This window comes from Oncorhynchus masou, chromosome 15 (assembly GCF_036934945.1).
Source record: "Oncorhynchus masou masou isolate Uvic2021 chromosome 15, UVic_Omas_1.1, whole genome shotgun sequence".
NCBI lineage: Eukaryota > Metazoa > Chordata > Actinopteri > Salmoniformes > Salmonidae > Oncorhynchus > Oncorhynchus masou.
Window position 1 is genome coordinate 32,101,065 of NC_088226.1, and position 72,089 is coordinate 32,173,153.

Here is a 72,089-nt window from a genome sequence, read left to right on the forward strand (position 1 = left end):
GTTTTATTCACTGCTTTAGCACACTCTGCCAACCCTGATGTCCTAGCCGTGTCTGAATCCTGGCTTAGGAAGACCACCAAAACCCCTGAAATTTCCATCCCTAACTATAACATTTTCTTACAAGATATATCTGCCAAAGGGGCGGAGTTGCAATCTACTACAGAGATAGTACTCTGCAGGCTTTCTTACTATCCAGGTCTGTACTCAAACAATTTGAGCTTCTACTCTTAAAAATCCACCTTTCCAGAAACAAGTGTCTCACTGTTGCCGCTTGCTATAGACCACCCTCTGCCCCCAGCTGTGCTCTGGACACCATATGTGAACTGATTGCCCCCCATCTGTCTTCAGAGCTCGTGCTGCTAGGTGACCTAAACTGGGACATGCTTAACACCCTGGCCATCCTACAATCTAAGCTTGATGCCCTTAATCTCACACAAATTATCAATGAACCTACTACGTACAACCCCAAAGCTGTAAACACGGACACCTTCATAGATATCATCCTAACCAACTTGCCCTCCAAATACACCTCTGCTGTTTTCAACCAAGATCTCAGCAATCACTGCCTCCATGCCTGCATCAATAATGGGTCTGCAGTCAAACAACCACCCCTCTTCACTGTCAAACGTTCCCTATAACACTTCAGGGAGCAGGCCTTTCTTATCGAACTGGCCCGGGTATCCTGGAAGGAATTTGACCTCATCTCGTCAGTAGAGGATGCCTGGTTATTCTTCGAAAGTGCCTTCCCCACCATCTTAAATAAACATGCCCCATTCAAAAAAATGTAGAACCAGGAACAGATATAGCCCTTGGTTCACTTCAGACCTTGACCAGCACAAAAACATCCTGTGGCGTTCTGTATTAGCATCAAATAGCCCCCGTGATATGCAACTTTTCAGGGAAGTTAGGAACCAATATACACAGGCAGTTAGGAAATCTAAGGCTAGATTTATCAAGCAGAAATTTGCATAATGTAGCACAAACTCAAAAAGGTTATTGGACACTAAAGTCCATGGAGAATAAGAGCACCTCCTCTCAGCTGCCCACTGCACTGAGGCTAGGAAACACTGTCACCACCGATAAATCCAATATAATTGAGAATTTCAATAAGCATTTTTCTACTGCTGGCCATGCTTTCCACCTGGCTACCCGCCCAAGCCTCCCCCATTTCTCCCTCACCCAAATCCAGATGGGTATGCAAATTCTGGACCCATACAAATCAGCCGGGCTAGACAATCTGGACCCTCTCTTTCTAAAATTATCTGCAGAAATTGTTGCAACAACCTATTACTAGCCTGATCAACCTCTCTTTCATAATGTCTGAGATTCCCAAAGATTGGAAAGCTGCCACAGTCATTCGCCTCTTCAAAGGGGGAGACACTCTAGATCCAAACTGCTACAGACCTATATCTATCATACCCTGCCTTTCTAAGTCTTTGAAAGCCAAGTTAACAAACAGATCACAGACCATTTCGAATCACACTGTACCTTCTCCGCTCTGCAATCTGGTTTCAGAGCTGGTCATGGGTGCACCTCAGCCACGCTCAAGGTCCTAAACGAAATCATAACCCCCATCGATAAGAGAGAATACTGTGCAGCCGTCTTCATCGACCTGGCCAAGACTTTCGACTCTGTCAATCACCACATTCTTATCGGGAGACTCAACAGCCTTGGTCTCTCAAATTATTGCCTTGCCTGGTTCACCAACTACTTCTCTGATTAAGTTCAGTGTATCAAATCAGAGGGCCTTTTGTCCGGACCTCTGGCAGTCTCTATGGGGGTGCCACAGGGTTCAATTCTCAGGCCGACTCTCTTCTCTGTATACATCAATGATGTCCCTCTTGCTGCTGGTGATTCTCTGATACACCTCTACTCAGACGACACAATTCGGTATACTTCTGGCCCTTCCTTGGACACTGTTAACAAATCTACAGACAAGCTTCAATGCCATACAACTCTCCTTCCGTGGCCTCCAACTGCTCTTAAATGCAAGTAAAACTAAATGCATGCTCTTCAACCGATCGCTGCCCGCACCTGCCCGCCCGTCCACCATCGCTACTCTGGACGGGTCTAACTTAGAATATGTAGAAAACTACAAATACCTAGGTGTCTGGTTAGACTGTAAACTCTCCTTCTAGACTCACATTTAGCATCTCCAGTCCAAAATTAAATCTAGAATCGGCTTCCTATTTCGCAACAAAGCATCCTTCATTCTTATCACAGTGCCATCCATTTTGTCACCAAAGCCCCATAACCTACCCACCACTGCAACCTGTATGCTCTCGTTGGCTGGCCCTCGCTTCATACTCGTCGCCAAACCCACTGGCTCCAGGTCATCTACAAGTCTTTGCTAGGTAAAGCCCCACCTTATCTCAGCTCACTGGTCACCCCCATAGCCAATTCCTCTTTGGCCACCTTTCCTTCCAGTTCTCTGCTGCCATTGACTGGAACGAACTGCAAATATCACTGAAGCTGGAGACACATATCTCCCTCACTAGCTTTAAGCACCAGCTGTTAGAGCAGCTCACAGATCACTGCACCTGTACATAGCCCATCCAACTACCTCATCCCCATACTGTATTTATTTATCTTTCTCCTTTGCACCCCAGTATCTCTACTTGCACATTCATCTTATGCACATCTACTATTCTAGTGTTTATTGCTATATTGGAATTACTTCGCCACCATGTCCTATTTATTTCCTTACCTCCCGTAACTTACCTCAATTTCACACACTGTATATAGACTTTTTACTACTGTATTATTGACTGTATGTTTGTTTATTCCATGTCTAACTCTGTGTGGTTGTATGTGTCTACCTGCTTTGCTTTATCTTCGCCAGGTCGCAGTTGTAAATGAGAATTTGTTCTCAACTAGCCTACCTGGCTAAAAAAAGGTGAAATAAAAAATAACATAAATAAAAAACGATTGAGATGCTGTGGCATGACCTCAAGAAAGCAGTTCATAACAGACACCCCAAAAACATTGCTGAACTGAAACAGTTTTGTAAAGAGGAATGGTCCAAAATTCTTCCTGACCGTTGTTCAGGTCTGATCCGCAACTACAGAAAATGTTTGGTTGAGGTTATTGCTGCCAAAGGAGGGTCAACCAGTTATCAAATAACACTTTTTGTTGTGTTACAGCCTGAATTCAAAAGGGATTACATTTTTCTTCTCACCCATCTAAACACAATACCCCATAATGACAAAGTGAAAAAATGTTTTTAGAAACCTTTGCAAATGTATTGAACATGAAATTCAGAAATATCTCATTTATATACAGTAAGTATTCACACCCCTGAGTCAATACTTTGTAGAAGCACCTTTGGCTGCAATTACAGGGATTTTACCATGAGGCCAATGGTGACTTTAAAACAGTTTTTTTTAAATTATTTTTTTAAATTAAAATTTCTCGTTGTTTTCATAAATTCCTTCTTGCGGAATAAGCACAATAAAAATGCCATTGATTAAAATGTAATATCTTTTGAATTAGTTATCGACATTGACATTTTTAAATGCAGGCTTTTATTTGAAAGTTTTCTCCGTTACCATACAGAGTGACTTTGTCGTTTGCGCTGCTGGTGGAACCAAGATGGAAGCAGGGCCGCTCTTTTGGAAATTATTGCGTACCCTACGCATGTAGCGGCGTAGCCTACGGATGTAGCGGCGTACCAAGGTTACCAAAGGAATTTAAATATCTGCAGGTTACTTCTCTATCGGCGTTTCTCTGCAATTTATGTCGCCTTCTTCCATGGGACGCATTTGTGGTCAGATAAGTAACGTTAGGCTGTCCTATGACAATTTATATCATACAACCCATGCGCCACATTTCAGGTTTCGATTTGTCCCCCCAAAAGTTCTGACTTCCTTAATTATTACAGCTGGAAGTTGAGTTGCGCTACAGGGGTGAGTACGTTTATCCTGAGTCAGTGTTTAGCATCTCCTGCTCCTCGTATACAGTGGAACAGTACTTCTGCATAGGATGACATATATTTTCCTGGATTTATGAGCTGATACTGTTCTCAAGGTAAGTGGAAAAATAACTGGCATTCCTCTATGTTTCATGTTTTTTACAATACAAACACATTAGGCCTATTATGTGGGAGATAGCCTATTTTTGAATTACCTTTATGCGATTCATAAAATGATCAACCCCTGAAGATATTTGGCAAATAGTGATGTCTGATCTATCTGGGATTGATTATGCACAGCAACCTTAACCGGATGATTCCAATCTAGCAGATTCGGCTAACATGATGAGTAGGCTACTAGTGATGAGAAGTTAGGCTCTTTTTACTGTCTCGGATCTTTTCGACTCGTTCAGTAAAAATAACAAATCTTTCGACTCATTTCGTTCATTTGTGTCTAATGCCCAGAGCATGCAGTACCTCTACCCGCGAACGATGAACTGAAAACTCTAAAGAGTCATGATTCTACAAGCATCTCGTTCACATGTCGTTCATCTTAAGGGGCTTATTGTAGCTGTCATTTGTGAATGAGACTTGTAACAGTGTGCTGTAAAAACAGTACATTGGTTGATTGCTAGGCATACAAATACTACTATTTCTTGATACATTTGAAACGAGGTCTAGTTGTGACCGCAACCTGACTAGATTGTAAACAAGTCTTGGCGGAATGCATTGCTTGAACGCTCTGAACGCCTGGTTAAGAAATCATAGGGGAGGGGGGGGGGGCAAATTATAATTTCATGTAAACAAATCCGTGCACCACGATGCAATTCGATGTGTGGTACATTTACTATTGAAGAAAATCCCTTTAATAATAAGGCATAATAACTTTTGTAATGTGGCATAGACTCCACTTGAGCAGAAGCATTTTTACGATTTCCACATATGGGGAACATTTGTTAATTGCCTTTCAAAAACGCATTTCATCAAATGTTATATTATATACATGATAGAAGACATCAGCTGAATGTTTTTCAAAAGCACACAAATGACTGAAATAGTGACTACTTTGACAAACTGAGATCAATCTGGTCTTGAATTCAAAGAAAAAATAGCCCAGGCCAATGAAGCGACACACAGATTGTACCATATTAGGAGGCTATGTCAATCTGTGTGTCGCTTCATTGGCCTGGGCTATTGTATATACACACTTCATACGGAAAGTATTCAGACCCCTTGACTTTTTTCACATTTTATTTTGTTACAACCTTATTCTAAAATTGGTTAAATATCCATTAATGACAAAGCAAAAACTGTTTTTTTAGAAATGTTAGCAAATGTATAAAAAACGACAGAAATTTCACATTTATGTAAGTATTCAGACCCTTTACTATATATATTTGGCAGCGATTACAGCCTCAAGTCTTCTTGGGTATGACTACAAGCTTGGCACACCTGTATTTGGGGTTTGTCCCATTCTTCTCTGCAGATCCTCTCAAGCTCTGTCAGGTTGGATGGGGAGCGTCGCTGCACAGCAATTTTCAGATCTCTACAGAGATGTTCGATTGGGTTCAAGTCCAGGCTCTGGCTGGGTCACTTAAGGACATTCAGAGACTTGTCCCGAAGCCACTCATGCGTTGCCTTGGCTGTGTGCTTACGGTCGTTGTCCTTTTGGAATGTGAACCTTCGACCCAATCTGAGGTCCTGAGCGCTTTGGAGCAGGTTTTCATCAAGGATCTGTTAATCTTTCCCTCGATCCTGACTAGTCTCCCAGTCCCTGCCGCATGATGCTGCCACCACCATTGCTGCATCACACTTCCTTGACAAAAACATGGAGAACTTTGACAAAAGTTCACAAATAAAAAGCATATTTGTGATACCTCGTAGGGATTTCAAAGACACAAATGTTTTTGAACTCCTGGAAAGAGATCGGGGAGGTAAACGGAATAGATGCGATTGGTGCACATGGATTGGCGCACATTCAACAAATCTGTCCAAATAAGTGGACATTTGTCAAATCCATTATGATTGATTCATTGTAACAGGCCCACAAAGTGGAAAATCTGATTTCGACATATTTGGCTTTTTTCACTGGGTAATATTTAGAAGACACTTTTCAGGAAAACTGCTAACTACCATTTGTATATGCTTGTAACATAGATAGCATGCAGAAATTGGTGGTGGTAGTCCAAGTAGTTTTTAACTGTAATGCAATTGATTGATGACATGAACATGTATTGGGGTTGACATCTATACAAGCATTATAATCACATTTTTACCTCAACATAGTGTGGTTAAAAAATATGATTTAGCTGGGGGGGCAATGGTGGGCTGCCCCGGTCAACTGTAAGTGCTGTTATTGTGAAGTGGAAACGTCTAGGAGCAACAACGGCTAAGCTGCGAAGTGGTAGGTCACACAAGCTCACAGAACAAGACCGCAGAAGCGTGTAGCTCGTAAAAATCATCTGTCCTCGGTTGAAACGTCAGCACACAAACTATTTGTCAGGAGCTTCATGAAATGGGTTTCTATGGCCGAGCAGCCACACACAAGCCTAAGATCACCATGCGCAATGCCAAGCCTCGGCTGGAGTGGTGTAAAGCTCACCTCCATTAGACTGGAGCAGTGGAAACGCGTTCCCTGGAGTGATGAATCAGGCTTCACCATCTGGCAGTGCGACAGACAAATCTGGGTCTGGCGGATGCCAGGCAAACGCTATCTGCCCGAATGCATAGTGCCAACTGTAAAGTTTGATAGAGGAGGAATTATGGTCTGAGGCTGTTTTTCATTGTTCGGGCTAGGCCCTTTAGTTCCAATGAAGGGACATCTTAACAATACAGCATACAATGACATTCTAGACAATTCTGTGCTTCCAACTATGAGGCAAGAGTTTGTGGTAGGCGCTTTCCTGTTTCAGCATGACAATGCCCCTGTGCACAAGTCGAGGTCCATACAGAAATAGTTTTGTCAAGATCAATGTGGAAGAACTTGACTGGCCTGCACAGAGCCGTGACCTCAATCACATCGAACACCTTTGCGATGAATTTTGGTAATGTAGTGTATTCTCTGTGTCAACCCCTTGTCAGTTGAATTATGATGTATTTGCGTTTTGTTCCTGTACCTTAAATATCAGTTCATTTTTAAGTTGAGAATTTATAGGACAGTCTGTTTTTTCTTTTCAGTTAAGTTATCCATTTTGTCTATTTTAAAGCACGTTTTGGTTTATTTCCTCTTGTAATTATTTGTATTTTTGAAAATTGAGAATAAAACCCCTACTGGTTTGCACCCTATCTCAGAGTTTCTCATTGCCTCCATGGTCATCCCTAATAGTGTTATTCAATTCAAAATGTATTGGCTAGATATTTCACCTGTTGTACATGGCATGCGTGAATGTCTGACTGAAAATGTTTTTTTGAGCCTGCTTTGAGCCATAACTCATCCTTTATTAGGTTAACTGCGTGATATTGAGAATCCTCACGGCCAAGTGAGGAATCTTGTAGTGTGTGACCCCGTCGCGGCCACACAATTTAGTGTGCGCACCCCTACGTTGGCAAGACAAAAAACCACAGGAGTTGTTTAATGTGAGAGGCTCAACAATGTTAGAATTTTGAAAGTTAGCCTGGCTTTACAAAATTCAAATCTTGATTTCAACCTGGCCTGAATGTACAATTTACTTCAGTTTGTCGTCACATTCTGCAATTGGCTTGTGAGTCTACGTCATCCGATCTAGGCTTTGTCAGTTGCAGCATTGTGTTTGATCTGCACATGTGCCAGCACCAGCATCCCTCTTACAATATGCAGGTGTGAAGTGAATTTGGAAAAGTATCCATTTTTAGAAATAGTTTCACATACAAACTTTAGGAATCAAATAGGATTCCCAAAACGAACATGGTCGCAGTGGTAGAATGTTTATTTTGATTGATGTTTTTATTCCTTTATCAAAAACCCATCAGATAGCCTGATTTCATAAATGACATGTAAACAGGATTATTAGGAAATCATCTGGTTTAAATCAAACCATTATATTAATCTGACTGCATAATCAGTGCCGGCCGTGTTCCTATTGGTCAGTCACTGGGATCGGCTCATAATACCAGCCACACTACATGATAAAGGCTAAATTTTTGACACTGACAGAACTTTGTTGGAGCCTATGACCACACCTAGTGGTACTTAAGTGGCAGACCAAGACCTTGTCACACTGAACAAGCCAAAGACCAGGGCCGGACTGGGACAATAATTCGTCCCTTCCATTTTATCCACACAAGCCTACGTCACTGCACGTGGCGCCTTCTTCACCATACTGTCTGTGTGGTGGACCATTTCAGTTTGTCAGTGATGTGTACGCAGAGGAACTTCTCCACTGCTGTCCCGTCAATGTGGATAGGGGGGTGGTCCCTCTGCTGTTTCCTGAATTCCACAATCAGCTCCTTTGTTTTGTTGACTTTGGGTGAGAGGTTATTTTCCTGGCACCACACTCCCAGGGCCCTCACCTCCTTCTGTAGGCTGTCTTCATCATTGTTGGTAATCAGGCCTACTACTGTTGTGTCATCTGCAGACTTGATGATTGAGTTGGAGGCGTGTGTGGCCACGTAGTCATGGGTGAACAGGGAGTACAAGAGGGGGCTGAGCACGCATCTTTGTGGGGCCCCTGTGTTGAGTATCAGAAAAGTGGAGGTATTTTTTTCCTACCTTCACCACCTGGGGGTAGCCCGTCAGAAAGTCCAGGACCCAGTTGCACAGAGTGGGATTCAGACCCAGGGCCTCAAGCTTAATAATGAGCTTGTAGGGTACTATGGTGTTAAATGCTGAACTATAGTCAATGAATAGCATTCTAACATAGGTATTCCTATTGTCCAGATGGAATAGGGCAGTGTGCAGTGTTATGGCGATTACATCGTCTGTGGATCTATTGGGGCCGTAAGCAAATTGAAGTGGTTCTACGGTGTGAGGTAAGGTAGTGGTGATATGATCCTTGACTAGTCTCTTAAAGCACTTCATGATGACAGAAGTGAGTGCTACGGGGCTACGGTTCAGTTACCTTTGCTTTCTTAGGTACAGGAACAATAGTGGACATCTTGATGCATGGGGGGACAGTAGACTGGGATAGGGAGAGATTGAATATGTCCATAAACACTCCAGCCAGCTGGTACTCATGCTCTGTGGATGCGGCTCGGGATGCCGTCTGGGCCGGCAGCCTTGCGAGGGTTAACACACTTAAATGTCTTACTCACGTTGGCCATGGAGAAGGAGAGCCCACAGTCCTTGGTAGCGGTCCCTCGTCTTTGGCACTGTGTTATCCTCAAAGAGGGTGAAGAAGGTGTTTAGCTTGCCCGGAAGCAAGACGTCGGTTTCCGTGACGTGGTTGGTTTTCCTTTTGTAGTCCGTAATTGTCTGTAGACCCTGCCACTGACTGGCGAGACATGGTCCGTCTCATATGTTTTAACCACCTCATGTTTAAAACAAATACAATTTGAGTTGATTTAATTTATTATTATAGTGTCATGCATCATTAGGATGGCCATCCCACATGGCCTATAAGATACTACATTTGTTGTAGCAAAATAAAATAATCATGCCTATATAGGCACACATACATATACTGAACAAAATATAAACTCAACATGCAACAATTTTCTGAGTTACAGTTCATATAAAGAAATCAGTCAATTTAAATAAATTCATTAGGCCCAACTCTGTGTCACGGATTCCCCCGGGATTGCTGCTCATTCCGTGCACCAGCTCCGGAGGTCTACATCACTGGTCTCTAGGCGTCACTAAACTGTTTCATTACACCCATCAGGTTTCCATTCCCCCTGTTAAGTAATTGTATATATGTGTCTTCTGTTCACCATTGTTTTGTCATTTATTGTTCCCATGTCCGTTGGTCTCGTGAGTACCTGTGCTTTGTTGTTTTGGCTTTCGTGCTATGTGGATTGTGTACTCATTATTACGGGTCTTGTCCCGTGTATTTATTAGAGATTTAACCTCCCTCTTTTTTTTGGGTTACATCCCTGTGTTTTTGTGTACGTGTTTGTTTTGGGCTTAGTCCCAAGCCTTTCATGGCATGTTGTAATTTTGGGTGGAGTATTAAACCCCCCCCTCCCCCTTTACGTATTCCTGTGCCTGTCGCCAATCATTTATACAACGTGACACTATGGGCTTCACATGATTCGGTCTAATGTAGCAAAAGTTGAAATTGTGTTTTTTACATTGGATAAAAGTAGAGACTCAGAGCTAGAAAATGGTACACTGCTCAAAAAAATAAAGGGAACACTTAAACAACACAATGTAACTCCAAGTCAATCACACTTCTGTGAAATCAAACTGTCCACTTCGGAAGCAACACTGATTGACAATACATTTCACATGCTGTTGTGCAAATGGAATAGACAACAGGTGGAAATTATAGGCAATTAGCAAGACACCCCCAATAAAGGAGTGGTTCTTCAGGTGGGGACCACAGACCACTTCTCAGTTCCTATGCTTCCTGGCTGATGTTTTGGTCACTTTTGAATGCTGGCGGGGCTTCCACTCAAGTGGTAGCATGAGACTGAGTCTACAACCCACACAAGTGGCTCAGGTAGTGCAGCTCACCCGGGATGGCACATCAATGCGAGCTGTGGCAAGAAGGTTTGCTGTGTCTGTGTCATACAGGCACGTGAAGGCCACACACAGTACTGAGCCTAATTTTGACTTGTTTTAAGGACATTACATCAAAGTTGGATCAGCCTGTAGTGTGGTTTTCCACTTTAATTTTGAGTGTGACTCCAAATCCAGACCTCCATGGGTTGATACATTTGATTTCCATTGATAATTTTTGTGTGATTTTGTTGTCAACACATTCAACTATGTAAAGAAAAAAGTATATAAGAATATTTCATTCAGATCTAGCATGTGTTATTTTTAGTGTTACCTTTATTTTTTTGAGCAGTGTATATCATACACTACAGTTGAGGAACAATGGGAAAGTAAGTTGATAAACATTTAACCTCAATTTTGAGCAAATGGACCTTGAATATTTTGATACCTACTGGAGAGCTCTTCTTTGTCTACACCCATTCAGCATCGTTTACACCATTTTTAAGTTTTAGCTCCACCAATCTCTTTCAGGATTCACATGAGGCTATGTACTAAACAACCAGAGATTTCAAGACTAAAGGTTGGCTTATACTACAGGTGTATTTGTAAATTTCATCTGGAGTGCCAGAGTGTTGTCTGGATGTTTGTAAACTCAGAGCGTTGTCAGATTGTCCATTTGTAAATTCAGAGTGTTTCGCTCTTGGAGCGTTGTTAGGTCAGAACACTCGGAACAACCTTACTTTCCGGCCAGAGCATCCAGTGTGCGCTCTGGCCGAATAGTAAGGTTAATCCGAGCGTTCTGATCTAACAGCAGTCAAACGCCCAAGCTAACTGGTTAACGTTTGCTAGCTACCATTTTACTCGCCCTAGCAGTAGCAGAGCTGGTTAAGCTGTTTTTATGTTATCCAGAGCGTTGGTGACTGCAACTGTGCTGCTGGAAACAATTTAATTAAAACATTTTTGCCAACGTTTACTGACACCGGCCATATTCAAAAGGTGTTGAGAGTTCGTAAATTCATCAGTTATTCTGCGCTCTGGCTCACTCAGATGAGAGTGCTCTGAAATTGGAATAGATAGCCAGAGTGAATTTACCAGCTATGTCTATCGACAGTTGTCGCAGTGACATCATAAACCTTGTGTTGAAATAGTGACTACCATAGCAGAGTCTTTTGTTTAGACATGTAGCTAGCTAGGTAAACAATTAACCATTATCCCAACTCATAACATTTACTGCCCTGCATGTATCTGCAGGTAGCTAACCAACCATGTTCAATTTTAGCGAGCTAACATTAGGCTCTAACGAGCAATGCAAATGCTTCTGAGATACAAATAATATTGCTACACAGATCATACACGTGGTGTTAGCTAGCTAGCCAGCCAGCTAACGTTAGCTGGCTAGCTAACAACAGCACACTTCAACTTGAAATTAAAATTACTTTCTAACAAAATTAGAAACGTATAATATCTGAAAATTTAGCTTGCTAGTCTCTTACATGGATGGACGCTTCTCCCTTACTGTCACAGATGCTATGGTTGCCCTTAGTTTGAAGATGTAATCCAGAGGCAGGTGTTTTACAATGGCCTTCTGTGTGTTTTCTTTTTGATTCCGTCTGCATATTTGCAATCAAACGCCAGAATTTTCTCCTTAGCTATCATACTCTCATTCCACTGATTTCAAAACTCGGTCCTCCAGAAAGTGGAGAGCAACACTTAAGCACTTTTACTAGGTGATATCTTTCAAAAAGCCGTGTTAAAAAGGATTACCTACACATACTGACCAGCTCATAATACATGGCAGACCAATCCGACCTCATCTCTCAGCATGTCCAGCCCACTCATTATCTCAGCCAATCATGGCTAGAGGGAAGGTTGCTGCCTTTCTGTGGCAAAACCAACTAGGCTGGTAATTTAACAATTGTATTTACAGATGGCATACAAGTTTTGTATAAAGGCGCATAAAAGTTCACATGTTCCAGAAGGCATTTCTGCCCAAAATCGCATTTTGATTTTAAAAAAACTTTGTTCAAATGTCTCTCCTGTGAAGAAGTGACACGCGACATACGTCTAGCTTCCTGAAACGAGTTACATGGGCATCTGTTGGTCACAGATGGTAGGGGAATGGATCATAAAACATGTCAGTATCTGGTGAGACCATCATTTGCCTCATACAGTGTGGCACATCTTCTTCGCATAGTTGATAAGGCTGTGGATTGTGGCCTGTGGAATAATGTCCCACTCCTTTTCAATGGCTGTGCAAAGTTGCTGGATATTGGTGGGAACTGGAACACGCTGTCATACACGTCGATCAAGAACATCCCAAACGCATGACATGTCTGGTGAGTATGCAGGTCATGGAAGAACTGGGACATTTTCAGCTTCCAGGAATTGTGTACAGATCCTTGCGACACGGGCCCGTGCATTACCATGCTGAAACATGAGGTGATGGCGGCGGATGAAGGGCATGACAATGGGCCTCAGGATCTCGTCAATGGACTCTGTGCATTCAAATTGCCATCGATACAATGCAATTGTGTTTGTTGTCCGTAGCTTATGCCTGCCCATACCATAAGCTTACCATCACCATGGAACACTGTTCACAACATTGACATAAGCAAACTGCTCGCCCACACGACGCCATACACGTGGTCTGCGGTTGTGAGGCCGGTTGGAGGTACTGCCAACCATTAAACGTTAAATTCACTGGCAACAGCTTTGGTAGAGCTGTTTCCTGCAGTCAGCCATTTGCACCCTCCCTCAAAACGTGAGCCATCTGTGGCATTTTGTTTTATGAAGAAACTGCACATTTTAGTGGCCTTTTATTGTCCCCAGCCAAGGTGCACCTGTGTAATGATCATGCTGTTTAATCAGCTTCTTGATAAGCCACTCCTGTCAGGTGGATTTATTATCTAAGCAAAGGAGAAATGCTCACTATCAGGGATGTAATGTGCATAAAATTTGAGAGAAATATATTTTTTTGTGCATATGGATCATTTCTGGGATCCTCTATTTTAGCTCATGAAACATGGGACCAACACTTAACATGTTGTGTTTATATTTTTGTACAGTGTATATATAAACATACAGTGCCTTGCGAAAGTATTCGGCCCCCTTGAACTTTGCGACCTTTTGCCACATTTCAGGCTTCAAACATAAAACTGTATTTTTTTGTGAAGAATCAACAACAAGTGGGACACAATCATGAAGTGGAACGACATTTATTGGATATTTCAAACTTTTTTAACAAATCAAAAACTGAAAAATTTCTCTTTGTTTGAAGCCTGAAATGTGGCAAAAGGTCGCAAAGTTCAAGGAGGCCGAATACTTTCGCAAGGCACTGTATGTTCATACTGCAGTGAAAAATAATTGAAAAAGCAATTCAAGATGACAGCTTATTTTTTCACATTTACAATTATGTCAAAACACCACAGGAGGTACAACACACCATTATAACTATAGCTCTAGCCATTTTGTTTGCCTTCACTCTGTGCTTATTCTTGTTCTCTGCCTGTCTGCTTAAAGTGGAACTGACAGTGTTTTAGCAACCTGAAATATCATTGAAATCTGTTCATATACAACCCCAGGAAGAATATGACACCTTTATTTTCTTGTTTTTCTGACAAGCGAGCACTGAGATGGTCATTTTCACATTACCATAAATTCATAGAATGTTTTGGAAAGATTTATGCTAATGCGTTTGTGGAAATTCTATAACAATACTGTAGAGTGGGAAAACGGCCGTGTGTTTGGACAATTAATAGACACTGACGTAAATAAAACCTAATAAAAACATCTCTTGTCCAGGACCGGTGTCTACGAAGACCGGTGGGCCATAGCCATTCAGAGCTACAGTAGGCCCATATGCAAATAAGACATTTACCACAGGGGCCTGCAATCATTCACTTTGAACTGGGCTGTGTTTACAGGCAGTAGCACCACCATGACTTTAGATAATTAGAATGCGTTCGCCAAAAGCCTCAAAATACACCTGAATGGATTTCTGCAAATATGTAAATACCACTGGAGTCCTCTTTCATTTAGGAAATTCAGACCTATTCATCAAACAACCATGAAAAGATAGGCTCTCTCCCTCAGTTTCCTATGCACATCCACAACAACAAGATCAACAACTAATGCGAGCCAGAGCGAGATGAGCTAAAATGTAATGAGGGAACACTAGATAAACACTCTCAAATGTTTTCAGCCAATTGGCCTTCAGAATTGCATTAATAAACAATGGGGGAATTGAAGCCTGCTCGTCCTTCTGCGGCTTGCCTTCCCATGCATGCTTGTCCCAACCCACATTTTGACAATTGAATGGGAACTTGCCTGTCTGCCTGCCAAATACATTTGATCGACAACTAGAAAAAATGCTAACGTTTGATAAATCATTCAAGTTCAGCATAGCTAGCAACCCATACCCAAACGGCCCATACCGTTTTAATTGTATAATAATTGTTTTATTCAAAAAAATATGGCCCTTTTTATAATGTCCATTTATGTACATAAGATGCTGTATATAGCATTTTAACATATTAAAACAAAAGAAGAGATGCATTATTTTGTCCAGCCTTTGCTGCTATGCTTACAGATGTGCATAAGTAGCCACCTAGCTTTGCACACTTGGCATTCTCTCAACCAACTTCATGAGTTGCACCTGAGTGCATTTCCAATTAACAGTTAATTTGGGGATTGTCTTTGCTTCTTAACCTTTTCACACATACCAACAAATGGGTGTGGTCATTCTATATCGGTCCCTGTTGTGTAAGATCAAACCGGTGTGATTAGAACGCTTATTTAGAACATCCATTTTCGATTGACGCAACAATCAGCATTTTGAGCTGGCAACACTTTTTATCACAAACATTTTACACAAACATGGTCCTTACAAAGTTATGCCCAGAATGTGACCAGTTTATTTTTGAATGCAATGTTCAGACATTCACAGAAGTAGCTACAGCATAACACAATCATCCAAACCGGAAAATGTAGGCTACAGTTATCCAAGCACTAACTGAAGAAAGATTGAAGTAACACAAGCGTTATATAACTCTCGGCTGACAAACTACAATATGAATTAGCTTTTTGTTGGCGTGTTAACTGTCCTGTTGTGTAATAATCACATTTTGGAACAGTGAGTGCATTCTGACATCTCGTACGTAAAACAACTCTCGCTGGGGCGACTGTTAGAGATATCTGGAACTCACATGTGAAAAGGTTAATGCGTTTGATGCATTAGTTGTTTAATGTGTCAGTTGTGTTGTGACAAGGTAAGGGTGTTATACAGAAGATAGCCCTATTTAGTAAAATACCAAATCCATATTATGGCAAGAATGGCTCAAATAAGCAAAGAGATCCGACAGTCCGTCGTTAGTTTAACTACACCTAAGCCAGGCAGAGTTCAAGTAACAGACACATCTCAACATCAACTGTTCAGAGGATACTGCGTGAATCAGGCCTTCATGGTTGAATTGCTGCAGAGTAACCACTACTAAAGGACACCAATAATAAGAAGAGACTTGCTTGGGCCAAGAAATACGAGCAATGAACATTAGACCAGTGGAAATCTGTCCTTTTTGATCTGATGAGTCCAAATATGAGATTTTTTTTGTTCCAACCACTGTGTCTTTGTGAGACGCTGAGTAGGTGAACGGATGATCTCCGCATGTGTGGCTCCCACTGAATCATGGAGGAGGAGGTGTTATGGTGTGGGTGCTTTGCTGGTGACACTATGGGTAATTTATTTAGAAGTCAATGTACACTTAACCAGCATGGCTACCTCAGCATTCTGCAGCGATACGTCATTCCATCAGGTTTGCGCTTAGTAGGACTATCATTTGTTTTTTAATAGGACAACGACCCAAAACACGCCTCTAGGCTGTGCAAGGGCTATTTGACCAAGAAGGGGAGTGATGGAGTGCTGCATCAGATGACCTGGCCGCCACAATCACCTGACCACAACCCGGTTGTGATGATTTGGGATGAGTTGGACTGCAGAACAAAAGAAAAGCAGCCAACAAGTGCTCAGCATATGTAGGAACTTCTTCAAGAATATTGGAAAAGCATTACAGGTGAAGCTGGTTGAGAAAATGAAAAGTGTGCATATGATTCCATATATGGTATTTCATATGTTTGACGTATTCACTATTCTATAATGTAGAAAATAGTTTTTTTTTTAAATAAGTAAACTTCAATGAGTAGGCGTGTCCAAACCTTTGACTGGTACTTTATATAAACAAGATGTTTTTGTGGGTTTTTAATTTTTACCAGCCCACCCAACATAAATGGTCCAATCTGCCCCTGGCCAAGACGTCCAAAGATTGTTTCCAACTTTAGAATTCGCCAACAACGTGGACATTTTAAAATCACTTCTAAAATCACACAGTCCATGCGGGCCTTAAGCAGATTAAAAAAGGGGGAGAGGCTGTTTTTATAGTTTGTGAGGAATCTATATGAGCTACCTGAACACTGCGAGTTTGGCATTACAAATGGCTAACAAATAAGGGACAGGATTGTGATTGGCATTATGGACAGTGATGTTTCACAAACGCTACAACTGGAGCCTGACACTGGAGAAGGCGATTGAAATTGCATGCCAGTCAGAGCAAATAAAGAAGCAGCACACAGACGTGCGCCGGAGCCCATAATGAAGTTGACGAGGTGAGACACAAACCACAGCGTTACAAACATTCTAAAAATAATACAGGCGGCCAGGGCAAACAGTTCAAGCAAAAGAGTCAAAATAGGGAAATTGCTCACGTTGTAAAAGCAGCCATGATGACAGTAAAAATTGTCCAGCGCGCAATAAAAGATGCTGGTAGTGTAACAAAATGGGGCACTGTGAGATTGCATGCAAAACAAAAATGGTCGATGAAATAACTGAAGAAAATGAAGAAGAAAAGCAAATGACATTATTTTCTGGTCAATTACAAGGCCATCTGATTCTGATGAGTCATGCTGAGCTCCCAGTGAATGACACACGTAAAGTTGACACAGATATTACAGTGATGTCTTCGAGCAAGTAATAGAGCTTGCCACAGTGCCCTCAGCTGGTCAACACTGAACAAGGCTTCTGCAGCCCAGGTGGCAGATTGATTGCGTGGGAAAATTCCAAACCACAACCGAGCAAAACATAATAAAAGTACAAATTCTGGATCTTTGTGACCATATACAAGCAGAACTGTTGCATGCCAGATGGATTTGATCCTCAGAGGAGACGAGATCAATGCAGATGTGTTACGGAACTGTGAACCAGTTAAGATTGATTTAGGCTGGATGCAGTCCCCTATTCTCTGACTTCGCCACTCAGAATTCCTTTTCCACTCGTTCCAAAAGCGGTGGAAGAATTGGACAGAATAGAAAGAAATTACATCATTGAGGATGTCACCGAGCCTACTGATTGGTGTGCTCACATGGTGCTGGTGATGAAGAAGAATTGTCAAAGTGAGAACATGCATGGACCTAAAACGACTCAACAAAGCAGTGAAGCGGGAGAGGTTCATCTTACCCAACTTGGAGGAACATCATTTGTCAACGTATCGTGACAAGGAATCTACGTGGAAAATACATTGGATTTGAAAAAGTAATCAATGTAGACTGTTGTTTTGACGGTGAACTTTCAACCACAGGAATATGTCATCACTGTAACCAATTTAACATTTCTTTATTCAATTTTTATTTAACCAGGTAGGCCAGTTGAGAACAAGTTATCATTTACAACTGCGACCTGGCCAGGATAAAGCAAACAGTGCGACAAAAAACACAACAGAGTTACACATGGGATAAACAAACATACGGTCAATAACACAATAGAAACATCTATGTACAGTGTGTGCAAATGTAGTAAGATTAGGGAGGTAAGGCAATAAATAGGCCATAGTGGTGAAATAATTACAATTTAGCATTAACACTGGAGTGATAGATGTGCAGATGATGATGTGCAAGTGGAGATACTGGGGTGCAAAAGAGCAAAAATTAAATATCAATATGCGGATGAGGTATTTGGGTGTGCTATTTACAGATGGGCTGTGTACAAGTACAGTGATCGGTAAGCTGCTCTGACTGCTGATGCTTAAAGTTAGTGAGGGAGATATTTGCAATTCGTTCCAGTCATTGGCAGCAGAGAACTGGAAGAAAAGGCAACCAAAGCAGGTGTTGGTTTTGGGGATGACCAGTGAAATATACCTGCTGGAGCGAGTGCTACCTGTGGGTATTGCTATGGTGACCAGTGAGCTGACATAAGGTGGTGCTTTACCTAGCAAAGACTTATAGATGACCTGGAGCCAGTGGGTTTGGTAACAAATATGTAGCGAGGGCCAGCCAACGAGGTCGCAGTGGTGGGTAGTATATGAGACTTTGGTGACAAAACGGATGGCACTGTGATAGCAAATTAGATGTAGTCTGAGTAGAGTGTTGGAGACAATTTTGTAAATGACATTGCCGAAGTCAAGTATCGGTAGGATAGCCAGTTTTACGGAGGTATGTTTGGCAGCATGAGTGAAGGAGGTTTTGTTGCGAAATAGGAAGCCGATTCTAGATATATAATTTTGGATTTTGGGGGGGCAAGTTGCTGCGGGGTGCAGGGCTGTTGGCCGGGGTAGCCAGGTGGAAAGCATGGCCTGCTGTAGAAAATGCTTATTGAAATTCTCAATTATCGTAAATTTATCAGTGGTGACAGTGTTTCCTTGCCTCAGTGCAGTGGGAAGCTGGGATGAGGTGCTCTTATTCTCCATGGACTTTACGGTGTCCCAAAACTTTTTGGAATTAGTGCTACAGGATGCAAATTTCTGCTTGAAAAAGCTAGCCTTAGCTTTCCTAACTGTATATTGGTTCCTGACTTCCCTGAAAAGTTGCAAATCGCGGGGGCTATTTGATGCTAATGCAGTACGCCACAGGATGTTTTTGTGCTGGTCAAGGGCAGTCAAGTCTGGAGTGAACCAAGGACTATATCTGTTCTGCTAATATCTGCAATGCTAAGCATATCCCAGGTTAGGTCACCGAACAGTACGAACTCTGAAGATAGATGGTGAGCCATCAATTCACATATGGTGTCCAGGGCACAGCTAGGGGCTGAGGGGGGTCTATAACAAGCGGTAACCGTGAGAGACTTATTTCTGGAAAGGTGGATTTTTAAGAGTAGAAGCTCAAGCTGTTTGGGCACAGACCTGGATAGCCTTCAGAGTTCTGTCAAACTATCTCTGCAGTAGATTGCAACTCCGCCCCCCCCTTGGTTGGCGGAGTGTGCTAAAGCAGTGAATAAAACACATTTATGGAGGGGGCTTGTGATGTTAATATGCATGAAGCCAAGGCTTTTACGGTTACAGTAGTCAATAAATGAGAACGCCTGGGGAATAGGTGTAATGCTGGGGCTCCAGGACCTGGGTTAACCTCTACATCACCGTAGAAAGAGTAGAATAAGGGTACGGCTAAAGGCTATAAGAACTGGTCGTCTAGTGTGTTGGGAACAGAGAATAAAAGGAGCAGAATTCTGGGCGTGGTAGAATAGTTTCAAGGAATAATGTACAGACAAGGGTATGGTAGGATGTGAGTACACTGGGGGTAAACCTAGGCATTGAGTGACGATGAGAGAGCTTGCATCTCTGGAGACACCAGCTAAGCCAGGTGAGGTCTACCCATATGTGGGGTGTGTGACAAAAGAGCTATCTAAGGCATGTTGACCTGGACTGGGGGCTCTACAGTGAAATAAAACAATAATAACTAACCGAAACAGCAGTAGACAAGGCATATTGATATTAGAGAGAGGCATGTGGAGCCGAGTGAACATGGGGTCCAATGAGCAGCAATAGGTGAGTCAGGGTGTCGTTAAGTCGTCGCTATTATGCTAGGTGAACGGGAGGCACAGCGTTCAGAAAGCTAGCGAGCCGGGGCTAGAAGATGGGTCTTCGGCGACAGCGTAACGGAAAAGCCTGTTGAAACCACATCGGACGATTACGTCAGCAGACCAGTCATGATGGATTGGAAGGGCTCCGTGTCGGCAATAACGGGTTCAGGCCAATTGGCAAAAGAGGTATTGTAGCCCACGAATTAGCGGGTATACCTCTTCGGCTAGCCGGCAGATGGGCCTTGCTCAAGGCTAGCCCACTTTTTCAGTGGGTGAATAATCTCGTTGATCAACGTCTCGTCCAAATATAAACAAAATGTCCACTTTGAAATTACGTGGTGTGACCAGTGGGACATGGCTAACCTAGCAATGAGTGCTAGAAGACAGAAGCTCTGTGGACTGCATGTTAAGTTCAGGGCAGTAACCCGAGTTTTAGTGAGGTCCAGAAAACTCCTCAGAAATTATTTGAAAGTTGAAGCTCGATACGGTTACATATCAGGATTTTTTTTTTTTACAATATCTAAATATTATTTCAGAGCTAGTTGGCTGTACCTCCACCAAAACTCCAGCACTTTTCCTTCATAGCTTGTTGTCCATCTTTTTACATAGGGAAGCAATTTGTTTTCAGCTCTTATTTCCATGACTGATCAAAACTCTCTCTTCCCTCTGTAGCAGACATATGGTGAGCAATAAGTTTGGAACATCGAATCGCAATAAATATAGAATCGTGAGAATCGCAATACATATCGTATCGGCAGCAAAGTATCGTGATAATATCGTAACTTGATGTCCCTGGTAATTCTCTGCCCTACTGGCCATGTAAAATGTTATTATTTTATCTTCATTTTTGTCATTGACTTTCATTTGGATCAATGTCAGGGCATTTAGGTTAGTTAAATGCTATTGTGTCCCGCCACTCTATGAGCAGAGGGATACCTTAACATAATAACACAAGTGTTCCAACATGGCATATTACTGCATGTTAGTTACTGGTATGTCTGTGAAAGGAGTTTGGAATATGATGTTAAAATAGAGAGAAATAGAGTCTACATTCTTTGACCATGGCTTTGTGCTTAGGAACATAAAAATGCAGTCATGATATTCTCATTTAAATGTGATCAACCATTATTGTTATTCCATTCCAATAATGATGCCAGTAGTTATTAAGCACATTGGCACTGCTTTCTTTAATGTCCCTGGCAGCTAAAGAACCAGAAGACCACTCAGTAGTGGCAGAGCGTCAAGCCCTGCTGTGTCTGTGTTCCTGTCCAATCTGCTCAGCTCTTATTGCTTTGTGGATCATTCAGAAATATGGTGCATATGCAGGTCACCACGTCGCAGACCGAACAAGCTCATTCAAAACAAGGACCATCCATTCAAACTACGTGACCAGCACTGCGAACACACACACCCACAATACGTGCATGAACTGCTCACAGAAATGCTACGCTTCATTGAACAAGTGAGAACTGAGGAAAGCCTTTTAGCCACACTGGGCTTGTGAGACACACACGTGAGGTAACACACACACACAACATTATTAAACTGTGGTAGCATCTTTTACTTCGCTGCGTCACATAGGCCTCTCTCACACTCACACACACACACACACACACACACACACACACAGAGAGGCCTATCTCAGTCCTGTGGCTTTAGCACACTTCCTCTCTCCCCGGTCCTACATTCACTACAGTAGTTGCTAACCAGTTACACAGTTATTTCAAGGCATTATTTTAGTATTTGCATCATCACTGTTGTAGTAAACCTGACCAGCTCCCGAGTAGCGCAGCGGTCTAAGGCACTGCATCTCAGTGCTAGAGGTGCATCTTGAGGCCCCAAAACCGGCTGTGATTGGGAGTCCCATAGGGCGGTGCACAATTGGCACAGCTTTGGCCGGTGTAGGCCGTCATTGTAAATAAGAATTTGTTCTTAACTCACTTGCCTAGTTAAATAAAGGTTAAGTAAAAGATCTACCATTTCACACACCAGCACAAATCATTTTTTCACTAACTGCCAGTCTGTAGGATGCTACCACACCATCCCTTACATCAGTGGTATACAAATTCGGGGTTTTTGGTGGAACTGCAGTGGGGTCACCAAAGTAAAAGTAAATACAAGCATTTTTTTTTCTTTACAAAAATGTATGAGTACAGATTTTTGTATGGAATGATATGCAAACATTTTGGAGAAAGAACATTTGAAATGTACAATATTATTGAGTACATTTATTTACTGTTTTCTTTTTATTTTGATAAGAGATTATTTGGTTATTTGTTGATGTAAAAAATATAAATTTACCAACTCCAATGTTGTGTCATTAGATTTGGGGTGGGGTGGGGTCGCAAGAAATTATTGAGAAAAGAATGGGTCCCCGCAGAAAAAGTTTGAATACTGCCTTACATAATGATTCTCTGTGCGTCACCAGTCTCGATGCTACCACAACATCCCTTACATCAGCCAAACTCAACTTGCGGACCGCGGTCAGGGTTCCGGACTCAGAGAAGGGTCAATCCGGGTTGCATTTTGTTATATAAATACATCATTTTTTTAGACATCTTTTAAAAAAAAAACTACCTGGCTCAGCGGCCACTTGTTCTCGCTCTCTCCCGAAGCAACGCCCACTGCTAGTGCCAGTCTAATCCAATCGCGTGGTTATATGCAAATACAAGAGGCCGCGTCTTACCCAATCACATTAATCCAAATAACCTCCGTTGAACCTTGGGACAAGCAGGCAGAAAGAAACAGAAAGATTAGACTGCAGTTCAACTGTAGATTAAAGGAGTTTAGTTACCAGTATCTTTGTTAATATAGCTTGTTTAAAAAAAAAAAAGTGAGTTGACTCTGAAAACCGTATATTCAAAGTTGAGTGGACGAAACAGTATTTATTCATTCTGCCGCAACTAGCACAAAACCAATGTGCCTGATATGCAGTGAGTCCAAAGCTCTCATGAAAAGTGTCAATGTTAAGCGCCATTATGACACCAGGCATAGTAAATTTGATCAGATGTATCCCCTGAACACGGAAGTGAGAACAAACAAGGTTAACCAACTCAAATCTCAATATGAGAGGTCCAACAAAGTCCTTGTCAATCCCTGAAAGCCCAAGAACTTGCAATGGAGTGTTCACTGAGTATAGTTTCGGTTTTGGGGGAAGAAAATACAAAATTCAGATGCTGAGATGGTAAAGAATGAATGTGTGAACTTGCTGACACCTTGCTTGGAGGTAAATAAAAAGGTGAGTTTAGGGAAGGCCATACAGATCCCTCTGTCAGATTCCACAGCAATTAGCAGAACTGAAATATTAGCTGAATATTTAACTTCAAAACTTGATGAGGCCATTCAGTATGCACCATGCAGTTCATTAGTTCTGGGTGAATCAACAAATAACACTAATGCCCAGCTTCTTGTGTTTTTCAAATTTGATAACGAAACAAAGAGGAATTCTGTGAGGAGTTGTTGGGCTTTCTAAATTTAGAAGCACACACACGGGAAGAAGATATGCAGTACCAGTCAAAGGTTTGGACACACCTACTCATTCAAGGGTTTTTCTTTATTTTGGGCCATTTAGGAGGAAATTAAAGCTTTCTAATCAGAGCAAAAGAGTGTAAAGGCAACTAAATTTTCTGAGTTTTTGTAAGATGAGGAGAAGATGGAAACAGTTGCATTTTTGACAGACATTACATCACACCTTAATCAACTGAATGTTAAGCTGCAAGGACGGGACAACAGTGTGTGATTATCATAACAGCAGTCCGGACTTTCCAGATGAAATTGGATGTTGCACATGTTTACATTTGAAATAAGTTCTAATTAATTCAAATTCTTAGTCTCATTTAATGTATTTAGTGTACATTTTAGATGGCAACGTGTTTCCTAAGTCGTAGACGACTGTTTGTTACTATCCTGTACCACATCACCAATAAAGGACTATATCCATCTGGAACTTTGCCACATAGTAAATATGTGTCACTGGACCTTCTCAAATAGTAGTTGAGTACCCCTGCCTTACATTATGATGCTCTGTGTGTCCCCAGAGTCTGTAGATGGTACCTAGTATCACTGGAGGATCTTCCTGAGTTCAAGGACACTGGAGACTGGACAAGAGGGTAACACCAACCAGCCAACAATGTCTTCCATTGACCCCTACCAGTACATTATTGTAAGTCCACACATGTCCACTTGCATTCAAAGTCTATGGCAGGGGGACCCACTGCATTGGCTTGTGTGTAAGCTCAGATCCTGTTGAGGAAATAAACAGCAGTATAACTTCAGTTGAAAACCTCTATCTGTTTTCTGTCTCACTCTATCAGCACATTAGTGGGCAGCACTGCATGTTTCTCGTCATTGAAGCTCGAGGCATACTATATATCATGGTAGGATAAAGAAGACACCCTGCTGGTGCTGGAGTCTGGTCTAGTGGTAGTGCTGCTGACTCAAGACCACACATTGTCCCTTTGTGGGGCATGGGTTCAAACCCTGCCTCCACCTTCATATATGTTTCACTCTACCTAGCTGTCTGCTCTTCTCATTTGTGACTTTCTATTTCAATAAAGAAAACACAAATAAAAACCATTTTTATATGAAGAAGGTGCCCAACTGGCTTGACTAGGAGATGTGCCACTTTTCTGTAGCCCCACCATGGCAGTCTAGTTCCCAGCGAAAGTCTGTGCCTGCTGCTCACTCATCACTGTTACACTGTAGTGAACACTAGCAGATCTACTGATTCACTACAAGAGGAATGGTGATAAGACAAAATTACATCATCATACCTTATGTTTACAAATGACTGCAAAACAATAGCAAGGCAACAAAAAAGACCAGCGGCTGCCCCTTAGTTGGGGTAAGGGAGCTCTGATAATCGTAAAGAAAAGGGATAGGGCTCACACTTCACCTTGACACCTCTTGTATCACATGGTTGTATCTAAGCCTAGGTTTAGACGAAAAGCACAGTTAATATCGTACACACGGTCCCTAAGTAGTTCTAGGCAGTTGTTGGAGTTCAAGTGTGATAGATCTGTGCATGTGTGGTGAAGTGTGTCCTTGCTCACAGGCTAAGTTTCCGTTGATGTTTGTGTGCAGGTGGAGCAGCAGTTCTCACACAAGTTCAGAGTAACAGTGGTGCGAGCTAAGAATGTCACTAAGGGAGCACTGGGTGACCTGTGTGAGTCTGACAACACCTGTTATTCCACATGCTCCTAGTTCACATGTTGTCAATCACAAATTCTCCAACATAAAAACATTACAGGGAATAGTCGTTTATGTATGTTTATATTTATATACATTTATATTGTGTCGTGAAATGTAATTATTCCAAATACTCAAGACCAGGCAGAATATTCAAACACTTCATATTAACTTGCTCTTATAGCTATGTAATAACAATATATTCTATGTTAGCTTGTATGTAAATGTGTGTACTGTATGTAACACATGTGTTTGTGTCTGCAGTGGACACTCCTGACCCCTATGTGGAGCTGTTCATTCCCACCACCCCTGAGAGCAGGAAACGAACGAGGCACATAGACAACGACATCCACCCAGAATGGAATGAGACCTTTGACTTCATACTGGACCCAAACCAGGACAATATTCTAGAGGTGAGCAATGGAACCGTGTCAGTTCAACTCAGATCAGCACAGTTTATTTAAAGTTAAATCAACTGAACTCCCAGTCAGGTCAAGATGTGGAAGCTGAAGCCTTAAGCTTGTTGGTTGGTGCTGTACTCAATCAGATAACATTAATGGATGCCAATTACGTGATGGACGAGAAGCTTGGGACTGCATCGTACAACATCTCCAAGATGTTGAAAACTGGCCACACAGAGATGGTGCCTTTCCTCATCGGCAAAGTAAGACCTCTATACTTACACTGTCTGTCTGTAGAGTATTCTGAAGGAAAGTGTTTGCCTGAACGACATTAGCTCACACAAATATATAATTGTCTGTTGAGTGATGTTGACTAATCTATGGCAGTGAGGTGTTCCACTCTTCTCCTCCTACCTCTTACTGAATATCCCTCTCTCTTATCTCACCCTCTATCTATCCCTCTTCATCCACTCTTCCTCTTCCTTTACTGTAGCTGACTCTCTCTCCCCTTCTCTCAAATTACCCTCATCCTCCTACAGTGTTTCTCATCCCCTCTCCTTGTGAATGTTGTACTGTATCCCAGGGTGTTTTGCTGTTGACAGATTGCTTTTTTGTTTTGTTTTATCCCAGGCTGTTGACAGATTAATCAATGTTTTCTCTTCTACAATAACCACAGCGTCTTTTGTGTTGTTTTGACAGGCAACCAATGTGTACTTAGAGATGGCCCTGGAGGTCTGGTACGTGCACCTCCATGAACACTCCTCTCCTCATCTGTCTGTTTATTTATTTGGATCCCCATTTAGCTTTTGCAGAAGCAGCAGCTACTCTTACTGTGGTCAGCTTAAACAAAGCACAGGAATTCACCTCAAGCTATGTGAATGACACCATTTGTGTTTTAGTACAAAACTCTTTAATATTTATTTTCATTTTTTTTTTTGATGATCAGCTTTTTATTTAGGTTGTCCATTTTCAGAATGGGTTTACAGGTACCACCTTCCTGTACATGTGGGCTACCACTCAAACCCCAAAAAATCTGAGAAGTGCATACAAAGACAAAAGAACAGCATCAGCAGTTTAAGTAATATTCTGTATGGTTGGAAAACCCATTCCCCCCAACCCCCTCAGCCCCCATCCACCTGCCTGCATTCTCCCTCCCCTCCCGGAAACCATGTTTCCCATCCCTCCTAGCCTCCCTCTTCACACATCTTCATTGTAATTTTTTCCATATTCTGGTCCAATAAAAAAGACGATTCAGTTACATTTAGATCTGTGGGCCATACTTTTTTTGATGGCGAGCTTTCCGAAAGTTGTTGAAATATTACCAAGATTAGTCCTTTGGTGTTTACAAATTCCATCCATTGGATGAATCGACAGCTGGGTTTCCCATGGAACCTTGTAAACCAGAACAGCTGACCTAAGTTGGAGATAAAGAAAAAAAAGAGTTACCTGGTAATATAAATAAATGCTTCTTTCAGATCTTGGAATATCCTCAAACCATTTCTCTCCATGATATCGCAAAGGGTACAGATACCACACTTGGACCATTGAGGCGATGTGAAAGGCCATCCTCCAGATCGCAAGGCATTATTGTTATATATTGGGGGCTGGGGGTGCCATTTCATTTCCCAGTTGAGTTGTTTGTCAATTTTGCGCTAAATAGATTGTTTGGGCCAAAGTGTAGTTTGTTTAATAAGAGCGAGATCAATGAACACCACTTCTTCCAGGGCAATGGGAGCCACCATATTTCTTTCTATTCCTTTTTTAACAACTAACTGTTTTCAGTAAACACATGGCTAAGATATACTGGACTGTTGCTAAAAAAATAATATATATATATAATTATTTATTATTATTTTCATATACACTGGAATGTGTTGTTTACAGGGTCAGCGATAGTAGTACATCGCCCCTGGAACAAATCGGGGTTAAATGCCTTGATCAAGGGCCCATAGACAGATTTTTCACCTTGTCTGCACGGGTATTCAAACCAGCGATCTTTCGTTTACCGGCCCAATGCTCTAACCAGATTGTTATTTTAGGTGAAGGGGAGGACATGCTTGGCATGATTGTAGTCTCAGTAATGCGGAGGTGGGAGGTCGGGGGTCTTGGGTGTGTTTGTCTCTGGAGGTCTATCTCAGACCAGACCTAATAACATCTGGAGTCTAAGTTAACTTCAGTCATGGCTGGCTAACCTACAGAACATAAAATCAATCATCATGGCTGACTAAAGAGAATACAGAGATGTGTGTCTGTCTCCATATGGGAAAACGTGATGTTTTTAAAGCAGTTGTCGAAATGTAATGACATAAGTGTGAATGTGTTTTGTCTGCTTTCGTTTATGCTTATTATTGTAGGTCTTCTAAACTAATCTTACTTCATTTCACTCAACAACACACATCCTAAACTCCCTGACCCCACAAACAGGCTTTTTATAGTGGGACACATTCAACTGAGCACTCTAACAATCTAAATTGATAGTAAATTATTACATTGGTCCAATATGACATATTTATTGGTAACACTTTATTTGGATAGTCTGTAGATGCTCTACATACTATCAGTAACATTTCAACTATCTACAAACTCTAACCCTAGTTATGGTTAGGGGTATTCTTAACCTAACCGTAACCTTAGCAAGCAGTTGCTTATCAACAAATAGTTTTCGTAGTATGAAAATCCGGACTATCCAAATCAAGTGGGACCTATTTATTTGATAAACATTTTGTCTTGCTTATGTCTTGCTTATGGCCATATGCAGGGTTATAACCTTATCTTGTCTCTGTGTCCCCATGCAGTGCGAACCTGGACCTGCGGTTCAGCCTGACCCTGTGTGACAAGGAGAAACTATTCAGACGGGCCCGCAGAGAGAGGGTGATGCTGGGCATCAAGAAGCTGCTGGACATGGACAAGCCCCGCTTCCTCCCCAGCACCCCTCAGGAGGTGGGCATACCTGAGTACTGTGGGCCCAGGCTTGCAAAGCGGCCTACTGCCAACCAGTTCTTTTTTAAATCAGTTTCTGACTTACAGTCAAATGCAGTGTTTTACATGTGAAACCTCATGTATTAGGATGCATTGCAGGGTCAATAGGTCATAGAATGGTAACCATTTCAAAATGAACGGGCAATATAATAGACATGAGCTAAATAACGCATTTATTGCCATAGAAGGGGGCTTACTCTGCAGCGTTACTGAGCATAGTGGTCAAGTTCATAGACGAGACAATATTAGCCAACGGCACCACTTTTTACATGCAAGAACACGTACACCACATCCACAGGTCTCTTAGTATTCAAACATGATCATTTTATAGGCCCTAACGTCCTCTCACACCGAAAGCTCTGAAGGCTGGTTCAGAGGTAGCTGACATTTGGCCCTGTCCTCCTGGTTGTAGCCTCTATCCGTCACCTCTCACTGCCTGCCTGTGTTCTCGAATGATCCGGAAACTACCAGCCATAATGAGATAATAATCCACCACATAAAAGTGTTGTTGCAGAACTTCTGAGCTGCCACACCGCATTCCCATTGAGGCTAGTAAATACTAGAACATTTCACAACTCAGTGAAGTGCAGTTGTTGTATCAGAGTGGGTTATAATATTTTTGGGGAAATGACTGTGGTTCTAGTTCAGAGAAGTCAGTGCAGAGGCGGAAAGAGTCCCAGGAACATCAGCAAGTAGAGTGAGGCAACAACAGTCATCTACTGTAGACTGACTGCCGAACGTAACATCAGGAAGTAGGGCTTACTTACAGTTGAGCTGCTATGAATCTCAAGGAGTCATGTTATGACAGGCATCCGAATCCTTTCCAATCTCTTCCTGTCTGTGGCTGTCATTGTCTATCTGTGCAGGTGCCGGTGATCGCCATAGTGGGTTCAGGGGGAGGCTTCAGGGCCATGGTGGGCTTCTCTGGGGTTATGAAGGGCCTGTATGAGTCTGGGGTCCTGGACTGTGCCACCTACATTGCTGGCCTCTCTGGATCCACCTGGTCAGTCAACTATTCATCTGTTTATACCATGCTCTCTCCCTCCCTCCCTCCCACTCCTCTTTTCTCCTACAGTATCTACCCATCTACCTCTGCACCAAAATGTAACCTGTTTTTAGATGGAGGACTGTATGTACTCTTCCTGTTTGTTCTCATGCCTCCCTTCCTCCCTCACTATCTCTTTCCCTCTCCGTCCCTCCCGCAGGTACATGTCGACCCTGTTCTCTCACCCAGAGTTCCCCTCTAAGGGTCCTAAGGAGATCAACGCGGAGCTGATGAAAAGAGTGAGCAGTAACCCTCTGAGACTGCTATTGCCCCAGCACATCACCAACTACATCCAGTCTCTGTGGAGCAAGAAGGCCAACGGACAGCCCGTCACCTTCACTGACATCTTCGGCATGCTCATCGGAGAGACACTCATCCCTGCTGTGAGAGGAGAACCGCGCACACCTGTTTTTGTTGTTACTGCATTATTTCACCCATCTTTCGTTCGCTCTCTGTCTTCAAGAGGATGAAACTAAACTGACTATAACCCAATCTTTCTCTGTTTTCATCAGAGGATGGACACAAAGCTGAGTGAGTTGCAGGAGAAGGTGAACGAGGGCCAGTGTCCTCTCCCTCTGTTCACCTGTCTGCACGTCAAACCAGACGTGTCCGAGCTCATGTTCGCAGGTCAGTGTGTGTGTGTTTGTGTGGGTGGTCTGTGTTTGTTCACACAAAATAGTTACACAACAATCACTGTTGTCAGTTTGAGTAGACCTGCGTCAGAGGGGGAGGAGAGAGTGATGAGCCCCTGTTATTGCCTTTACCTCACTGATTTACATTCATAATGGTGTGTTAACATTTGTTTGTGTGTGTGGGTCTGTGTGTATTACTGTAGATCACAAGGTCAGTGTGGCTCTGAGGTTCTCCTCCGTTCTCAGTTTTTCAATGAAGCGTATCATTTCAGTAGGAGTTAATGCACCACAGGAGGCTGGTGAGAGGAAGCCTGCTCATAATAATGGCTGGGATGGAGTGAATGGAAAGGTATCAAACTCTTTGATGTATTTGATACCATTCCAATGATTCTGTTCTAGCAATTACAATGAGCCCGTCCTCCCCAATTAACATACCACCAGCCGCCTGTGTCATGCACGTAGTGTGAGTGTGTCCGCAGTATTGGGCATTTAGTTGGAATGGACGATTCAAGTTCTGAAGTGTTTGTGTGTGTGTCTTTGGATCTCTAGTACAATGAATGTGTGTATGCCTTTTGCATTATGAGTAATCAGAGATGGTCAGAATCTCTCCCGCATGCAAATTTCCATTCTCTACATTTGCTTGGAGCACTCCTTTCACACACACTGTGTCATGGTTGGCTAATATTCAAATGTTGCTTTGAGAGAGTCATCCATGAATGTACTGCAGATAACCACTGTGCATATGGCCAACGCTGGTGAAGTTTGTCCCATTCATTTTAAACAAATTAATAGTGACACGAGTCTGAACAATTTGCAGATCTGAAAGTCTCTGTTACTGAAGGTAAGGAGGAACTGACGAACAAAGGATTATGCAAACAATGTTATTCCAATACAATGAATGAAGCTATCAACATATTGACCCCAGGCATTCTTGTCGTTTTAGTGCTGTAGTGTGAGAAGGAACATCAACAATGTGTAAGAGTTAGTGCTGTGAATTGCCAGGGACCTCACGATATTATCAAGATACTGATTCTCACAATTCTATATGTATTGCAATTCGATACTGTGATTTTATTAGCGATTCAATGTTCCAAACATATTGCTCTCCATATGTCTGCTGCAGAGGGAAAAGAGAGAGCCATGAGAAAACATGTTTTGATTAGTCATGGAAATAAAAGTGCTGAAAACAAATTGACTGCCTATTTAAAAAGAAGATGGAGAACAACCTACCCCCCCCCCCATTACTAGTAGATGAATTAAGTAGTACAATGTGGAAGGGCAATGTTATGTAGGTGTCAATGTGGTTGTGATAAGCCCCTAGTCCTGATCTAGGATCTTTCTCAAATTTTACCTTGATTCATAATGACATGACATGTAAAACGGACCTCAAAACAGTCCTCAGGGGAAACCAGTCCCGTGTTAGGGTGACTGAGTCCATTACCGTATGCTGAGTCATTGGTACTGCGACCAACATATTTGTAATAATATTCATACAAATTAATGTTGGTGTTCCAGTGTATTTTACAGATTAGCTGGAATAGAATATTAAATTGGTTAGTCATTTACTTTTTTGTTTTAGTGTAAATCCCCCACCTTGTATCTCTGATGTGACAAGGTAACGCTGTCACAACTACTCCAGAGAAAGGCAAAAAATAACACCACATAACTTACAGTACGGTAGTAACATTCTACGCCTTAATCCAGGACCAATGATAGGCTGAAAGGTGATAGTATATTGTCAGTCTGAGGAGCTCTGTCAGACTTATCGTGTTTGAACAGTGTGTTGTGCCTTACAATTATATGTGTGGGTGTTTTTGTGTCACTAGAGTCAGGTAGGGCATATACCCCCTGTCACCTGGTTCCAGTAATGGAGGTCATAATGACAGTTGCTTCTGGCCTGCACCGTTACTGTGAACCTTTTCCATAACAAAAACATACTCATATTTACTGCAGGATATACACATGTTCCCAATTACATTGCACTTAGTGTGCTCCCCTAATTAAAGAGTTAGTTAGTTACATACATTCCATTTTTATCAATGGAAGTTCTTTTATTTAACCTTTTTTTTTTGACAGACTGGGTGGAGTTCAGCCCGTATGAGATTGGAATGGCAAAGTACGGAACGTTCATGACCCCTGATCTTTTTGGAAGCAAGTTCTTCATGGGAATCACTGTGAAGCAGTATGAAGAGAACCCACTACATTTCCTTATGGGTAAGAAACCCCACACATACATACACAAACAACAGAATATTGCTGGCACTTCTGCATAGGACTTCCTGAAGACATTCCTCACATGATATTCATAAGTCATCACATGATATTGATGTTGATCTAGTGGGTTTAATCGCTCTCCAGGGGTTTGGGGGAGTGCCTTCTCCATCCTCTTCAACAGAGTGCTGGGTGTCAAAGACACTGTCGGGGGGAGCACCATGGAGGAAGAGCTCGGTAAGAAACCACACACACTTGTCTTATATAACCCCAATCCTAACCCTGACCTCAGGTCTGATCTCTGACTCAAATGAAGTCATGCACCCTGTACAGATAAAGTGCCACATCATGGTCTCCTCTACAGTTAGTACAGCACACACACTTGTCTTGTATCTACTCACAGTGAAGCTCATACTTTGCAGCATATAGACCTGAAGACAATGACTGTGCTTAGCCCAAAGGCTTAGTTCCTATGTGTTGTGTTAGCCCATAGTCCCAATCCAATGTGTTGGATCTGCTCTGCACAACACAAGCCAACTGCACCTCCCATTGTCGTCTGGTTTTATTTTTATTACGTACGGTATGCCTGACTCGTTGTGAACGCAGATTAATGTGACATGCTAGTACCTGATGCCAGCTCACAGATGTGAAAACAAAGATCATGTTCAGCTTCCTGTCATTATTTAAAATGGCTTTTTAAGTTTGTTTCATGGGCTGTTGGTGTTTGGTTTGACCTTTTTCGCGTGTGTTGCATCTGCAAGCAGGTACACCTACACCCATTCCAATAATTTATACTGGTTTATGTTAAATGTCAATTGTTTTATTGTGTTTGCTATGTAAGCCGTTGTTGCAAATGAGTTTATAAAAAGGTAGGGCCTAAACAATTGAAAGTTAATTGGACAGCCTAATGTAAGCGATTACATGTCATGCTATGATATGAGGGAACGTGTGATTTTAAAGAAGATGTCCTTGTCTTTTCCTGCAGAACAGTTAAAGCCTCAGCACATTGTGGGGGAGGACAGACAAGATAATGACGAGAGGCCTTGGAAAGGTGAGAACTGCAATATCCATGATGCATAATGATTCATACGAAATACACAGAAACCTGAATAATTGTGTGGTCTACATTATTTTAACACATTCAAACTGTTCAGGGGAAGTCACAGCCTTGATGCTGCAGTGACTGTCTGAGGAACAGGCTCTCGACATAGTGAGCTCGGTTATAGGCCTACATCATGGGCTGGATAGAAGCAGTCTACCATCTTCAGAACTGAATAATAATTGCTTTATTTGCCTCATAAAATAATAGGAAATAAATCATATTGTTTGTTCTATCTCTCATAAAGCTGTGATTGAGAATAGCATATGCTTAGGCTATAGACTTTCATTCTTGTTATTTTTGAATATCACGACGTGCTAGAATACCTTACGTTTTTAGGCTATTCAAATAACCTTTTTTCCCCTAATCACTCAAAGATCGATAGAACTAGAGAGACCATCTTTCATGACAAACAACTTATATACACTGAGTGTTAACATTAAGGACACCTTCCTAATATCGAGTTGCACACCTCCCCCTTTGTGCCCTCAGAACAGCCTCAATTCATCAAAGCAAGATGTCAAAAGCGTTCCACAGGGATGCTGGCCCAATGCTTCCCACAGTTGTGTCAATTTGGCTGGTTGTCCTTTGGGTGGTGGCATATTCTTGATACACATGGGAAACTGTTGAGTGTGAAAAACCCAGTAGCGTTGCAGTTCTTGGCAAACACCGGTGCGCCTGGCACCTACTACAATACCCCATTCAAAGGCACTTAAATATGTTGTATTGCCCATTCACCCTCTCAATGGTAAACATACCCAATCCATGTCTCAATTGCCTCATGCCTTAAAAATCCGTATTTAATCTGTCTCCTCCCCTTCATCTACAGTCATTGAAGTGGATTTAATGGTCAACTGTAGGAGGAAGGTATATGGTGGGTGCAATTAAGCTTAGAATGTAGTGTGTGTTGGGAAAACGATCATGTGGCAGGCATTGATAAGGGAAGAGAGTCATGTATTAGTGATGAAGGGGGCCAAGGTCAGGTCACGTTAAGGGAGAAGGAAAACGTTATTGCCCATATCACTTAGTTTCCTGCCTAGCAATAAAGATACAATGTTTAGCGAGAAGGAGGAGACCACCCAAAGTGGGATATATATACCACCACTATTGTAAACATGTTTTTGTCAGTTCAGCTGTTCAATTCTTTGGGAAGAATAAACTTGATTTAAGCTTTCATTAGTGTCCGTCAAATTCTTAATCTGATAATTAAAACGTAACACAGTCAAAGGTTTGGACACACCTACTCATTCAAGGGTTTTTCAATATTTTCTACATTGTAAAATAATAGTGAAGACATAAACTATGAAATAACACATATGGAATCATGTAGTAACCAAACAAAATGGTTAAACAAATCAAAATATATTTTATATTTAAAATTCTTCAAAGTAGCCACCCTTTGCCTTGATGACAGCTTTGCACACCCTTGTTATTCTCTACCAGCTCACCTGGAATGATCATCCGACAGTCTTGAAGGAGTTCCTACATATGCTGGGCACTTGTTGGCTTCTTTTCCTTTACTGTATACATCAATGAGGTCGCTCTTGCTGCTGGTGAGTCTCTGATCCACCTCTACGCAGACGACACCATTCTGTATACTTCTGGCCCTTCTTTGGACACTGTGTTAACAACTCTCCAGGCAAGCTTCAATGCCATACAACTCTCCTTCCGTGGCCTCCAACTGCTCTTAAATACAAGTCAAACTAAATGCATGCTCTTCAACCGATCGCTACCCACACCTGCCCAACATCACTACTCTGGATGGCTCTGACTTAGAATACGTGGACAACTACAAATACTTAGGTGTCTGGTTAGACTGTAAACTCTCCTTCCAGACCCATATCAAATATCTCCAATCCAAAGTTAAATCTAGAATTGGCTTCCTATTTCGCAACAAAGCATCCTTCAATCATGCTGCCAAACATACCCTTGTAAAACTGACCATCCTACCAATCCTCAACTTTGGCGATATCATTTACAAAATAGCCTCCAATACCCTACTCAACAAATTGGATGCAGTCTATCACAGTGCAATCTGTTTTGTCACCAAAGCCCCATATACTACCCACCATTGCGACCTGTACGCTCTCGTTGGCTGGCCCTCGCTTCATACTCGTCGCCAAACCCACTGGCTCCATGTCATCTACAAGACCCTGCTAGGTAAAGTCCCACCTTATCTCAGCTCGCTGGTCACCATAGCATCTCCCACCTGTAGCACACTCTCCAGCAGGTATATCTCTCTAGTCACCCCCAAAACCAATTCTTTCTTTGGCCGCCTCTCCTTCCAGTTCTCTGCTGCCAATGACTGGAACGAACTACAAAAAGCACTGAAACTGGAAACACTTATCTCCCTCACTAGCTTTAAGCACCAACTTTCAGAGCAGCTCACAGATTACTGCACCTGTACATAGCCCACCTATATTTTAGCCCAAACCACTACCTCTTTCCCTACTGTATTTAATTAATTTATTTATTTTGCTCCTTTGCACCCCATTATTTTTATTTCTACTTTGCACATTCTTCCATTGCAAATCTACCATTCCAGTGTTTTACTTGCTATATTGTATTTACTTTGCCACCATGGCCTTTTTTTGCCTTTACCTCCCTTATCTCACCTCATTTGCTCACATCGTATATAGACTTGTTTATACTGTATTATTGACTGTATGTTTGTTTTACTTCATGTGTAACTCTGTCGTTGTATGTGTCGAAGTGCTTTGCTTTATCCTGGCCAGGTCGCAATTGTAAATGAGAACTTGTTCTCAACTTGCCTACCTGGTTAAATAAAGGTGAAATAAATAAAATACTCTGTGGTCCAACTCATCCTAAATCAGGTTGGGTTGTGGAGGCCAGGTCATCTGTTGCAGAACTGTCACTCTCCTTCGTGGTCAAATAGCCCTTGCACAGACTGGAGGTGTGTTTTGGATCATTGTCCTATTGAAAAACAAATGATACTCCCACTAAGTGCAAACCAGATGGTATGGCATATTGCTGTGGTAGCCATGCTGGTTAAGTGTGCCTTGAATTCTAAATAAATCACAGACAGTGTCACCAGCAAAGCACCATCACACCACCTCCTCCATGCTTCAAGGTGGGAACCACACATGCGGAGATCATCCATTCACCTACTCTGCGTCTCAAAGTCAAAAATCTCTAATTTGGACTCATCAGACCAGATGACAGATATCCACCGGTCTAATGTCCATTGCTCAGGTTTCTTGCTCCCAGCAACTCTCTTCTTCTTATTAGTGTCTTTTAGTAGTGGTTTGTAAGTCGCTCTGGATAAGAGCGTCTGCTAAATGACTTAAATGTAATGATGTAAATGTTTCGTTGCAGCGATTCGACCATGGAGGCCTGATTCACGCAGTGTCCTCTGAACTGTTAATGTTGAGATGTGTCTGTTATTTGAGCTCTGTGAAGCATTTATTTGGACTGCAATCTGAGGTGCAGTTAACTCTAATGAGCTTAACCTCTGCAGGAGAGGTAACTCTTGGTCTTACTTTCCTGTGGCGGTCCTCATGAGAACCATTTTCATCATAGCTCTATGATTTTTGCGACTGCAAAAACGTTCAAATTTCTTGAAATGTTCTGTATTGACTGACCTTCATGTCTTAAAGTAATGATGTACTGTCATTTCTCTTTGCTTATTTGAGCTGTTCTTGCCATAAAATGGACTTGGTCTGTTACCAAATAGTGCTATCTTCTGTATACCACCCCTACCTTGTCACAACTGATTGGCTGAAACGTATTATTAAGAAAGAAAGTTTCCACAAATTAACTTTTAACAAGGCACACCTGTTAATTGAAATGCATTCCAGTTGACTACCTCATGGTTGAGAGAATGCCAAGAGTGTGCAAAGCTGTCAAGGCAAAGGGTGGCTCCTTAGAATATAAAATATATATATTTGTTTAACACTTTTTTGGTTACTACATGATTCCATATGTGTTATTTCATAGTTTTGATGTCTTCAGTTTTCCACAATGTAGAGATGTTTTAAAATAAAGAACCCTTGACTGAGTAGGTGTCCAAAATTTTGACTGGTACTGTATATACCGAACAAAAATATAAACGCAACATGAGCTGAAAAAGATCCCTGTAATTTTCTATCCACAGCAAAAGCGTATTTTTCTCAAATTTTGTGCACAAATTTGTTTACATCCCTGTTACTGAGCATTTCTCCTTTGCCAAGATAATACATCCACCTGACAGGTGTGGCGTATCAAGAAGCGGATTAAACAGCATGATCATTACACAGCTGCACCTTATGCTGGGCACAATTAAAGTCCACTCTAAAATGTGAGATTTTACCACAACACAATGCCACAGATTCCTCAAGTTTTGAGGGGGCGTGCAATTGGCATGCTGACTGCAGCAATGTCCACCAGCGCTGTTGCCAGAGAATTGTATGTTAATTTCTCTACCATAAGCCACCTCCAACGTTGTTTTAGGAATTTGGCAGTACATCCAACCAGCCTCACAACTACAAACCACATGCAATCACGCTAGCCCAGGACCTCCACATTCAGCTTCTTCACCTACGGGACAGTCTGAGACCAGCCACCTGGACAGCTGATAAAACTGAGGAGTATTTCTGTCTGTAATAAAATCCTTTTGTGGGGAAAAACTAATTCTGATTGACTAGACCTGGAAGGGCATAGGCCCACCCATGGCTGCGCACCTTCCCAGTCATGTGAAATCCATAGATTAGGGCCTAATGAATTTATTTCAAATGACTGAATTCCTCATATGAACGGTAACTCAGTAAAATTGTTGCATGTTGCGCTTATATTTTTGTTCAGTATATTTTTAACCACCAACCTGTCACTAAAGGATTATGTGAGAAGCTTCAAGTCAATTAAATAAGACATAATTCTAATGATGTCATATCATTTTCAAACATTCAGTCACTTGTTGATATTTTGCTAACATTATAAAATCAATATGAACTAGAGGAGACCAAATGGCCTGTGCTTAAACATTTAGTATTTTCTTTTTCAGGTCATCAGTTAACATTTGTCCCACCCATCTCTCCTGTAACTTCTCCCAGGCGAACACCCAAGACTAGCTAGCATGATACTTGAAACCTATCCGGTCTCATTAGATGGGTTAAGAAAATGACATATGTTTGGAATCTTAAACATAACTGTGCAACCGAAAAACACTTCTGGGGACATTTTTTTACTTACATTGCACAAAACCACTTTTTGTTGATAACTCGCTGAAGCATGGTTGAACTGGGCTGTTTTTTGTTGTTGTTGGGAGCTCGTCCTCCACATTAGGAACATGCTGACTCATCTACATCATTCAAGCTTCTGTCTCATCTGAGAAAATGGGTGTGTTACTTTAATCCCGGCTCTCCCATTGCCTTGTCGTATCAGATAATATACCTACTATGCAGTACAGTTAATTCGGAAATTATTCAGACCCCTTCCCGTTTTCCACATTTTGTTACTTTACAGCTTTATTCTAAAATGGATTAAATAAAAAAAGATCTCATTAATATACACAAATTACTCCATAATGACAAAATCAAAACTGGTTTTAGAAATAACATGAATACTGGAGAGACGCTATCGGAGTCGGTGCAGCCAGCGGGTTTCTCCACGCATCGCGCCGACAGAAACAAACATCTTTCTGGTAAGAAGAGGGGCGGGGGCGTATGCCTTATGGCTAACGAAACGTGGTGTGATCACAGAAACATACAGGAACCCAAATCCTTCTGTTCACCTGATATAGAATTCCTCACAATCAAATGTCGACCGCATTATCTACCAAGAGAATTCTCTTCGATTATAATCACAGCCGTATATATTCCCCCCCAAGCAGACACATCGATGGCTCTGAACGAACTTTATTTGACTCTTTACAAACTGGAATCCATACATCCTGAGGCTGCATTCATTGTAGCTGGGGATTTTAACCAGGCTAATCTGAAAACAAGACTCCCTAAATTGTATCAGCATATCGATTGCGCAACCAGGGCTGGCAAAACCTTGGATCATTGTTATTCTAACTTCCGCGACGCATATAAGGCCCTGCCCCGCCCTCCTTTCGGAAAAGCTGACCACGACTCCATTTTGCTGATCACTGCCTACAGACAGAAACTAAAACAAGAAGCTCCCACGCTGAGGTCTGTCCAACGCTTGTCCGACCAAGCTGATTCCACACTCCAAGACTGCTTCCATCACGTGGACTGGGATATGTTTCGTATTGCGTCAGACAACAACATTGACGAATACGCTGATTCGGTGTGCGAGTTCATTAGAACGTGCGTTCAAGATGTCGTTCCCATAGCAACGATTAAAACATTCCCAAACCAGAAACCGTGGATTGATGGCAGCATTCGCGTGAAACTGAAAGCACGAACCACTTCTTTTAATCAGGGCAAGGTGACTGGTAACATGACCGATTACAAACAGTGCAGCTATTCCCTCCGCAAGGCTATCAAACAAGCTAAGCGTCAGTATAGAGAGAGTAGAATCTCAATTCAACGGCTCAGACACGAGGTATGTGGCAGGGTCTACAGTCAATCACGGACTACAAAAAGAAAACCAGCCCAGTCACGGACAAGGATGTCTTGCTCCCAGGCAGACTAAATAGCTTTTTTGCCCACTTTGAGGACAATACAGTGCCACTGACACGGCCTGCAACGAAAACATGCAGACTCTCCTTCACTGCAGCCGAGGTGAGTAAAACATTTAAACGTGTTAACCCTCGCAAGGCTGCAGGCCCAGACGGCAACCCCAGCCGCGCTCTCAGAGCATGCGCAGACCAGCTGGCTGGTGTGTTTACGGACATATTCAATCAATCCCTATACCAGTCTGCTGTTCCCACATGCTTCAAGAGGGCCACCATTGTTCCTGTTCCCAAGAAAGCTAAGGTAACTGAGCTAAACGACTACCGCCCCGTAGCACTCACTTCCGTCATCATGAAGTGCTTTGAGAGACTAGTCAAGGACCATATCACCTCCACCCTACCTGACACCCTAGTCCCACTCCAATTTGCTTACCGCCACAATAGGTCCACAGACAATGAAATCTCAACCACACTGCCCTAACCCATCTGGACAAGAGGAATACCTATGTGAGAATGCTGTTCATCGACTACAGCTCGGCATTTAACACCATAGTACCCTCCAAGCTCGTCATCAAGCTCGAGACCCCGGGTCTCGACCCCGCCCTGTGCAACTGGGTACTGGACTTGACGGGCCGCCCCAAGGTGGTGAGGGTAGGCAACAGCATCTCCACCCCGCTGATCCTCAACACTGGGGCCCCACAAGGGTGCATTCCGAGCCCTCGCCTGTACTCCCTGTTCACGCACGCCTCCAACTCAATCATCAAGTTTGCGGACGACACAAGTGGTAGGCTTGATTACCAACAACGACGAGACGGCCTACAGGGAGGAGGAGAGGGCCCTTGGAGTGTGGTGTCAGGAAAATAACCTCACACTCAATGTCAACAAAACTAAGGAGATGATTGTGGACTTCAGGAAACAGCAGAGGGAACACCCCCCTATCCACACCGATGGAACAGTAGTGGAGAGGGTATTAAGTTTTAAGTTCCTCGGCATACACATCACTGACAAACTGAATTGGTCCACTCACACAGACAGCATCGTGAAGAAGGCGCAGCAGCGCCTCTTCAACCTCTGGAGGCTGAAGAAATTCGGCTTGTCACCAAAAGCACTCACAAACTTCTACAGATGCACAATCGAGAGCATCCTGGCGGGCTGTATCACCGCCTGGTACGGCAACTGCTCCGCTCACAACCGTAAGGCTCTCCAGAGGGTAGTGAGTTCTGCACAACGCATCACCGGGGGCAAACTACCTGCCCTCCAGGACACCTACACCACCTGATGTTACAGGAAGGCCATAAAGATCATCAAGGACAACAACCACCCGAGCCACTGCCTGTTCACCCCACTATCATCCAGAAGGCGAGGTCAGTACAGGTGCATCAAAGCTGGGACCGAGAGACTGAAAAGCATCTCAAGGCCATCAGACTGTTAAACAGCCACCACTAACATTGAGTGGCTGCTGCCAACACACTGACTCAAATCCAGCCACTCCTAACAATGGGAAATGATGTAAAATATATCACTAGCCACTTTAAACAATGCTACCTAATATAATGTTTACATACCCTACATTATTCATCTCATATGTATACGTATATACTGTACTCTATCATCTACTGCATCCTTATGTAATACATGTATCACTAGCCACTTTAACTATGCCACTTTGTTTACATACTCATCTCATATGTATATACTGTACTCGATACCATCTACTGTATCTTGCCTATGCTGCTCTGTACCATCACTCATTCATATATCTGTATGTACATATTCTTTATCCCCATACACTTGTGTATAATAAATTAGTTTTGGAATTGTTAGATTACTTGTTGGTTATTACCGCATTGTCGGAACTAGAAGCACAAGCATTTCGCTACACTCTCATTAACATCTGCTAACCATGTATTTGTAACAAATAAAATTTGATTTGATTTGAACATAACTATTCAGACCCTTTGCTATGAGACTCGAAAATGACCTCAGGTGAATCCTGTTTCCATTGATCATCCTTGAGATGTTTCTACAACTTGGAGTCCACCTGTGTTAAATTCAATTGATTGGACATGATTTGGCACAATCCCTACAGTGAAGCATGGTGGTGGCAGCATCATGCTGTGGGGATATTCTTCAGCGGCAGGGACTGAGAGTTTAGTCAGGATCGAGGGAAAGTTTAACTGAGTAAAGTACAGAGAGATCCTTGATGAAAACCTGCTCCAGAGCACTCAGCACCTGAGACTTGGGAGAAGGTTCACCTTCCAACAGAACAACGATCCTAAGCACACAGCCAAGACAACGCAGGAGTGGCTTCGGGACAAGTTTCTGATTGTCCTTGAGTGTCCCAGCCAGACTGGATCGAACATCTCTGGAGAGACCTGAGAATAGCTATGTAGCAATGCTCCCCATCCAACCTGACAGAGCTTGAGAGGATCTGCAGAGAAGAATGGGAGAAACTCCCCAAATCCAGGTGTGCCAAGCTTGTAGCGTCCTACCCAAGAAGACTTGAGGCTGTGCTTCAACAAAGAAATGAGTAAAGGGTCTGAATACTTTTGTAAATGTGATATTTCAGTTTTTATTAATGCATTTGCAAACATTTCGAAATACCTGTTTTTGCATTGTCATTATAGGGTAGTGTGTTAATTTAGATTGATTAGGAAAAATACAATTTAATCCATTATAAAATACGGCTGTAATTTCACAAAATCTGGAAAACGTCAAGTGGTCTGATACTTTCTGAATGAACTGTATATAATATTTTTATACTTGGGCGTGTTGACTAAATGATTGATCAATTAAACTGTCACCTTCGGAACTGTGCACTTCAGATCAAGTCCTATCAAGCACCTCTAGCCACCAAATGCATTCTGTAAACCTACTGTACATCCCATGTGGCCTCTCTTCATCAACATTGTCCCCTTCTCTCTCCCTTGTCTCCCTCCCTTCCTTCTTTTTCTCCATCTCTCCCCTCTCCAGGAGGCAAGGAGAACCCAGGGGCGGAAGATGAGTACGGAACCACACAGAACAGCTGGGTCCAGCGAATGATCACCTCCCTCTTCAGCGGCGACTCCTTGCTCAACACGCGAGAGGGGCGGGCGGGGAAGGTTCATAACTTCATGCTAGGCCTCAACCTCAACACCAACATGCCCTTCTCTACCTTCGGAGACTTTATGTACCAGAACTCCTGCGCCTCCTTCGAGGATGAGGTTGACGCTGTCACAGGTCAGATGTCAAATCTGGAGATCAAGGAGTTCTAGATGTAACACATTCTAGAATTCTATGACTGTTGTTCGATTCTAGTTAAAGCAAATCATACCAAAGTTTATTTGTCAGGTGCACAGTACAGTGAAATGCTTACTTGCTAACTCTCCTCAACAATGATCAATCAATCAATAATCAAATGCCAAAGCAAAAGTAAAAAAATAACAAGTAGTAATAAAAAGTCAGATCCTCTGTGATGTGCATGCCGAGGAACTTGAAGCTTTTGACCCTCTCCACTGCAGCAAAGGTTTTCAGACTTTTTCACTCGGGGGGGGCCCTTCCAGTATTGGGGAACATCCCGTCCCCGCGCGCATGTGCCACATCTATTTCTATGGGCACAAGCACTGTTCATAACAAAACTGTTCACACCCCTCTTGTTGGTGGAGAGAATCTTGCAGGTTTAAAGCTTATTTCGTGCAATTCTGCACATTTTGTCATAGAGTTGTTAGGTTCTAATTCTCAGAGTAAAAAACTCAGACACTATGGAAGTTTAAACCGAGTTTATTCTTCCCAGAGGATCAATACAGCAGCATTAGACAAAACATGTTTCCACCAACTCAAGTATATATACTCCAATTTAGATATACTCCTCCTTATCTCCAACCATGACAACCATCGACAGGAAGACGAAGTGATGGGGTAATAAACTGTTATTCCTCCCTTAACTTCTCTGGGATATGTGGCCAAAAGCCAGTGAAAATGAAGAGCGACAAATTCAAATAAATTACTATAAAAATCAAACTTTCGTTTCACTTGTTGTGAATCCAACCAACATGTCAGATTTCAAAAAGGCTTTTCGGCGAAAGCAAACAATGCTAATTTCTGAGGGTAGCACCTCTGTAAACAAAGAGAAAGCATTCTTTAACCCTGCAGGCGCAACACAAAACATAAATTAAAAATATAAAATCATGCCTTACCTTTGACAACCTTCTTTGTTGGCACTCCAATATGTCCCATAAACATCACAAATGGTCCTTTTGATTGATTAATTCCATAGATATATATCCAAAATTTCCATTTATTTGGCGTGTTTGATCCAGAAAAACACCGGTTCCAACTTGCGCAACGTAACTACAAAATATCTTAAAAGTTAACTGTAAACTTTGCCAAAACATTTCAAACTACTTTTGTAATACAACTGTAGGTATTTTTTATCGTAAATAATCGATAAAATTGAAGACGCGATGGTCTGTGTTCAATACAGGAGGAAAACAAACTGTAGCTAGCTTTCTGGTCACGCGCCTCTAACAGTACACTTGAAGTGACCCTCGTTTTGAACAGGGCTACTTCTTCATTACATAAAGGAAAAACCTCAACCAATTTCTAAAGACTGGTGACATCCAGTGGAAGCGGTAGGAACTGCAAGAAGGTCCCTTTAGAAATCTGGATTCCCAATGAAAACCCATTGAAAAGAGAGTGACCTCAAAAAAAATCTGAATGGTTTGTCCTCGTGGTTTCGCCTGCTAAATAAGTTATGTTATACTCTCAGACATGATTCAAACAGTTTTAGAAACTTGAGTGTTTTCCATCCAAATCTAAATACGAATAATATATTATCTTCTGGGGATGAGTAGCAGGCAGTTGAATTTGGGCATGCATTTCATCCGGACGTGAAAATACTGCCCCCTGTCAACAAGAAGTTAAGGTGACCTGACCTGACCTCAATCCCCATGATGCCTAATCCAAAGCTCCACCCTTATCACCTATAGAACTCCCTTAACTGCCTCCCCTCTACCCAGCACATCACAAAGCCATCTGGCTCCTACAGATAACCATTTAACTTCTGATGTAAAAATCAGTGTCTATCACTCCTCAGATACTATAGATACTATAGTGCTCCTAATGTATCATGTCTCTAGGGTAACAATGTACCAAGTTTAACCAGAATCTAACAGACCCCCGTTTTGAACATTTAACTCCATACTGTTCAACATTACATAAACTTGGAAATTACTTCTAAATCATTCCCTCCTCTAGAACAAATATCACTCTTATGTTCCATGTATCTCAATGCATACTTAGTCTAAATTGTTCGCAGTGTGTAGACCAACCCCCCCCATTCTACCGACACTTTATCATTCTAGCGTGTCTTCTTCAGATAGCATTTACAGTTCCTCTTTCCAGCGGCACATGTAACTCCTGTCTGCACATTAGATTGGCCCTTGATAATGTCCATATTTCAATATCCTAATATATCCATCCGTTTCTCCCACGTACACAAGTCTCTCACCTGAGCCGTTATCTCTCTCCACGCTCACTCCACATGGGCTCTCAGCCCTCCTGCTGTCCTTACTCCGGTTTGGCTCGGACTCAGATTGGAGTGTTAAGTAACTGTCGTATTGAATGCTTTTGTCGCTCTTTCTTCAGCCATTTAGGGAGGGGTTTTGAGGTTCACACACGGGTTCACTGTTTGTGGTCAAATTATACCTACCATGCATTAATACACGATCTGACGGCACCTTCCATGATAACCTCAAAAAAGGACAGATCAGAACAACAGTTTAGTTCAATTCATATCTGTTTCTGGAAATCCAGACAAGGATTGACTATATGACAAATTATTACATTAACATTCATAACGCCTAGCCCTAAGAAGTTTTTAATAACATTAGCTCTACAACAAATGTCAAAGAGCATAGCAAGTTAGTTCATACTCCCTTATTTTACTGGCAACCTCTCGGAAGAGTTACCAGATCAGGAAGTCAGCACCCTAACCCATCGGGGAATCCCACACTCCATAAGTCCCAAGCTGGTGAAATTTGTATCGAAACAAAGACAAAACGGAAATCAGCAATACACATGTCACAATCCATTTGGAGTAACTGTCATCCCTATTTAACATAGTTTTCCTTCTATATGCAGATTGAACAAAGTACATTTGTATATTTACCCAAGGACCAGGACCCCAGGGAACTGGTAATTTTCCCTTTGAACACGATTCACATCGTGATTTAAAAACATGTTAAATCAAAAATAAACATTTGAATAACTAATCAACTTAGAATTACAACTCTTGATAACCCCATAAGGAAATAATAGTATCTTATAAAGTAATGGTAAAATAGAGTAGAAACTGATGTTTCTCATTCATTTTATAATTAAAGCCCACCTGTTTCTATCATTTCTAGTGAGTTTGATCAGGGCTCACCGGAAAGTCAGGATACAGGGCATTTGACACAATTAAATATTTCCTCTCCCTTTTCTTTCCCTGTCCTTCAGAAACCATTTCAAAACCTTCCAAACAGTTCCATCCTTCTGTATACCCAATTTAAAACTGAATTGAAGAGACCCCATCCAAAATAAATCCCACAGTATCAACACCACTAACACATATTCATAACCTGTAAGTTGTGTGTGCGTGCTGGTGTGTGTGTGGTAAACCATAGGTCAAAAACACACATGAGCAGGCCTCACTTATCTGGAACTCTGTTTATGGCCTACTCCATAATTTATTTATATTTTATTTAGCATGTACTATTCTCCATAACCACCACACCACAATGTTCACGAACTAACTAAAAAATATATATAATTTCAACCCCTTTGATAATTCCTCGTTACCCCACAACCCTTTTGTACATTCTATTAATCAATTTCATAATAGAACCACATAAAATGTCTCATGAGTTTAAAAAAAACTAGGCTTTCTGAGTATTTGGCCAGAATTTTAATTTGTTACCTCTAGAATCCATTCCCCTGGCATTCCGCCTAGATACTTCAACCCAAAATACCTTTTCCTGTGGCAAATTTAGTCAATTTCTCATAAAGAGTCCGTGATATTTGATCCTGGCATCTATTAAAAAGTTGGGTACGACTTGATCTCATACGTCTTCCTTCACATAAACTGTATGAATCACTGTAGATCGAACCGAAAAAAGCAAACACTTGCATAGCAGCATTCCCTCTGAATGCAGCAGGTTCCATACCTACACTAATTCTTCCAGTCTGATAGTCCCACATCTAAAACAGGGAGCTATCTCCTTATGCTTTGATGTTTTTTCACTACGTTTGTCTTACTTTGGCCATTGAAGCCACTGTTAGTGACTTTCTCTGTGGCCGTATTAACTCCTCGCACTTCTGAGAAGTGAGCGGAGTTCTATTCCACTCTCAAAGCATCTTGCTCGTTTCATCCACAACCCCCGCAATTGCCGTTTTGATCACAGGTTTCAAACCTGCCTTTAAAGCCAAAGTACAAATTCTATGAATGAACTCACGTACCCAGTCGTTTTGTAGCTAAGTACATCTATTAATTCCCTATATTTGAGCCGAATTGTTAGAATGCTCGTGTGCTTCTTTCAGCGCCTCCATGGCTTTATTAAACTCCTCTAGCTCCGAATGGAGAATCGGGGCCGTCTGTCGCCATTATTCCCCAACCTCTCCCATTTGTGTTTAGGGTGTTTTAGATTTCTTAACTCACATCTATAATACACACGTATTAACTATTTTTCACGGTAGCGCCACCCACTTCCCTGGAGAATAGTTATGGTTTTTGTGCCTAATTAATTGGTCATGGCACTTAATACCTTATATTAGTACCAATACTATAGCGTCTGCAAATGTATTACTGGAGAAATACAGATTACAATATTGCACCACAAAAATCACTGTTGTTGATAACACACGTTACCAAAATTATTCATCCTTGTCTTCCTAATTTCCACAATCTTTCATGGTTCCCCCTCCCCATAGGGCATAAACCAACCTCTCTCTATATTGCTACTGCATGTAACTCAAACGGTGTCCGAATATCTTATTTTTTGTTTTAAAAAATGTACTCACTAAGCTTCTATAACTCTCATTTTCTTCTAAAACTCACTAGTTGCTAGAACTCTCGTCTTACAAAAACTCACTCATCTCTCAGGGGAATACCCCCATTAGGGACCTATCCTAATACAGAACCTACCCTACACTGTATTGTCACTCCTAGGTCTTGCAGAGGAAAACCTCCTCTCGGGACCTATCCTTATGGATCCTAACCTAAACCTGATTTCTACCTGGGTCTTGCAGAGAAAAACCTCCACTCGGGACCTATCCTTAAGGAACCTATCCTCCACCAAATATTTACAACCGGTTGTTACACAATGGGCCTACCGAATAAACTCAGGCTCTCTAGGTCCATATCCTATAATTGTTCAGCCTACGTTTTCTCATCTCCCCAAGATGTCAAAATGAGTGGATAACAGGTGTGGGAACTGTGCGTATGTTGTTTGTTGCCAGCTCCTGCTTCACTGATCTGGACTCTCTGGTTTGACTACAAATCGTGGTGAACCCTGCTCGCAGCGCCAACTGTTAGGTTCTAATTCTCAGAGTAAAAAATTGAATGGACGCTATGAAAGCTTTTTTTTTACGTTAGCTGACATGGGCTAGTTGATCAAGACATTTCTGACAAATTATAAATAGCTCCCTAAGGTGTGCAAAGACGAATATGCCATGAGGAACTGATGATGCACTACTCAATTTCAAAATGTCAGCTTGTACATTCTACGATTACTACTTTAAAGAGTAAGTATAAAGCCAGACTGGGTTCCTTTAAAAAATACATTGTAGGGTGCGCCCCCTCCTGCCCACCCCTTGCGCCCCCCACAGTTTGGGAACAAAGGTACTAGAGGTCTTCACTTGTCCAAAAAGTTGGAACTGATATTCATGAAATAGAGAGAGGTTCCGAACAGACTCGAGGACAACTAGATCTTTTCTGTATTGACCTGGTTGGATGCAGTCTTGGTCTAAACCGGGTGAGGGAAGCACTAGAAAAGTCATTTTTTTAAGCTACTTTATTAAGCATAGCTGATAAAGCGAGAGAGGAGGGAGAGAGGTTGAGGTGCTGGCTCTAGCAGGCGGGGGAGGGGCCATACTGTGAGCGTGGGAAACAGGCAAGCAGGAGGGAGGGAGAGAAAAGAGACAGCAACCAACCAAGCTGACTTGCGCTATAGTAGTCTAATAGCTGCCATAGCTAGGTTAACTTATCAAATATGATTACATAGTATCGGTCTTGACTGCATAAAACTGAGAGACGCTTGTCAAGCAAGCTGTTGGCTCTTGGTAGTTTTAGCTTTTCCTTCTCCTTTAACTTTTAATTCTGTAATTTTAATTACATCTTCCATTGATTAGACATCTAACATTTGCCACACACTGAGGCTCTATGACTGTAACCTATTGCCGCAATGATGACTTATGATTGGCCAACACAACAAGCTACACACGCCATGTCCACTTGAGTGAAAAGCAAGAGCAGCGGCAAAAATTATTGAATTTCTCTCTACTGCAACAGTGGCTTTCGGATCTGTATGGGCCCTTCCAGACAAGTCGGTTAAAATTACACATACCCGAGACACTTGACAATCATATCATATGACATCCGACCCAGACCCCTGACATTATTTAGAATGGATCCATGACCACATCTACTGTGTACATATGGAAACAGTTATAACATGACCATCACACACACACACACCCAATCAACACACACATCCGTTCCCTTACGCATTTCTACTATAACACCTTCTGTATTTATTCTGCATTGTATTCCATAACATTCTCAGACCCAGATGAGTTTGCTGGTATCTACGAGCCACTGGACGTGAAGAGTAAGAAGATCCACATAGTGGACAGTGGTCTGACCTATAACCTCCCGTACCCCCTCATCCTGCGCCCGCAGCGTGGCGTCGACCTCATCATCTCCTTCGACTTCTCAGCCCGCCCCAGTGACTCCAGCCCACCCTTCAAGGTCAGTAGATTGTGCAGGACAGTCCCACAATTTGGACCTTTGTCCTGAGTCCCGAAACCAATCATGTCCCACATTTTATCAACAAATTCAAACATCACTAATTGTTGTTTTGTTCCATATTTCAGTCAGACATTTCAACCTGTCTCTTCCAGTCACGTTGTGCTTATGAAAAAAAAATATATATCATAATGATGTAGTGCTGGTGATGTTAAACACTTCTCCAATCGTTGTTGAGATCTGATATTCTGCGCTACGCATATGCCTATTGTCAATCAATCATATTTCCCAATTCTTTTCGGGTTAAATTCCAGCTAAAATTGGAGAGGACAGTTAGGCAGTCCCTCCAGGATTCTGTGATCGCATAATTCAATGCAAAATCAACTAATCCGTGCATATTATGTGAGAGCTCGCAATTTTGAACAATTCCCGCACTTTTAGCGCATTTAAGGGTCCAATCAAAAGCGGGTTCGTAATTTTGACTAATTACTGCACTGTTACCTTGGAAAAGTGCCCAATCCAACCACACATCAACAAAGTTTTTTTCCCCCTGGCCTGTCAACGTATTCACGTGCGAAGATGATGGGTGATTGTTGATGGCTGGTGCAATGAACAGAAATCAAGCAAACAAAAATTACCTGCTAACGACCGTGCAAAACAATTTCTAAATTAACGTGAAAAAAACATTGCAAAATGTATCGCAGAAATTCAGAAAACCTGCCGCAAAATCAAGCATTTTTAGCCGCAGAAATCACAATCCTGGAGGGACTGGTTAGGCCTAACAACTTGTAAAAAGTGTACTTCTGATGAAGAGCTACAAATTTAAGTAAATAGACATATTAAACTCAAAAATATAAGGTCATTTCATCAAACTTGTGAGGCTCTCCATGCTCATTAGTTTCTCATTCAACATATTTGCTGCTACTTCACTCAATCCTGTTTTAAGTCTCCCTTCCTAACTGTGTTACATTCCCTTTGCTCGCTCAGTGCAGCGGGAGCAGGTGTGGCCGTGAAGTTAGATCAAAAGCTGAATCAATGTCTAGGAAGATCACATAATGAATAATTAGTACTCTACATAACAGAACCAAATATAATCACATGATGTAACGTTACTGTTACACCACAAACACCACATAATTTGTTATGAGAGTTTAGGATGGTCAACTGAATAGTAAAAAATAATAATAATAATGTGGCCAAAACTCAAAAGCATGCAAAATGATACAGGAAGGTTATGTGCCTTGCAAAAGTATTCATCACCCTTGGCATTTTCCCTATTTTGTACAACCTGAAATTTAAATGGATTTTTATTTGGATTTCATGTAATGGACGTACACAAAATAGTCCAAATTAGTGAAGTGAAATGAAAAATAACATGTTTCCAAAAAATCTAAAAAAAACAAGAAATGGAAATGTATTCACCTCCTTTTGTATGAAGCCCCTAAATAAGATCTGGTGCAACCAATTACCTTCGAAAGTCACAATTAGATTGCACACAGGTGGACTTTATTTAACTAAGTGTCACATGATCTCGGGTATATAAATACACATCTGTTCTGAAAGGGCCCAGAGTCTGCAACACCACTAAGCAAGGGGCACCACCAAGCACGCGGCACCATGAAGACCAAGGAGCTCGCCAAACAGGTCAGAGACAAAGTACAAATCAGGGTTGGGTTAAAAAAAATATCAAAAACTTTAACATCCCACAGAGCACCATTAAATCCATTATTAAAAATTGAAAGGATATGGCACCACAACAAACCTGCCAAGAGAGGGCCGCCCACCAAAACTCACAGACCAGGCAAGGAGGGCATTAATCAGAGGCAACAAAGAGACTAAAGATAACCCTGAAGGAGCTGCAGAGCTCCACAGCGGAGATTGGAACATCTGTCCATAGGACCACTTTAAGCCGTTCACTCCACAGAACTGGGCTTTATGGAAGAGTGGCCAGAAAAAAGCCATTGCTTTAAGAAAAAAAATAAGCAAACACATTTGGTGTTCGCCAAAAGGACTGTGGAAGAAGGTGCTCTGGTCAGATGTGACAAATGTAGCTTTTTGGCCATCAAGGAAAACACTATCTGGCACAAACCCAACACCTCATCACCCGAGAACACTATCCATCTAGCATCATGCTGTGGGGATGTTTTTCATCGGCAGGGACTGGGAAACTGGTCAGAATTGAAGGAATGATGGATGGTGCGAAATACAGGAAAATTCTTGAGGGATACTTGTTTCAGTCTTCCAGAGATTTGAAACTGGGATGGAGGTTCACCTTCCAGCAGGACAATAACCCTAAGCATACTGCTAAAGCGACACTCGAGTGGTTTAAGGGGAAATATTTAAATGTCTTGGAATGGCCTAGTCAAAGCCCCAACCTCAATCCATTTGAGAATCTGTGGTATGACTTAACCTGTTGATGCTCTGGGGGCGCAATTTCATTTTTGGATGAAAAACGTTCCCGTTTTAAACAAGATATTTTGTCACAAAAAGATGCTCGACTATGCATATAATTGCTACCGTTCGAAAGAAAACACTGACGTGTCCAGAAATACAAAGATCTTCTCTGTGCGTGCCCTAAAACGTGAGCTTCAGGCAAAACCAAGATGAGATGGCATCCAGGAAATGACAAGGATTTTTGAGGCTCTGTATTCCATGGTCTCCTTATATGGCTGTGAACGCGAGAGGAGTAAGTCTGCCCTTTCTGTCGTTTCCCCAAGGTGTCTGCAGCATTGTGACGTATTTGTATGCAGATCATTGGAAGATTGACCATAACAGACCACATTTACCACGTGTCCGCCCGGTGTCCTGCGCCGAAATTGGTGCGCAAAAGTCACCTGCCAGTATTTTTCCATGGGATACAGAGAGGAAAGCAAGCTTCCACGAACTGCATGTCAATGAAGAGATATGTGAAAAAACACCTTGAGGATTGATTCCAAACAACGTTTGCCATGTTTCGGTCGATATTATGTAGTTAATCCGGAAAAAGTTTCACGTTGTAGGTGACTGCATTTGTAGCCAGACGCAATGTAGAAAACGGAACGATTTCTCCTACACACAGACGCTTTCAGGAAACACTGCGCATTTGGTATGTGACTGAGACTCTCCTCATTGAAAACATCAGAAGCTCTTCAAAGGTAAATGATTTTATTTATTTGGTTATCTGGTTTTTGTGAAAATGTTGCGTGCTACATGCTACACAAAATGCTATGCTAGCTTTGCATACTCTTACACAAATTAGTCAATTTCTATGGTTCAAAAGCATATTTTGAAAATCTGAGATGACAGTGTTGTTAAGAAAAGTCTAAGCTTGAGAGCAAACGCATTATTTTAATTTTATTTGCGATTTTCAGAAATCGTTAACGTTGCGTTATGCTAATGAGCCTGAGGCTTTAGTCACGATCCCGGATCCGGGATGGGGAGTTTCAAGAGGTTATAGATTGCTGTATACCAGCGGAACCCATCCATCTTGAAGGACAAGTTTTGCCTTGAAGATGGGCAAAATCCCAGTAGCTAGATGTGCTAAGCTTCTAGAGACATACCCCAAGAGACTTGCAGCTGGAATTTCTGCAAAAGGTGGCTCTACAAAGTATTAACTTTGGGGTGGGTGAATAGTTATGCACGCTCAAGTTCTCGTTTTTTTTTTTGTCTTGTTACTTGTTTGTTTCCAAATAAAAAATATTTTGCATCTTCAAAGTGGTAGGCATGTTGTGTAAATCAAATGATACAAACCCCCCAAAAACTATTTGAATTCCAGGTTGTAAGGCATCAAAATAGGAAAAATGCCAAGGAGGGTGAATACTTTCACAAGCCACTGTAGTTTAACATCATCGGTTCTAATTTGCACACAAACAGTAGTTCAAGAGGATCTAAATGCATATTCCCATGAAACTGATTGAGATCAAATGGTTGGCATGCAGATGCAGTTTATGTAATATTATTCACGATTGTCAGTGATGATGGCCTATTTTGAAATTAGGTATGCCTAACTTGGTGTTTGTATACGTTTCTTTAGACGATAAGTGTGGTCATAGGCAGTACATTGCAAATGGAGGATGCATTTTTAGTATATTAGGTATTTTAAATGTGGTCACCCTTCAGGTTAGATCATTGTACTGCCAAGCTCTGCCTGCCAGTACTTTGCTTTAAAATGTTTATTTAATTTTATCATTGAAGATTATTTTGTGTGATGATTAAGTAGTTATGAGTTAGGATAAAAGTTAATCATTTTACTATTCCGTAGTAATCGAGATGTGAACTTTTTGACTTGTCTTTGGTATATAGGAGCTGCTGCTGGCTGAGAAGTGGGCCCGGATGAACAAGCTGCCATTCCCTAAGATCGACCCCAAGGTATTTGACCGCGAGGGCCTGAAAGAGTGCTACATCTTCAAGCCAATAAAGGGGGAACGGAACTGCCCCACTGTCATCCATTTTGTCCTAGTCAACATCAACTTCAGGATGTTCAAAGCCCCTGGTAAGTACTGTATATGTACAGTGTATGCCATATGTATGTCTGTACATGTTGTTTGTGTACATGTGAAATATGTGAGCCCTGTTTGAAAATGATTTCCTGTTAAAGGAATTAAATTGCTCTGTTTTAATACCCAATAAAAATTAAACACTCTGTCAATTCATAAGGATTTGTAAGACCCTTATTCTATAATAATGGACAGAGCCCAGTCTTAAAGTCAATCAGCAGAGTTTATTCACGAGAGTACTGAACACGATACAGGTTACCACAGGTTATAAACTGAAAATGACGTCATTAGTTTCAGCACCAACCCGTGCCATCTCCGTTCCAATACAAAAGCTGTATCTCAAGCCTTCCCACATCCGTCTCCCTACCAATTTAATATAATTTACAAGCCAAGGCTTTCTCGTGTAGATAAGCATTCTAGCCAGTCTGAAGAGATCGTTCATTCATTCCTACCAAGGAACAGACAGTCATTGTTTTAACTCTTGACGACATTCACACACATTATATTCAGTACTGGGATCAAGAAAGAAAACTCATACATATACAGCAACATAATAGCATTCTGATTAGTACATATACAGTAACATAATAGTATTCGGATTAGTACAGTCCTGATTGAAATGTATACATAATTAGTCATCATTGATAAAAAATTTCCTTAACATTAACACCTCTTCAATTAAGCTATGTTTAGCTGTAATTAATGTTATTTTAGTGACTGGTCTCCCCTATCTTGGTTTTGGTTCCTAGATCTATTCCGATCAAGTCTGGTCTGTTCCGATGTATTCCATACATAATAGTAGGCCCCTTATTGACTGTTTATCCATAGGGAATATGCCCCTACGGAAGTTGAGGGTTTATAGTGGAGAACTGGGCCATGTGTGGGATTGGTATTTTACAAGTTGCCTAGTGGGGTGACTTATAAACCCATAAGGAGCAGATCTGTGACCAGGTGCTATGGGGGGAATCTCTCACTATGCTGGGAGAGCAATGTGTGTAAACAGGGTAAACATCATCAGCCATAGGAACACATATATACACTGGCCTGGCCTCTGCGCTGCCTCACACACTGAATTATAGTGTTTAGGGCCTCATGACGAGGGCCACTCACATGTTGTTATACACTGATATATTTATGTCTGTGTAGGAGAGAGAGTAGGTTATATCACTGGTCTGTTAATCCCCTGTATAGTCAAAGACAAGTGTACCCTCATTTAGGATGCCTTAAGCTAACGTGTGCCTTAAACCTCTTGAAACTCCCCATCCCGGATCCGGGATCGTGACTAAAGCCTCAGGCTCATTAGCATAACGCAACGTTAACGATTTCTGAAAATCGCAAATAAAATTAAAATAATGCGTTTGCTGTCAAGCTTAGACTTTTCTTAACAACACTGTCATCTCAGATTTTCAAAATATGCTTTTGAACCATAGAAATGGACTAATTTGTGTAAGAGTATGCAAAGCTAGCATAGCATTTTGTGTAGCATGTAGCACGCAACATTTTCACAAAAGCCAGATAACCAAATAAATAAAATCATTTACCTTTGAAGAGCTTCTGATGTTTTCAATGAGGAGACTCTCAGTCACATGCCAAATGCGCAGTGTTTCCTGAAAGCGTCTGTGTGTAGGAGAAATCGTTCCGTTTTCTACATTGCGCCTGGCTACTGAAACGAACCGAAAATGCAGTCACCTACAACGTAAAACTTTTTCCGGATTAACTACATAATATCGACCGAAACATGGCAAACGTTGTTTGGAATCAGTCCTCAAGGTGTTTTTTCACATATCTCTTCATTGACATGCAGTTCGTGGAAGCTTGCTTTCCTCTCTGTATTCCTTGGAAAAATACTGGCAGGTGACTTTTGCGCACCAATTTCGGCGCAGGACACCGGGCGGACACGTGGTAAATGTGGTCTCTTATGGTCAATCTTCCAATGATCTGCCTACAAATACGTCACAATGCTGCAGACACCTTGGGGAAACGACAGAGAGGGTTGATTCATTCCTCTTGCGTTCACAGCCATATAAGGAGATCATGACAAACAGAGCCTCAAAAATCCTTGTCATTTCCTGGATGCCATCTCATCTTGGTTTTGCCTGAAGCTCACGTTAAAGGGCACGCACAGAGAATATCTTTGTATTTCTGGACACGTCAGAGTGTTTTCTTTCGAACAGTAGCAATTATATGCATAGTCGAGCATCTTTTTGTGACAAAATATCTTGTTTAAAACGGGAACGTTTTTCATCCAAAAATGAAATTGCGCCCCTAGAGTTCCAAGAAGTTAAACTACATTCCCAGGGTGCCTTGAGCTACATGCCTTAAGCTAAGGTGTACAACCCCCGTTGAATATGGCCGGTATCATGAATGAAATTGTTGCCTGCAGAGCTGGTAAGGCTGTTTTCATGTTATCCAGAGGTAAACAAATCATTGGCCAGAGCGTCAAGTGTGCGCTCTGAACGCTCAGAGAGTGAAACGAGATGGGTACAGCTAAAGCTTAAGAGGGTGTGAACGATGCTGAATGGGTGTAAACAAAGAAGAGCTCTACACTAGATACCAAAACATTCAAAGGCCATTTTTGCTAAAGTGAGTTTACAAGATTATCAACTTTCAAAGCAGATTTACTTTTCCATTGTTACTCAAAATGCAGTGTATAATATACCATTTTGTAGCTCTGAGTCCCTACTTGTATTCCATGTCAAAAACATGATTTCAAATTTTGCTACAGAAGACCGAATCCAGATGATGAGTCAAATGACTAACCATCATGTAACTTCGCCATTGTTAAAATGGATTGACAGTGCGAAATCCACTGGAGTTGGGGCTGAAACAACCGTAGTTCTGAATTAGTCATATGATATAGGCTATTATTAGCTGTATATGACCATTTATTAGTTAGTCATAGTCACTATCATCCTGAAATAAATATCATCCCTTTGCTGTGTGTTTGAAGGAGTGCCTCGTGAAACAGAACAGGAGAAGAAGATGGCTGACTTTGACATCTTTGATGACCCCGAGACGCCGTACTCTACGTTTAACTTCCAGTACTCAAACCAGGCCTTCACACAACTCCACGACCTCATGGAGTTCAATACGCTCAACAACATCGAGGTATGTTCGGGCTTCAACAACATCGCCTACTGTACATCCGTCTCTAATATTTTAGGTCAGACAGTTTTTGGAAAAATTAAGTGCTCTTTAAAGAGCCAGGAATATGTTGATGTGGAGCCATACTAGTTTTGTCTGTGGTTGGTGCGTTACCGTGAAGTGCTTTTAACATCAAGGTCAAATTGATTCTTTTAAGCACTGTGTGTGGGTGTGTAAAAAGATCCCACGAATCAAAAAGTCAGTTCAGTCGGTCAGAACTAAAATGCCAGTGACTGAAGTGGTTTTCCAATATGACATTAGTACTGTATGTGGTAGATGGGAATGTGCATCCTGACTCCTGTTCAAACCACCCTCCACAGTGGTGAGTTCGGTTAGCCAGAACTAATATCTGTAAAACAATATTTCAACAACGTAAATGTCAGTTCAGCCAGCCAGATTTAATATATGTTAAACTTTTCAGCAACATCAACGTTTGCTCAGTTATCCATCACTAATTATGGGTCCCCTGGACATCAAACACCTGTGTATAGGCCTATGCTGATTGTTTTTTTTTAATCTAACCTATAACCACATTTGAATTCATTATGATTGCTTGTTAACGGTCAATTGACTAACCACATGTGTAGGTTAATACAGTGTTTAATCCATTCCACATCCTCCATCCACCTCTCTAGGTGATAAAAGAGGCAATTAAGGAGAGCATTATGTACAGGAAGGAGAATCCCTCACGCTGCTCTGTGTCCCTCTCACTCAACGAGATCCAGAACAAAATGTTCCTGAAGCGGGAGATGCGGGAGAAAGCCCAGAAGTGAGAGCTGGAATGCTGGCAGAAGCAACGTCAAGCTATCAGACAAGACTTTGCGAAATGACATACAGAACCAGTCAAAAATTATTTCTACATTTTTTTTAACTAAATAACACATGGAATCATGTAGCAACCAATAAAAAGTGTTAAACAAATGAAGATATATCTAAGATTCTTCAAAGTAGCCACCCTTTGCCTTGATGACAGCTTGGCAGACATGCTCTCGACATAAAGTATTTATTTCGAGTTAAAGTGTACTGGTTTTATTTTTTTATTTGACCTTTAACCAGGTAGGCTAGTTGAGAACAAGTTCTCATTTGCAACTGCGACCTGGCCAAGATCAAGCATAGCGAGTTAAACATGGAGTAAACAATTAACAAGTCAATAACACAGTAGAAAAAAAGAGAGTCTATATACATTGTGTGCAAAAGGCATGAGGAGGTAGGCGAATAATTACAATTTTGCAGATTAACACGAGTGATAAATGATCAGATGGTCATGTACAAGTAGAGATATTGGTGTGCAAAAGAGCAGAAAAGTAAATAAATATAAACAGTATGGAGATGAGGTAGGTAAAATTGGGTGGGTTATTTACCAATAGACTAATTACAGCTGCAGCGATCGGTTAGCTGCTCAGATAGCAGATGTTTAAAGTTGGTGAGGGAGATAAAGTCTCCAACTTCAGCGATTTTTGCAATTCGTTCCAGTCACAGGCAGCAGAGAACTGTAACGAAAGGCGGCCAAATGAGGTGTTGGCTTTAGGGATGATCAGTGAGATACACCTGCTGGAGCGCGTGCTACGGGTGGGTGTTGCCATCATGACCAGTGAACTGAGATAAGGCGGAGCTTTACGTAGCATGGACTTGTAGATGACCTGGAGCCAGTGGGTCTGGCGACATGTAGCGAGGGCCAGCCGACTAGAGCATACAGGTCGCAGTGGTGGGTGGTATAAGGTGCTTTAGTAACAAAACGAATGGCACTGTGATAAACTGCATCCAGTTTGCTGAGTAGAGTATTGGAAGCTATTTTGTAGATGACATCGCCGAAGTCGAGGAACGGTAGGATAGTCAGTTTTACTAGGGTAAGTTTGGCGGCATGAGTGAAGGAGGCTTTGTTGCGGAATAGAAAGCCGACTTTAGATTGGAGATGTTTGATATGAGTCTGGAAGGAGAGTTTACAGTCTAGCCAGACATCTAGATACTTATAGGTCCACATATTCTAGGTCGGAACCATCCAGGGTGGTGATGCTAGTCGGGCGTACGTGGGCAGGCAGCGAATGGTTGAAAAGCTTGCATTTGGTTTTACTTGCGTTTTAGAGCAGTTGGAGGCCACGGAATGAGTGTTGTATGGCATTGAAGCTCGTTTGGAGGTTAGATAGCACAGTGTCCAAGGACAGGCCGGAAGTATACAGAATGGTGTCGTCTGCGTAGAGGTGTATCAGGGAATCACCCGCAGCAAGAGCAACATCATTGATATATACAGAGAAAAGAGTCGGCCCGAGAATTGAACCCTGTGGCACCCCCATAGAGACTGCCAGAGGACCGGACAGCATGCCCTCCGATTTGACACGCTGAACTCTGTCTGCAAAGTAGTTGGTGAACCAGATTGCACAGCGGAGAAGGTACGGTGGGATTCGAGATGGTCAGTGACCTGTTTGTTGACTTGGCTTTCGAAGACCTTAGATAGGCAGGGCAGGATGGATATAGGTCTGTAACAGTTTGGGTCCAGGGTGTCTCCCCCTTTGAAGAGGGGGATGACTGCGGCAGCTTTCCAATCCTTGGGGATCTCAGACGATATGAAAGAGAGGTTGAACAGGCTGGTAATAGGGGTTGCGACAATGGCGGCGGATAGTTTCAGAAATAGAGGGTCCAGATTGTCAAGCCCAGCTGATTTGTACGGGTCCAGGTTTTGCAGCTCTTTCAGAACATCTGCAATCTGGATTTGGATAAAGGAGAACCTGGAGAGGCTTGGGCGAGTAGCTGCGGGGGGGGGGAGCTGTTGGCCGAGGTTGGAGTAGCCAGGAGGAAGACATGGCCAGCCATTGAGAAAAGCTTCTGTAAGTTTTCGATAATCATGGATTTATCAGTGGTGACCGTGTTACCTAGCCTCAGTACAGTGGGCAGCTGGGAGGAGGTGCTCTTGTTCTCCATGGACTTTACAGTGTCCCAGAACTTTTTGGAGTTAGAGCTACAGAGTGCTAATTTCTGCCTGAAGAAGCTGGCCTTTGCTTTCCTGACTGACTGCGTGTATTGGTTCCTGACTTCCCTGAACAGTTGCATATCGCCGGGACTATTCGATGCTATTGCAGTCCGCCACAGGATGTTTTTGTGCTGGTTGAGGGCAGTCAGGTCTGGAGTGAACCAAGGGCTATATCTGTTCTTAGTTCTGCATTTTTTTGAACGGAGCATGCTTACCTAAAATGGTGAGGAAGTAAATATAAATACTTTAGGAAAAAAAGCAGATCCACGCTACATTGGGTGAGGCGGGTTGAGCAGTTGGAGGCGGGTTGCAGGAGAGTATTTAGATGTTGAGGTTTAGCAAAATGTTTTAAAAGATATGCGAAGAAAAATATGTAACAAAACGAAATATAGAAGGGACACGACACGACGTCTCATTATTTGCCTGGAAGTAGCTAGCCAATGTCAGCCAATTAGCTTGGGTGCTTGACTGTTGTTGTGAGGTCAGAGCTTTCAGATCAACCCTAACCATTGGCCAGAGCATCCAGTGTGCGCTCTGAACGGGAAACACTCTGAAATTACCAACAGACAATCTGACAGCACAGTTGCAGTCATCAGCGCTCTGGATAACTTAACAGCCTAACCAGCTCTGCTAGGGCAAGTATTGTTCAGTGACCTGTTCTCTCTCGATGTCTGGACTTAGCTGAAAAGTTAGTAGAGAATGCTCCGATCAACCCTTAAAGATATGGGTAGGGTTAAGGCTGAATGGGTGTAGAAAATTGTAGTACCAAAACAGACGGTTTACTGAAAGTATATCAACTTTCAAAGCAGAATTACTTTCCCATTGTTTCCTCAAATGCAGTGTATGATACCATTTTTTGTAGCTCTGAGTCTCTACTTGTATCCAATGTAAAAAAAAAATATATAAATTAAAATGTTGCTACATAAGACCGAATCCAGGTGGTGAGTCACATACAGTTGAAGTCGGAAGTTTACATACATCTTAGCCAAATACATTTAAAATACATACCTTCCTGTGCAGTATGACAGCTGCGTAGTCTCATGGTGTTTGTACAGATGAACATGGTACCTTCAGGCGTTTGGAAATTGCTCCCTTGGGAAAACATTTCTGAGGTCTTGGCTGATTTCTTTGGATTTTCCCATGATGTCAAACAGAGGCACTGAGTTTGAAGGTAGGCCTTAAAATACCTCCACAGGTACATCTCCAATTGACATAATTTATCAGAAGCTTCTAAAGCCAGGACATCATTTTCTAAGCGGTTTAAAGGTACAGTCAACTTAGTGTATGTAAACGTCTGACCCACTGGAATTGTGATACAGTGAATTATAAGTGAAATAATCTGTCTGTTAACAATTGTTGGAAAAATACTTGTCATGCAAAGTATATGTCCTAACCGACTTGCCAAAGATATAGTTACACTAAGAGCATAACATTTGTGCACCATAATTCTAGTCTAACCAATACCAAAACAGAGGTTCAGTGAAAATAAAAAATCTCATTGATTTCTAAAGACCAGTCCCCATGCTTGTCTCAGAGCAGCGCAAAACGGTGCTAAAATAGTTGTAGGCTATCAAATCCTATTGCTTCTAAATTCAATATGCTCTTTAAATAAATAAGACCTACACCACTTGTAACAACACATTACTCAACACTAGTGAGACTCAGGTCACCTAGAGTATATCGAAAAATATGTGACTCTCCGCCAGTAATTACATATAGAAGATTGGAGGATTCTAATCCTCCAGGTGTTGGTAAAGGTAAATTGTTCTTCTAATAGCCCATAATGGGTTGTTATAATAATGTACATGGTGTCCAGGTCAGGATAACCAAAACATTTATTTATTAAAGACTATCAGAAAGAATGTTGGTACTTATTTATTTTGACCCAAAGCCATGAATGAGTGAGTCACTCAGCTTTATGTAGGTTAGCATATGTCTTGAGGTCGGCATCAATTCTTACTGACCTCCAGCCATTGACATGGAAAATATCTGATGACATCAGACTCATTCTGAACAGGTTGCAGCTACCAAGATACTTGTTTTTTTTTTCCTTGGCATGTGCGCTTGTGTAAGCATAAATGCACACGTACAACAGAACATTTAATGAGCAAAATACCAGCCTTAGTAAAGTTGAAAATGTACCCTGACGCCTTTGACGCTATAGCTACAGTACTCATCAGTTTCTCCCCAGAGGTCCATAGGGCATCCCTTCAGACTGTCCGAAGCTAGTGCCATACAGCTGTGGACTTATCATGTAGTTATCAACTTAGGAAAGTGTCATAGAACAACACACCGCTAAGTTGGAACGCCCTAGATATGACATTAGACACAATGATAGAATCATTTACCCAAGACCTTGGACATATGAATACAGTCCAATTAGATGATTAAGTTGTGGTAACTATATTTTGTTAATGCTTTTATTCATTTTTGTTTAATTTTCTTTGACACTTAGGAAGTGATAGAGCCATAAACAAGTTTCCCATACAACCATCAGTTAGTGCCACAACGCCGCTCATTTAGGAAATAAACTGAATGATGTATTTAGTGAGTGTGTGTGCATTGTTAACATCTGCCTTAGTTACTGCCTAGATCTACCAGCCTGGACAACCGGATGACTGGTCCGGAACGGCAATTCCCAACCAGAATATCCCCTGGCAATTCTTGTGGTGGTCGGCAGCTTTCAGAAAGCCTACCAGGGTAAACCACCAGAGGGGGACTGCAACGATGATCCACAACATAACATGTTCATTTTTATGGTGGGTTGCAACTTGCAGAATCATTCCAAGGTTGAACCCACCAGAGGGGGACTGTCATGACTCTCTCACCTTGGTGAGGATCAAAAGAACACATCAGCTAGGCAATTGTTTGAGGATTGGCCTGTTTTATGACTTAACCTCTCTGGCCCACCCGGGACGCAACCGCACCCCCTTCCAACAATAAATGCAAATGCACTATGCCAAATGCTAATAGCACTCGTTAAAACTCAAACGTTCATTAAAATTCACATACAGGGTACTCAATTCAAGCTACACTCGTTGTGAATCTAGCCAATGAGTCAGATTTGTAAAATGCTTTTCGGCGAAAGCATGAGTAGCTATTATCTGATAGCAGGCAACACGCCGAAATACCAGAAGGGAACGTAAACAAAGGAATTAGCGTAGCCGGCGCTACACAAAACGCAGAAATAAAGTATAAAACATTCATTACCTTTGACGAGATTCTTTGTTGGCACTCCTATATGTCCCATAAACATCACAATTGGGTCTTTTTTTCGATTAAAATCGGTCCTTGAGTACCCAAAATGTCCATTTATGAACACCGTCAGATCCAGTAAACGCAACATTATTTTTTTTATTAAAAAAGTTGTCTATAAACTTTGACAAAACACTTCAAACTACTTCTGTAATCCAACTTTAGGTATTACTAAACGTTAATAAACGATCAAATTGATCACGGAGCGATCTGTATTCAATAAGCACGAGTTTGGGTAACGTAACTAACTTTTCCGGTTCCATTGTTTACATCTGTGGACTTGACAACCGGATGTGGCTATTACTCAGATGACCAAGGATTTAGTTGAATCGAAATCACAACACTGGCGACATCGTGTGGAAGCTGTAGGAACTGTATTCTCACTCTTAATTATTTTTCCTTCCAATAGACAATACATGGGCTGGCGGATTGATTTTTTTCTTCGTCGATTTAGTGACCAGGTTTTCTGGCGATTTTGACCACGGAACTCGTTTTGTTATAGTCACAGACACCATTGAACCAGTTCTAGAAACTTCAGAGTGTTTTCTATGCACACATACTAATCATATGCATATACTATATTCCTGGCATGAGTAGCAGGACGTTGAAATGTTGCGCGATTTTTAACAGAATGTTGAAAAAAGTAGCCCGATCTCTAAGAGATACCTTGCAGAAACTCTTCCTTTGGCTCGACAGGATTGGAAGGTTGAAAATCCTTTGTTACACAGAGAGACTTTGCCACCAAAAAACTGGGAAAGACGACCAAAGGGAAGGTCAGATCCCTCTGAACACTGTGTGGTACATCTGAAGTACCTATCTAACGAACACTCCAGAACAAAAGAAGCCTACAACTAAGGACATTGTGACCTCTGGTATTATAATTTGAAAATAAATTCATTAAAAATCCTACCTTGTAATTTTCTGGATTTCTTTTTCTCATTTTGTCTGTCATATTTTAAGTGTACCTATGATGAAAATTACAGGCCTCTCATCTTTTTAAGTGGGAGACCTTGCACAATTGGTGGCTGACTAAATACTTTTTTGCCCCACTGTATGTAATCAATAACATATGCTATGTGTTTACGTATTCTGTGTGGTGAATAAATAATTAAGCCAATTTGTTTATCGCTGATTCATCTCAGGTTTGAGTTTGTGGAGATTTTCAAGAATTGTGCAACGTTCAGAATGAGACTGAGGTAATAATTAATGATTGACTTATTGACGTAAGAGATAAATTTAGAGTTTAAGTAGGGAGACAGTAACTCGTTAAAGAGCTTTTCCCGTGGTGCCCCAAATTCCTAATGAGTTAATTGTATATGATTAATTTAATTGAGTATCTATTAAATGTAGTAGGTAATTACTCGATAAATAGCAATAATCACATTAATGATAGTCACGTCATGACAAAGAGGAAGGAAAGGAGCACGCCAAGCTTTGCTGAAAAGGCTACATGGCCTCCTCTTCGTAGTATCCAATCGCTGGAAAATAAACTTTGTATACTCAGAGCAAGGCTTCAATCACAGAGAGACATCAGGGAATTCTGTGTCTTTATTTTTACTGAGACATGGCTTACGGACAATACACTCGACTCTGCTATTCAACCAAACGGCTTCTCCATATTCCGAATGGCTCGAACGTCCGCTTCTGGTAAGAGTCGGGGAAGAGGTATGTTTCCTCATAAACAATTCCTGACACCAAAGTTGAAAACATTGCGAGCTCCTGTTTAACCGACCTGGAGTTTCTGATGCTAAAATGCCAACCCCACTATATGCCAACGGAATTCACATGTTATCACAGCTGTGTACATACCACCACAACCAAACACAAAGGTGGCACTCAAGATCATTAGCCAGCAAGAATCCTCTCACTCAGAAGCAGTCTTTATTGTGGCGGGTGACTTTAATAGACTGTCTAAAAAATGTAAATACATTTCACCAACATGTATCATACACCACAAGAGGATCCAGCGTGCTTGACTATGTATACACAAACATTCATGATGCATACAATGCCAGCTCCTGCCCCTACTTTGGCCAATCAGATCACGCCCCTTTATTCCTATTCCTACTCCCCACCTACATACAAGAGGGTGCCACCAACACAGAGAATAGTGCAGTGCTGGACAGAGGAGGCAGACAATGCTGCGGGATGGTTTTGAGAATACTGATTGGAGTATCTTCAAAGATCCACCCACCCAGTATTCATCCAGCAACATTTAAGAATATACATTGTCAGTCGCACACTTCATTAGGAAATGTGTTTATGATGTTGTACCCACAATACCAATCTGGACATACCCCAACCAAAAACTCTGGATGAATGGAGATGTCTGTACAATGCTGAGAGCCCGTACTACAGCGTTCAATGTCAGCAGAACAAACCCTGATGGCTCGGTGGCGCGGAACACGTACAAGTCAAGCAGGTATGAGCTCCGCAAATCCATTAGGGATGCAAAAGACAATACAGACTCAAACTTTAAGTGTTGTTCGACAACTCAGACTCACATCGCATGTGGCAGTGAATACAGACTACAAAGGCAAATCCAGCTATGCAGTGCCCACCGAAGCCTCCCTCCCAGGGGAGCTTAATACATTCTATGCTCGCTTCAAGTCAGACAATACCGAGCCATCAAGGAAGACTCCCGCTGCTCCGATGCTGACGTGAGGAAAATATGCCTACCACTCCAACAGATCCACGGAAGTTGCCATGTCCATCGCAATTCACACAGCTGTAACAAAAATAATACCTGCTGTTCTTTGACTACAATTTAGCATTCGACACTATTGTTCCCTCCAAACTCGACACCAAGCTCAGAGCCCTACTTTTGGATACCACCCTCTGCAACTGGATCCTGGACTTGTTGATGGGCAGACAACAGGCAACACACCTCCACCACACTGACTCTTAACACAGGGTCCCTCCAGGGGGGTGTCCTCAGTCCTCTGCTGTGCTCCCTGTTCACCCACTACTGCGTGGCTTAGCACGACACCAACTCCATCACCACAGTTGTAGGCCTGATAACCAACAGTCAGCCTATATGGAGGAGGCACTGTAAGGGAACTTGCATTGTGGTGTCACGACACAATGCAGCTGAATGTCAGCAAAACAAAGGATTTGATTGTTGACTTCGGGAAGCAAAGGAGGGGACATGCTCAGATACACATCAACGGGACTGCAGTAAAGAGAGTCACGGAGGACTTGTCATGGACCAACAATACCATCACTCTTGTCAAGAGGGCGCAACAGTGTCCCTACTTTCTAAGCCGGCTGAAGATATTCAGCATCTCACGCCGGGTCCTTTCCAAATACTATGGCTGCACCATTGAGTGTCCTCACCAGTTGTATCATGGCCTGCTATGGGAATTTCTCCATCCATGACCGCAAATCCCTCCAGCGGGTGGTGAAGACAGCCCAGTACATCACTGGGACCGTGCTCCCATCCATCCAGGGCATCTACTCGAAAAAGTGCCTGAGAAAGGTGCGCAGCATCATCAAAGACCTCAGGTACTCCAGCCATGAGCTGTTCTCTCCCTTACCGTCGGGCAGACGGTATCGGAGCATGAGGTCTGATTTAAACTATATCTATAAGCCATCAGACTGTTGAACACATGAATTGGACTGACGACCTGCTCTGATTCTCGGCACCTTAGCACACATGCACTCCAGTGGCGGTCGGGGACGTTTAAGATGAGGTAGGACAATTTTATTTTTTATGAGCATGGCCTTATTTCTATTACAGTATTTTTGATAATTGTCATTCATATTCCATTCATCCAGCTCAAAGTAACGTCGATAGGTTTATGTTTCTACATGATACTCAAATTTTTCCTGTAGCTTATGCTTTCTGTACTTGTAACGGCTTTCTTTAGGTGAAGGAGAGTCGGACCAAAACGCAGCGTGGCTATTTAGATTCATGTTTAATAAACAAACACTACAAAACAAGAAACGTAATGTGAAAACCGAAACAGCCTAAACTGGTGCAAACTAACACAGGAACAATCACCCACAAAACCCAACACCAAACAGGCTACCGAAATATGGTTCCCAATCAGAGACAATGACTAACCATATCAGGCCAAACACAGAAACAGACAAACTAGACACACAACATAGAATGCCCACTCATATCACACCCTGACCAAACAAAACATAGAAACATACAAAGCAAACTATGGTCAGGGTGGACAACAAGTCAGTTCATGTTGCAAGAGCTCTGATAGGCTGGAGGATGTCCTCCAGAAGTTGGTATAATTCATGTGTGCATCTATGGAAGGGGATGAGAACCATGAGCCTCCGAGGATTTGTTTTGAAGTCAATGTACACAGAGGAGAATGGAAACTGTCTCTCCTCCAGCTACACCATGGTGCTACTCCAGAGAGTTCTGTTGAGGCTACTACTCATTGCAAAACAGTGTGTTTTAATTATTTGGTGACATGAATATGGTTAGTAATGTTTGACTATTTTTATGAAATTCACTGAGGATGGTCTTCCCCTTCCTCCTCAGGAGCCTCCACTGATGCACTCACTCATGCAAACACCCACACATCACCACTTCTGTCCTCCCTTCTCCATACACATGTCAATATTGGACTATAAATTGTGCCTTCCTGTATTACACTTACACTAAAAAATATTCTACCGACATTCACTTTATCTTCATATTCCTTGTTGTTGCATTGTCGAGAAGGATCCTGCAAGTAAGCATTTTGTTGGAAGATGTATACCATGCATATCCTGTACATACCATTAATAAAACTTGAACTGTTTGTCCTCAGGCCTGGAGGGAAGCCAAAGTCATTCCGCTACCCAAGAATGGAAAAGCAGCCTTTACTGGTTCTAACAGCAAACCAGCCAGCTCTTAGCAAACTGTTGGAAAACAATTTGTTTGGCCAAATGTTACGTACGCCTCTAGGAAGAGGGAACGCAACACCCTGCTACAACTCAAATCCCCGTGGAGTGAAAGAGATATGGGACTGTAGGTGCGAGTAAGGATGACAAAAGGTAGGGAATTTATTCCGTCACACGGTAATTTTTGGGGAAAGGGGCTGGGCTGGACGGAACCAAAGCAAAGAAATTCAATATCAAAGCCCACTCTCCTACCTTACCTGCCTACTCACTACTTACCTAACTAGCACCACCTGGTGCACTAACCAAAATACAGGAGATTGTCCACCCAGGTCTTACCTAGTGTGCAACAGAACACTGGTTAATATTGCTTCAGAAGGAGTCTGTAATTGAAGACAGCTGTTTCTGACGAGAGGGTGGGGTCAGCTCCAATTTGCCATGGAGTTGACCAATCAGCTGCTTGGGGGATTCCAGGAAGCCATTTTCCTGAAACGCACACAAACAAATACACAAACCACCACACATAAACTGGGGAACGTAACACCAAATACAATTTTATTTCTCTGTAAATAAATGAACAGATTTTCAGTATGCTTATAGAGAAGGCCACTCAACATGTACTGCACTAACACAAATGACTGATGATTGGTTGAAAGACATTTATAATTAGAAGAATGTGGGAGCTGTACTGTTAGATTTCAGTGCTGCCTTTGAAATTATTGACCATAACCTGTTGTTCAAAAACTTTTGCATTATGGCTTTTCAACCTCTGCTATATTGTGGATTCAGAGCTATCTAATAGAACATCGTTTTTTATTTTATGGAAGCTTCTTTGATGTTAAACACGTAAAGTGTGGTGTATTGCAGGGCAGCTCTCTTCACCTCTACTCTTTTGTTTTTAGCAATGATCTGCCACTGGAATTAAGCAAAGCCTGTGTGTCCATGCATGCTGATGATTCAACCCTATACGTGTCGGCAACCACAACTAGTGAAATCACTGCAACCCTAAACAAAGAGTTCCTGTCAATTTTAGAATGGGTGGACAGTAATAAACTGGTCCTAAACAGCTCTAAAACTAACAGCATTGTATTTTGCACAAATTATTCCCTAAGTTCTAGACTGGTGAATGGTGTAGGTGTTGAGCAAGTTAAGGAGACTAAGTTACTTGGTGTTACCTTCGATTGTAAACTGTCATGGTTGAAAAAAATATTGATTCAGTGTTTGTAAAGATGGGTAGAGGTCTGTCTGTGATAAAGAGATGGTCTGCTTTTTGACACCACACTCCACAAAGCAAATCCTGCAGGCTCTAGTTTTATCTTATCTTAATTATTGTCCAGTCTTATGGTCAAGTGCTGCAAGGAAGGACCTAGTTTAGCTGCAGCTGGCCCAGAACAGAGTGGCATGTTTTGCTCTTCATTGTAATCAGAGGGCTAATAGTTTCCCTTGGCTAAGAGTTGCCTTTATAAAAAACAATATGTTAGAAATTCCAAATGGTTTGCATAGTCAACTTACACACAGCACTGACACACACACACACACACACACTCTTACCTCACCAGACATGCCACCAGAGGTCTTTTCAAAGGTCCAGAACAAATTCAAGAAAACATACAGTATTATATGGGGCGGCAGAGTAGCCTAGTGGTTAGAGCATTGGACTAGTAACCAAAAGTTAAAATCCCCGAGCTGACAAAGTAAAAATCTGTCGTTCTGCCCCTGAACAAGGCAGTTAGCCCACTGTTCCTAGGCCGTCACTGAAAGTAAGAATTTGTTCTTAACTGACCTGCCTAGTAAAATAAAGCCACGATTGCATGGGACTCCCTTCCATTTCATATAGTGCAAGTGAACAGCATACCTGGTTTAAAAAAATAATAAAGCACCACCTATACTTTGACCTTTTTGTGTGTATGTACTGACAAGTATGTGTACCTGATAGATGCAAATGCACGCACACTACATGTTAATGTTTTTAAATTGTCAAGAATTTTGTCTGTAAATGTTTTTTTCATTATGTGTCAGATACCAGTAACACTATCTTTCGCCATTGCTTCGGAGGGTGTGCATGGATGTGTCTGGGTGGTACATGTAAGGTCAGCCAGGTCACACATCTGAGGACATTAGAGAGTGCGTCACACTCTCTTCCCATTTTACTCACACTTCCGCTGACACTACACAGAGCTATTCTATTCCAGTTAGCCAGATTCCACCACACGCACTCCCGACACAGTTACACTCACTCCTAACACAGTGAGCAATCCTTTCTCACACATCTGACACAGACTGAAAACAGGCAGATACAGTGGTCAGGCCCAGTATGTCTGACCTAATGGGAAGTAGTGTGTTTATGTTATCCTTTCTCTTCAATAAGAGGCAAAAGGCCAACTGTCTAGACACGGCCCATTAGATGTGTTACAGTAAATGTTAATGCCCCACTACTATTAGGGTGTGTCCATTCTCATAAATGATATTTAGGCCTACCAGTAAGTGTAGTTTCTTTTGAGTCTGGAATTTATTTAAAAGTGCTGTTTTTTTTTTAAAGATGTGTCTTTTGTGCTTTTAACAAAGACCGTCCTTGTGGGCTTCACGATGACAAAGCTAAAAACCAGCTGGAAACTTATTTCCTGCAAACCTAAATAGACCACTTCAAAACAATTTGACGTAGTCGTGACATCATGGAGTGTGAGCTGCACAGGGTTTCTCTTTCATCTTTCATGGGGGACCACCACGGTCGACTGGCTGGCAGTTTCCACCCTCTGAACCAGCACAGCACGGTCGGTAAAGTACATACAGTGCCTTCGGAAAGTGTTCACACCCCTTGACTTATTCCACATTTTGTTGTGCTACAGCCTGAATTTACATGTTGTTTTTTTGGCCACTGGCCTACAAACAGCACCCCATAATGTCAATGTGGAATTATGTTTTTCAAAATGTTTACAAATTAATAAAAAATGAAAAGCTGAAATGCCT

The 72,089-nt window shown here is 41.9% G+C and overlaps 1 protein-coding gene across 6 annotated transcripts; it reads left to right on the forward strand.

The window, feature by feature from the left end:
• The first annotated feature begins 3,624 nt into the window (after positions 1 to 3,624).
• Positions 3,625 to 59,069, forward strand: LOC135556150 (cytosolic phospholipase A2-like). Of its 6 annotated transcripts, none has more exons than XM_064989108.1 (19): positions 3,626 to 4,026; positions 24,363 to 24,487; positions 25,408 to 25,489; positions 25,777 to 25,925; positions 26,060 to 26,176; positions 26,613 to 26,650; positions 28,709 to 28,853; positions 29,759 to 29,895; positions 30,098 to 30,320; positions 30,450 to 30,564; positions 32,646 to 32,783; positions 32,928 to 33,017; positions 33,766 to 33,831; positions 43,430 to 43,675; positions 50,257 to 50,441; positions 52,002 to 52,082; positions 54,720 to 54,909; positions 57,864 to 58,021; positions 58,693 to 59,069. In XM_064989108.1, the coding sequence occupies exons 2-19, from the start codon at positions 24,455 to 24,457 to the stop codon at positions 58,828 to 58,830; spliced, it is 2,331 nt and encodes a 776-aa protein (XP_064845180.1). In that variant the 5' UTR covers positions 3,626 to 4,026; positions 24,363 to 24,454; the 3' UTR covers positions 58,831 to 59,069. The 6 variants fall into 6 exon arrangements, with proteins under 6 accessions (XP_064845185.1, XP_064845180.1, XP_064845181.1 ...); XM_064989109.1 differs by having other exon boundaries at positions 3,626 to 3,905; XM_064989111.1 differs by lacking the exon at positions 3,626 to 4,026 and adding an exon at positions 16,278 to 16,555.
• The last annotated feature ends 13,020 nt before the right edge of the window (positions 59,070 to 72,089 follow it).

Coding starts and splice junctions, on each gene's coding strand:
- LOC135556150 (XM_064989108.1), top strand. CDS start 24,455: ATGTCTTCCATTGACCCCTACCAGTACATTATT. Junction 29,896..30,097: donor GGCCTCTCTGGATCCACCTG/GTCAGTCAACTA, acceptor TCCCTCCCGCAG/GTACATGTCGACCCTGTTCT. Junction 33,018..33,765: donor CACCATGGAGGAAGAGCTCG/GTAAGAAACCAC, acceptor CTTTTCCTGCAG/AACAGTTAAAGCCTCAGCAC.